At 38.8% G+C, this 62137-nt stretch overlaps 1 pseudogene; it reads left to right on the forward strand.

The window, feature by feature from the left end:
- Nucleotides 1-2372: 2372 nt before the first annotated feature.
- LOC111536192 lies at nucleotides 2373-59611 on the forward strand (annotated as a pseudogene).
- Nucleotides 59612-62137: the final 2526 nt, after the last annotated feature.

The raw sequence follows: 62137 nt of genomic DNA on the forward strand, positions 1-62137 counted from the left end.
AGAAAAACATCTGTCTCCTGCCCATCCCTGGGAAAATGGAACATCTCTGTGTATCTGTATGTCTTACTGCTGATTTACTCCCTTATCCTTTTGGCAATAAATACTGAGGGAACTCAGAGACTGGTGCCAGTGTGGGTCCTCTGTAAGCACAGCACTGGTCCCTTGGGCCCTGCTTTTCTTTCTCTATACTTTGTCTCTGTGTCTTTATTTCTTTTCTCAAGTCTCTCATTCCACCTAGCGAGAAGCACCCACAGGTGTGGAGGGGCAGGCCACCCCTTCAAAAATTAGGATAGCAATCTGTCCCTCCTCCTTTTGTCTGTTTGCTTGGTAGAATTTTCTCCATCCTTTTACCTTGAGTCAATGGGTATCATTACTTCTGAAATGGGTTTTAGGAAGACAGCATACAGTTGGGTCTTTTTTATCCAACTTGCCTCTATCATTTATTAGGACAGTAGCCTATTTAATTTCAAGCTTAACACTGATATGTGGATATTTGATTCTGTATTACTATTAGTTGGTTGCTGGTTATTCTGCAGAGTTAATTGTGCATTTGCTTTATAGTGTCAGTGGTCTGTGTACTTAAATGTGCTTTTTTGGTAGCCAATAATGGTCATTCCTTTCCATATTGAGAACTCAGTTAAGGACCTCTGGTAAGGCAGGTCTGGTGGCAATGAAATGCCTTGGCACTTCCTTGCCTGTAAAGGATCTTATTTCTCCTTCTTCTATAAAGCTTAATTTGGCTGAATATTAAATTATTGGTTGGAATTACTTCATATTAAAAACGCTGAATATAGGCCAGGCACGGTGGCTCAAGCCTGTAATCCCAGGATTTTGGAAGGCCGAAACAGGTGGATCATGAGGTCAGGAGATCAAGACCATCCTGGCCTACACGGTGAAACCCTGTCTCTACTAAAAAATACAAAAAACTAGCCGGGCGAGATGGCGGGCCCCTGTAGTCCCGCCATCTGCGGGCCCTCAGCTACTCAGGAGGCTGAGGCAGGAGAATGGCGTAAACCTGGGAGGCAGAGCTTGCAGTGAGCCGAGATCGCGCCACTGCACTCCAGCCTGGGCGACAGAGCGAGACTCCGTCTCAACCAAAGATAAAAAAAAAAAAAAAAAACACGCTGAATATAGATATCCATATCTTCTGGCTTGTAGGGATTCTGCTGAAAGGTATGCTGTTAGCCTGATGGGCTTCTATTTGTAGTTTACCCGGGCTTTGTCTATAGTTGTTTTGGACATTTTCTTTCATTTCAATCTGATAACTGTCTGGGGGATGGTATTTTGCAGTGTTCTCAGAATTTCTTGAATTAGAATTTTGGTCTCTCTAGAAAGGTTGTGGAAAAAATTCATGGACAATAAACTAGAAAGTTGCTTGCTTTCTCTGCCTCTTTCAGGAATGTCAGTGACTCATAGGTTTGAATGCCATATTTCATAAAGATTTTGTTCAGGTTTTAAATTCTTTTAAAAATATTTGTCTGACAGCTAATTCAACTAAAGAATCCTAGAGCTCTGAGATTCTCCTTAGCTTCATCTATTCTATTAATACTCCCAGTTACATTATGTAATTATGTAGTGTGCTTTTCAGCTCTACCAGATTTTCAGTTTTCAACATCTGTATTGTTTTATTGTGTTCCTTAAATTCCTTAGATTAGGTTTCAACTTTCTCCTGAATCTCAGTGATCTTCATTCATACCCATATTCTTTACCCTATGTCATTTAACCCATCTCAGCCTGGTTAAGAACCTCTCCCAGAGAGCTACTGTGGCCCTTTGGAAGTTAGAAGACATTATGGCTTTTCAAACTGCCAGAGTTCTTGCAGTACTTCTTTCTCATGTATGTGGACTAATATTCTTTCAATCTTTGAAGATGCTGTGCTTTGTATGACATTTTTCTTTTATCTTCTTCAATGCCCTTGGGGATTGATTGAGGTGTAAAGTGGGTTCAGTTGACTGGCTTCATTTCTGGAAGGTTTTAGGGGGCCAAGGCTCACCTCAGGGTTCCTGGGCTGCATGCTCCAACTCTAGGGAAACAGGGTCAAGAAAGGAGGCTGTGTTCTCTGGTCCCTCAAGGTTAGAAACAAGGTGAACTGGAGAGGCTGATGTGTTCCTGTTACACTGTCCACAGTATTCAAATAGGGCGTGGCATCCATAGTGTTTCATTGGGTTGGTAGCAGTGGGATCCAGGCTCACTTGTTCATGCCAACAGCCTCAACAGCATGGAAGTGTGTACATGTGTCAGACGGGGAGGCACACTGGAAGAGGAGGTTTTAACATCGTCCATACTAGAACTCATGCCACTGGCTGCAAGATATAAGGCCCCGGAAGAGGCTAGTTGTTGCCACCCATGTGCACATTTGCACTTGGGGCAGAATGGCAGGTGTGGAGTTGCTGGTGCCCATTCACACCAGTAACAATAAGGGGTGAGGTTACCGTTGTTCATGCAGACGATTGCACGGGTGATGGTAGAGCCGGAGCGGGATTACAAATACCTATAAATACATTTGTGCTGGCAGCACTCAACCTGTGGAGTCTGGTCTGTTGGAGCTCTCTGATAGGCCAAGTTTAGTTTCAATACATGCATTGGTGTGTATGTATATGTACGCAAGTCACATTCGGTTTTGGTTAGTGTTACATTGTCATATAATTTTAAGTCAGGTAATGTGATCACTCCAGCTTTCTTCTTTTGGCTCAGGATTACTGTCCATTCTTTGTCTTGTTCCTATTTCTGTGAAAAACTAACACTGGCATTTTGAAACTATAGATTGCTATATGTAGTATGGGTTTTTAACAATATAACTTCTCCCACTAAATGAACATGCAGTATCTTTTCATTTACTAGTGTCCTATTCAATTTCTATCAATGACTCATAGTTTTCACTGTAGATACATTTTACTTGATTGGTTAAGTTTCTTCCTATGTATTTTATTTGTATCTATTGGGATATTTATAATTCTCCCTTTCTAATATGAATGTCCTTATTTGTTTCTCTTTTACACTTGGTCTAACTAGAACTTCCAGTAATATGGTGAACTGAAGTGCTGAACATGGGCATTTTAAACTTCTTCCAAATCTAGCAGTATGCTTGTCAGTTTTTCTTGCTCAAAAGGACAGTGTAAGTTCTACTGCCAGTCTATTGAGATATCTTAACTCCATACCCAATTTTGTGATAATTTTTAATAAAATATTAAATTTCTAAAATACTTTTTGGACATCTATTACATTATAGTTGTTGACTTTCATTGTTATATGACATAAAACTAACTGATTTGCACAGCTTGAACAATCCATGCATTCCTAACATTAATCCACCTTGATAAGTATGAATTATATTTTTAGTGTGTTGAATACAGTTTACTAGCATCTTCTGGATTTTTCCATCTGTGTGAATCAGACATATTTGCCTTATGGGGTTTATAGTTGTTTGGGGGTTTTTGGACCTTTTCCTTTAGTTATCAGGGAAACATTGGACTTGTAGAATGAAACTCAAAGTATTTGCTCCTTTTCCATTCTTTGAAATTTTGATTAGTTGGTCCTCTCTTCTTCTTTCCTTCCTGTATTCCATTAAGTAATGTTTTTCTGATAGTATATTTTAATTCCTTTCTTTTATTTTCTGGGGTTTTTGCATGGTTGTTGTCATGAGGCTTGCAAAAAACATCATATAACCAATAATTTTAAATTAATGACAAGGTATCTGTAATCACAAGGAATGACAAAGAGAAAACCAAAGAACTCCACACTTTATCTCCACCCTACAAGCTATGATCTTATATTGTTGTTTATCTATCTCTAATATTTTCATAGTTATAATTTTAATAGAATTACCTTTTAGTCTTCCTACTAAAAATGAGTTTACATACCACAATCACAGTATTATTCTATATTTGTGTACCTCCTTTTTCTATGAGCTGTAAACAGTCAGATGTTTCCTTTTTGCTGATTAATGTCCTTATTCAGATTGAATTACTCTTTCTAGCATTTCATGTAAGACAGGCCTGATGTTGACAAATTCCTCAGCTGTTGTGTGTCTGGTTTATTTTTCAAGTTTGAAGAATATTTTGCTGGATTTCATATCCTGATTTGGCAGGTTATTTCCTTCAGCACTAAATATGTCATCATACTCCCTCCTAGCCTGTAAACTCTTCACTATCAGATGTATCAGAGCTCCTTTATACATTATTTGCTTCTGTTTTCTTGCAGCTTTTAGGACCATTTAAATTTTTCTCTACCTCTGAACATTTGATTGTTACATTCCTTCACATAGCCTTATTTTGGTTGAATCTGCTTTTGTTTTTTACTGTTTTCTACCTGGGTAATCACATCTAGATATACATAGCTCACTGCAACCTCTACCTCCCCGGTTCAAGAAATTCTCGTGTCTCAGCCTCCCAAGTAGCTGGGACTACAGGCGTGGGCCACCACACCCAGCTAACTTTTGTATTTTTAGTAGAGACGGGGTTTCACCATGTTGGGCAGGCTCGTCTCGAACTCCTGACCTCAGGTGATCCACCCACCTCAGCCTCCCAAAGTGCTGGGATTATAGGCGTGAGCCACCATGCCTGGCCTATTTCTCTAAACTTTCAAATCCAAACTCTCCCTCTTTAACAATGGTAACTCTGAGATTTGTGCTTTCAAGATTATTTTCTTCACCTTGTAGGCATGCTTCATACTTTTTTGTTCTTTTTGCTTCTTTCTGCACTCACTGTGCATTTTCAAATAGCCTGTCTTTAACAATACTGATTCTTGTTCTGCTGTATCAGTTTTGCTGTTGAGACCTTCTGATGCATTTGTCCAGTCAGTCATTATTTCTCAGTTCCAGTATTTCAGTTTGGTTACCTATTGTTTCAGTATTCGTTACATTTCTTTAATAAATTCCTGAATTGCTTTTCTGCATTATCATGGTGTTTGCTCTTTTCCCAAAACGTTTCTCCTGAATTCTTACCGACATCACACACATCACCATTTCATTAGGGACGGTCAGTGGCTACTTCCTTTGTATATGTGAGATCATAGTTCTTAGCTATTTTGAGTTTCCTGTATGAGACAACATAACTACATCACTCCAAAACTAGATCCCATAGTCCTTTTGGAGATGTCATGTCTCCTGGATGGTCTTATGCTTGTGGAATTTCTCCAGTGTCCAGGCATTTAAGAGTTAGGTATTTATTCCAATCTTTGCAGACTGCTACTTCGTAGCTGCCCTTCTTCACAGGGTGTCCCCAAAATTAAATGTGATTGTGGTGTTTTATCTAAGAATGTGGTCACTGCAATCATTTCATCACTAGAGGGCGCTCTAGGACCAGGAACACAGTCAGGCTTAAAGCCTCCCACATACAGAGCCTCCGTGGACCTGGGGAATACAAGGGTAGAACTGCCTGGGTTACTAGGCAAATTATCTCACTGTCTTCTATTTCGTTCCCCCAACAGGAATAAGCCTCTGTGTACTCAGTTGACAAGAGTTGAGGAAGGGTTACTAAAGTCCCCTACTATTACTGTATTGCAGTTTCTGTCACTTTAGGTCGCTTACACTTTGCTTTATATATTTTGGTGTTCTGCTGCTGGATGCATATTTACGATTTTTATACCCTCTTCCTGAATTGACCCTTCATAAGTATTTACTACATAATACTTTGTCTCTATTCACACCTTTTCACTTAATACATACTAACTGAAAATTTTCTGTTATCTGATACAAATACAGATGCTATTTATTGGTTTCCATTTGAAACCTTTTTGCATCCCTTCACTTTTAGTCAATATGTACATATAATTTTTTACATACAGCATATAATTGGGACTAATTATTATTATTATTATTTTGAGACAGAATTTCGCTCATTGCCCATGCTGAAGTGCAGTGGCGTGATCTCGGCTCACTGCAACCTCCACCTCCCAGGTTCAAGCGATTCTCCCGTCTCAATCTCCCAAGTAGCTGGGATTACATGCGCATGCCACCAAGTCCGACTAATTTTTTTTGTATTTTTATTAGAGACGCGGTTTCATCACATTGCTCAGGCTAGTCTCTAACTCCTGACCTCAGGTGATCCGCCTGCCTCGGCCTCCCAAAGTGCTGGGATTACAGGCTTAAGCCACTGCGCCCAGCCGATTTTTTAAATATCCACTGAGTCACTCTCTTTTCTTTTTTGGGGGATCCTAGAGCAATATTATTATTGATAGGTAAGAAATCACTATTGACATTTTGATTAGTACTTTTTTGTCGTTTTGCAAATTTTCTTCCTTCTCCCATTGTGGTTAAGTGACTTTATTTGGTAGTATCTCATAGATAAAAGTATTTTTAAACAGATAATAATTTTCATCATAAGGAATATAAACAGCCAATCAATTTTATACTTCAATTCCCCCACATTTTGACTTTCTCATGTCTATTTTTATGTTGGCTATATTTTATGATGCTGCTATACTTACTTTTCATAGACTTGCATCTTACTCCTTGTATGATGGATATGAAGCTTAAGTAAGAGAGTATTAATTTATTCTGAATTTGCCTATCCTTTTGCATTGGCCACTGAGGTCTGTAATGTCAAACTTTCTCTTTGGACATTAGCACATTTCTCTTCGGGATAAAGAAGTTAGAATTTTTTTTTTTTTTTTTTTTTTTTCGAAGGAGTCTGGCTCTGTCGCCGAGGCTGGAGTGCAGTGGCGGGATCTCGGCTTCCTGCAAGCGCCGCCTCCCGGGTTTAAGCCATTCTCCTGCCTCAGCCTCCCGAGTAGCTGGGACTACAGGTGCCCGCCACCTCGCCCGGCTAGTTTTTCGTATTTTTTAGTAGAGATGGGGTTTCACCGTGTTAGCCAGGATGGTCTCGATCTCCTGACCTCGTGATCCGCCCGTCTCAGCCTCCCAAAGCGCTGGGATCACAGGCTTGAGCCACCGCGCCCGGCCAGAACTTAGCATATCTTGAATGACAGTCTAGTGATGAATTCTCACCATGTTCTCTTTTCTTTCTGTAAACGATGTTATCTCTCAGTCTTTCAAGGAAATCTTCTGTGGTTATAGTATTGTTGGTTAACTTTTTTCCTTTAGCATTTTATGTCACTTCACTCCCTCCTGGTATGTACAATTTCTGTCAGAAGTCTGTTAACAAACAAATTGGAAGTATATAATGTTATTTGCTTTCCTCTTGCTGTTTTCAGTGTCCCTTCCCTTTGTAGTATGTTTTTGAGATTATATATATACCTTGGGGTATTCTTATTTAAAACTGAATCTATTTGGTCTTTAACACTGTTGTACCTGAATAGTAGTACTTTCCTCTACATTTGGAATGTATTCTGTTATTTCATTGAATAAGCTTTACTGCCCTGGAAATTCCAAAACTACCACTTGACCAACAATGATTATTTAATTTGCTGTTTGGACATTATTCTCTATAGCCTGTAGATATTCTCTAGACCTTTTCACTCTATTTTTTTAATCTCTACAGATTCTCCAATACCCTATCTTTAAGATCACTACTTTTTTATGCTTGATCCATTCTGCTATTGACATCCTCTAATAATTATTTCAGTTGAAACAATTATTTCTCACTTGCAATATTTGGTATACTTTATTATTTCACTCTCTTCATCAAGTTTCTAATAAATCCTTGGATTTCTTTTCTGCATTATCTTGGGTTTTGCTACATTTCCTTAAAATTGCATTTATGAATTCTCGATTCGAGAGTTCAAACATTACCATCTCATTAGGGTTGGCAACTGGCTCCATGCTTTCTCTGTTCAGGGTTGTCATGGTTATTGCCTTGCTGCTGTTTCTTGTAGACATATGCCTATAGTTTGACATTGAACAATTATATATTTATTGCAGTCTCAGCTCTCTAGCTTCTTTTGGTCTTCCTAGAGTATGTTTTCTTAGATATTACTTGTAGTTCCGTTCCCTGTCAAGACTACTTAATCTGTGAGTGCTGCCTGTTTTAGATTTGACTCAGTTCTCACAAACATTTGGAGCACTGCCCATCCCATATAGGGATCCCAAAGTCAATCCTCTGGCCGTGCAGGAAGGTTGCATAGGCATTTGTGCAAATAACTATGAACTCTGCCTAATACATTATAGTGCTGCTGAACAGCCACTCTGACTTGGCAACTACGTTGTTTGACGTAAAGATAATTATTTTTCAGGCTGGAGTTGTGAATCTCAACTGGCCCAATTGTCTTTCACTGCCATCATGGGATTTTCTTTCTACAGGCACACACAATACTTCCCATGTGTTAAGCTACAAATAGCTTTTCAACAAGAGAAACCAAGATGGTGAAGAAGCTGTCTGTGCCAAAATCTCACATTTATCCCATGTTGAATTGGTGAATGTCGATAACATTTTCCACACATTATGGCAGACACATAGGAGTCTCATAAATACAGAAGAAGCCTTTTATCATCTGCTCCAAGTTTTTCACTTCTCTGTAGTCTAAGGAAATGTCTCAGCCTCAGATTTCAGTTCTGGGATATAACTTGTGATACATTACAAGTGATATATTACTGAGGTTCTACAGGGGTGAGTAAAACCAGAGTGTTTTTACTCTGAGATTTTGGTGACCCATTATGTTCTTGATGTCACACCTTACATATATTTATATCACATACGGCTAAACGAATTGTTGTAATTATTAATAGTTTTGTAGATGGACATCATGGCAGGTGCCCATAATACCATCGAATCAGAAGGCTGAGGAGGGAAAACTGCTTGAGCCCAGAAGTTTCAGACCAGTCTGAGCAACACAGCAACAGCCATCTCATAAAAAAGTTTTGTGTATTAACGTTAACAATAAAGATACACGTTATTGTACACCACCATTACAGTGTATCAGTACTGTGAATTTGAGTTTTTACTTACCTTTTACCAGCGAGTTTTATACATTCATGTTTTTGTGTTATGCATGAGCTGCTTCTTTCAATTTGAAGAACTCCCTATAACATTTCACTCGTTTTAACGAATGAGAGAAAAAAGGTGAAGTCTTCAATATTTGTGGATTCGTTAATATTTTCAGTTTATTTTCCAGATATATTAAAATTCTGTATAGTTCCATCCAAATATTGGAATTTAGGAATCATCCCAGATAATTTTCCCTGTCCTTTATTTCTCTGTTCCACCCTTCCTTTGCTAAGTGTTCACATTATCATTTTTCTATCTCTTGCTTATAAGTTGTTACCCTCCTGTATTAAAACCATTTTTCTAGGTGCTTTACATATTTCCATATTATGTTAAAATAAAAATTCACAAAATGCTGCAAATACAGTACTGTTTACACATACCACTCACCCAATTTTCCCCAGTGGTGATATTTTCCATTAACATTGGTACAATATCACAACCAGCATACTGACACTGGTGAAATGTGCATGTTTACATTCACATGTATACATTGTTGTAACCACTGCATGAATCAGAATGCAGAATTAATCCATCATTAAAAATGTACCCCTTCCACTAGTCTTATAATCACATACGACCTTAACTTCCACCATCCCTAACAGATGACTATGAACAGTGTTCTCTAAACTATTTAATTTCATCACATTAAGATACATAAAAATAAGCATTATATTACAACATGAAATGGGTTTTTCCTTCAGAATTGAGAATCATCTAAGAATTATTTGTATAGTAATAGTTTATTCCTTTTGAGTTGTATTACACAATATGGAAGTAACAGACTTCTTTAACTGTTTACCTGGTGAATAACATGTGAGTTGTTTCCAGGTTCTGACTATTACAAATAAAAATTTCTGTGAACAGTCAAGTGCAGGTTTGGTCTACACATAAATTTTCAGTTCTATGAAACAGCCCATGACAGTAATTGCTACGCCTAACTGTATGTGTGTTTGGTTTTAAAAGAAATTGCCAAATTATTTTCCAATGTGGTATACAGTTTTATATTCCCTTCAGCAATAAAGATTCAATTTTTTCTGCATGCTTCTCAGCCTTTGGAATCATTGTTTTAACTATTTCAGCTACTGACATAAATCTGCTGTAGGCCAGGTGTGGTGGCTCACACCTGTAATTCCAGCACTTTGGGAGGCTGAGGAAGGTGGATCACCCGAGGTCAGGTGCTCAAGACCATCTTGGCCAACATGGAGAAACTCCTCTCTATAAAAATACAAAAAAAGAAAAAAAAAAAAAAAATTAGCTGGGCATGGTGGCGGGCGCCTGTAAGCCCAGCTACTTGGGAGGCTGAGGCAGGAGAATCACTGGAACCTGGGAGGTAGAGGTTGCAGTGAGCCGAGATTGCACCACTGCACTCCAGCCTGTGTGACAGAGGCAGACTGTGCCTCAAAAAAAAAAAAAAAAAAAAAATCTTCCGTAATGTCTCATCATAGTATTAATTTCTATCATGTCCTTATTGACATTTCCATATCTTCAGGATAAAGTTCTTTCATGACTTTTGCTCATTTTCTAATTTAAAGCTTTGGATTTTTAATACTGTCATTTGAGGATTATGTAAATATTCTAGCCATAAGTCCAATGTTGGATATGAGATTTGAAAACAAAGGGCCAGGCACAGTGGCTCACACTGCTTGAACCCGGGAGGCAGAGTTTGCGGTGAACCGAGATCGTGCCACTGCACTCCAGCCTGGGAAACAAGAGCGAAACTGTTTCAAAAAAAATAAAATAAAAATAAAACATCCTCCATGAATATAGTATTTTCATACTATTTATGGGTATTATGCAAAGTAAAAGCATTAAACTTTGATGTCCTTCCCTTTTTCAATTTATTTCCATTAATGAACTATCCTTCTGATGCTGAAATCTTTTCTTTTTTGAGGTGGAGCCTAGCTCTGTTGCCCAGGCTGGAGTGCAGTGGCGCAATCTTCGCTCACTGCAACCTCCGCCTCCCGGGTTCAAGCAATTCTCCTGCCTCAGCCTACAGGGATTGGGATTACAGGCATGTGCCACCACGTCCACCTAATTTTTTTGTATTTTTAGTAGAGACGGGGTTTCGCCATATTGGCCAGGCTGGTATTGAACTCCCGACCTTGTGTTCCGCCTGCCTCAGCCTCCCAAAGTGCTGGGATTACAGGCGTGAGCCACCGCACCTAGTGACGCTTAAGTCTTCTAATCCACAAATATGATACGTCTTTCCACATACTTAGATATCCCTCAATTCCTCTGACAGCTATTTTGTGGTATTCACAGTTCATGCTGAATTTCACTTTATCCCAGACTATTCTGCCTTAATAATATTGTAAATAAAAGTGTTTCAATGATTTCACTTTTGACTTCTTTAATAATATATAGAAATACAACTAGTTTTTGGATTGTAATCTTAAATCACAAAAACTTGCTGAGGTGATCATGTTATTGGAATTCAAATTTATTGGATCCACTAGGGTTGTGTATGTACTAAAATGTCATCTGCAAAAGGTTTTGCTGCTTCCTATTTAAAAATTTTTCCTTCTTTCCATATGCAATGCAATTAATGTCACAGAACCTCCAGTACACTGTTGAACAGAACTGGAAAGACTGTTTTATCCTGTCCTTGCTCCTCATCTTACAGAGAAAGCATTCTTAATATTAAGTGTAACATTGGTTTTGAGGATTTTTTTTTTTTTTCTTTTTAGAGACAAGGTCTCACTCTGTTGCTCAGTCAGGAGTAAAGTGGCATGATCATAGCTCATTGTAACCACCAACCTCAGCTTCCCAAGTAGCTAGGCCTACAGGCATGTGTCACCACATCTGGATTTTTTTACTTTTATTTTTTAAGATACAGAGTATCCTTATATTGCCTAGGCTGATCTCAGACTTCTGGCCTCAAGTAATCCTCCTGCTTTGGCTTCCCCAAGTGCTGGGATTAAAGCCATGGCACCAAGTTCTAGTTGTCAATTTTTAAAATATGCCCTCTACGAGGTTGTGGTTTACTTCTTAGTTTACCAAATACTTTTCCACAATCTATTTCTTTTTCTTATGCTTTTAAACATAGTCTTGCTGTGTCAGCCAGGCTGTAGTGCAGTGGCACAATCTCCGCTCACTGCAACCTCCACCTCCTGGGTTCAAGTGATTCTACTGCCTCAGCCTCCCGAGTAGCTGGAATTACAAGCGCCTGCCACCATGCCCACGTAATTTTTGTATTTTTAGTAGAGATGGGGTTTCACCATGTTGGTCAGGCTGGTCTCGAACTCCTGACCTCAACTGATCTGCCCACCTCAGCCTCCCAAAGCGCTAGGATTATAGGCGTGAGTCACTGTGCCCAGCCCATGGCTATTATTATAAAGTCAAAAACAAACAAACAAAAACAGATTCTGGTGAGGTTACAGAGAAAAAGGAACACTTATACACTGTTGGTGGGAGTGTTAGGATTACAGGCGTGAGCCTCCACTCCCAGCCATCCACAATCTATTGAGATGACCACGTTGTTTTCTTCCTTCAGTCTGTTGCACTATTCATTTCCAGCTGATGAAATAACGTTGCATTCCAGGGATACACTGTACTGGGTACTGGTGTACATTCCTATTTATATGTTACTGTATTTGGTTTGCCAAAATTTACTAGAAAATTTTGCAGATCCACTCATAAGCGATATTATCACAGTTTTCCCTGCATATGATATGTTTCACTTTGGTATCTAGATAACAATACCATCATAGAACCAGTAAAAAATATTACATGTTCTTCCAAGTTTTTAAAACGTTTTCATCGAATTGGTAATTTTCATGTGTTTGGTAAAATATACAAAAGAATTCATCTGAACTGGGGATTTACGTGCGTGTCGGGGCAGGGGTGAGAGCTTTTAAATTACCAATTTATTGTCTTCACTTTGTTCTTGAATGAGTTGTGGTAGTCAGTTGTCTTTCTAGGAATTTGTCTATTTCCACAAAGATACTTGTTAAAATATTAATCCCTTGTATGGAGTAAGGTCATTAGGAACATCACTTTTTACATTTCTCATTTTTGTAAGGCTTTATTTTATAAATAAGTCAACGCAATGTACTTTTCCTAATATTTTCACCTTCCCAAATAATCAAATGTTAGCTGTGTTTCTCAATTATTTTTAATTCTCTATTGACACACTAAACTTTATGTCCTTTCTGCTTTAATTTGCTCTTTTTTAACTCTATTTTCTAAAGTTGGAAAGTTAGGTTAGAATTTGAAGTACTTCTCATTACAATGTTCACAGCTATTAATTTCACTGTAAGCACTGCTTTACACATCTCACAGAATTTGATATGTTGTTTGTTTTCATTCACCTCAAGGTATTTTCTGATTTCCTTATAAATGCTCCTGTGACTTGCTGGTCATATCACTTTTTTTTTTTTGACAGAGTCTTCCTGTCGCCCAGGCTGGAGTGCAGTAGTGCGATCTCAGCTCACTGCCACTGGCCTTCTATGCTCAAGTGATTCTCGTGCCTCAGCCACTGGAGTAGCTGGGACTACATGCACACACCACCATGCCTTGCTAATTTTCTGTATTTTTAGTAGAGACAGGGTTTCACCATGTTGGCCAGGCTGGTCTTGAACTCTTAACTTCAAGTGATCCACCCTCCTTGGCCTCCCAAAGTGCTGGGATTACAGGTGTGAGCCACCACACTCAGCATAACACTTTTTAAATTTGCACAAGTATGTATAGTTCCTATCTCTGTGTTATTTCTAATTTCATTAAACTGTAGCCATTCTAAAAGGTGTAAGGTAATATCTTGCAGTTTTGATTTGCAACTCACTAATGATTAGAGATGTTGAGCATTTTTTTCACGTATCAATCGGCCACTCATGTCTTCCTCTGAAAAATGTAAGCTGAGGTCCTTTTCTAAAGATAGTTGGTTTCTTGCTATTGAGCTTGGGTTTCTTATATATATTGGATATTAGCCCCTTATCAGGCATATGATTTGAAAATGGTTTCTCAAAACCCGTGTCTTCACTCTGTTAACTGTACCCTTTGCGGTGCAGATGCTTTTTAGTTTGATGCAACTCAAATTGTCTGGCTGTTTTTGCTATCCATGCTTTTAAGGATGTATCCAAGAAACCATTGCCCAGAACAACATCACAGAGCTTTTCCCCTATATTTTCTACTAGTAGTTTTACAGTTTCAAAGGCAACATTTCAGGCTTTAATCCATTTTGAGTTGATTTTTCCATATGCTATGAGAAAAGGGTCCAATTTCAAACATACAGATATACAGATATCTCAAAACAATTATCTATCTATCTATCTATCTATCTATCTATCTATCTATCTATCTATCTATCCTCTCCCCATTCTTTGTGCCACTTTTGTCAAAAATCAGTGGTATGAAAATGCATGAGTTATGTCTGGGCTATCCTGTTCCACTAGTCAGTGAATCTGTTTTTATGCTGGTACCATAGTTTTTTGATAATGGATTACAAAATCAGGTAGAGTGATGCCTCCAGCTGTGTCCTTGTTGCTCAAAATTACTTTGATTATTTAATGTCTTTTGTAGTTCCATACAAGTTTTAGAATTTTTTAGTATTTCTGTAAAAAAATAAAAATAGACATTGAAATACTGATTACACAGAATCTGTATGTTTCTTTTGGCAGTATGAAAATTATAACAATATAAATTTCCCAATCCATGTACAAAGAAAAATTTCTATTTTTGTAATCTTCAGTTCGTTTCATCAATGTTTTCAGTATACAGATCTTTAACACACTTGGTTAAATTCATTCATAAGTTTGTTTACCTAGTAAATAGTGTAAATGTCATTAGCTTCTTGATTACTTTTTTGAAATAGCCTGTTGTTAGTGTAAAGAAATGCTACAGACTTAATTGTCGATTTTGTACATAGTACTTGATGGAATTCATTTTATTAGTTCTATAGTTTTGTTTTTTTTTGTTTTTTTTTTTTTTAACGGAGTCTTTAACATTTTCTAGCTGTAAGATAATCAGGAGAGACAAGTTTTTTTCTTCTTTTCCTACTTAGAGGTCTTTTATTTCTCTTGCCTAAATGCTCTTGCTATGACTTCCAGTACAACACTGAATAGAAGGAAAAAAACTGGCATCCATGTCTTTCTTGTTCCTGATCTTAGAGAAAAAGCCTTCAACTCTTCAGTGTTAAGATGTCAGCTCTGGGCCTGTCATATTATGGCCTTTAATGTGTTGAGACATCTTCCTTTTATACCTAAATTGTTCAGGCTTTATCATGCAAAGATGTTAAGTATTGGGCCAGGCACAGTGGCTCACGCCTGTAATCCCAGCACTTTGGGAGGTCGAGGAGGGCGAATCACCTGAGGTTAGGGGTTCAAGATCAGCCTAGCCAACATGGGGAAACCCTGTCTCAACTAAAAATACAAAAGTTAGCTGGGCATGGTGGCAGGTGCCTGTAATCCCAGCTGCTGGGGAGGCTGAGGCAGAACCTGGGAGGCAGAGGTTGCGGTGAGCCAAGATAGCGCCACTGCACTCCAGCATGGGTGACAGAGCAAGACTCTGTCTCCAAAAAAAAATTTTTTTAAAGTTGTTAAATATTGTCAATTCTTTTTCTGGAAGTATTGAGACATGTAGTTTCTGATGTTCATTGTAATGTGATATATCGAATTTATTGATTTATGTATGTTTAACCATCCTTAAATGCAAAAGGTTATCTCTCCCCACATGATCATGGGAAAATGATACTTTAAATTTGTTGCTGAATTCAGTTTGCTGGTATTTTGTTGGGGGTTTCTGCATCTATGTTCATCAGGGATATTGGCCTGTAATTTGTATTCTTTAAGTATCTTCATCTGACTTTCGTTGGTATCAGGTTAACACTGGCCTCATAAAGTGTGACTGGAACTTATTCCCCCCTCTTCAACTTTTAAGAGTATGAAAAGGATTTGTATTAGCTTTCCTTTAACTCTTTTCCCATTTAGGAAAAAAAAAAAAAAAGAGCGATCGCTGCCAGTGCTTACTTAATTTTACATAAACATGCTCTTTGAGGCTGAGGCAAATCTGACTGATTTTCAATGTGAAAATAAAATGCAAAAACTGTTCTTGGAGTTATTTCTAAACAACTAACAGAATCATCTGAATTGTCTATTTCTGAAGAAAATCAATGCATCTTTGGACAACAACTGTTGAAGAATTATGTTAACATCATACACAGGAATACTATGTTTTCTAGAATTTGACAATTTCAGTGATTGAGAATTACTATACTTTGTAAATGGAAACACCACTACTAAAGACAGAATGCTATAAATAGAAAGATGTGTTTTGCTTCCAAAGTCAATATACTAGAGCAATACGAAAATAATGAAAGCAAGATATTTCATAGCAAAGTTATCTCAGGGTAAATGCTGCAGCCACAAGGGCCGCCAGCGAGTTTGCGGCAAACAGGAAAAGGGTTAAATGTCTGGTAGAATTCAGAAGGGAATCTGTAAGTTTCTGGTTTTCTTTTATGAGAAACTTTTAATTATTGATTCAGCCTTCTTACTATTGGACAGTCTTTTTATTTTTTTACTTTATTGTTTATTGCTTATTTTTTAGTTTATCAAAATATTCCCTCAGTTTTGTTGGTATTTTCTATTATTTTTCTAGTCTCACTTATTTATACTATAATATTTGTTATGTTCTTCTTTTAGTTCTCTTAGGTATACTATTAAATTGTTTGAACTATTTCTTCTTTGTACTTGTAGACATTTATTGCAAAAAATTCCCTCTTAGAATTGTTTTTCTTGCATATGATAATTTTTGGTATTTTGTGTTTCCATTTTTGTTTTTCTGAAAATAACTTTTAATTTCTTCCTTGAACCACTGATTGATCATATGTTATTAAATTTCCATGTGCTTGTGAATATTCTAAAATTCCTCCTATAATTGATTTCTAGCTTCATACCATTATGTTCAGAAAAGATATTCAATATGACTTCAATCTTTTAAAATTTCTTAAGACTTGTTTTGTGACCTAACATGTGATTTACTCTGGAGAATATTCTGTGTGCGCTTTTGAAAAATGTGTATTCCATTGCTGTTGAACGGAAGACTGCATAAAAGTCTTTTAGGTCCATGTGGACAACTTTGGTTTTCAATTGTGGCTTAAGTCTGATGTCTCCTTATTGATGTTCTGTCTGAATGATCTCACCATTGCTTAAAGAGGTGTGCTGAAGTCCCCTCAATTATTGTATTACATTTTATATTTTCCTTCAAAGCTTTTAATATTGGCTTTATGTATTTAGGTACTGTAATGTTGAGTGCATATACATTTATGACTTTTATATCCCATGAACAGACTACTTTATCATTATATAATGACCCTGTCTCTGCTTAAAATTTTTTACCTTAATTCATTTCATCTGATGTAAATATTAAGATATCTGCCTCTGCTCTCTGTTGGTTTCCATTTACATGGCATATCTTTGTCCATCCTTTCACTTTCAATTTATATGTGTCCTGAAAAATGAACTGTCTTGTAGGCAACATATAGATGGGACTTTTCAAAATCCATTCATCCACTTTATTTACTTTGATTCGATAATTTAATCTATTTACATTCAAAGCACTTATTGACAGGTAAAGAATTTCTGCTATCATTTTGCAATTTGTTTTCTGGTTGATTACTAATTCTTTGCTTTTCTCTTCCTCTCTTGCTGTTTTTTTACGTGATTCAATGTTTTTCTGAAGTGGTATGCTTTCAACCCTTTCTTTTTGTATTTTGCATATCTACTAAGGGTTTTTGCAAACGTTGTGGTTACCATGAACCTTACACAAAGTCTCTTACACTTATGAGACTATTTTAAATTAATAAAACTAAAATTAGATCAATTACTCAAATGCTATGCTTTTACTTCCAGCCCCACATTGTGTTCCGGATGACACAACTTATATCATTTTATAATTTGTATAATTTAATAAATTATTGTTGCTACAAGTTTTGTCTTTTAACTTTTATGATAAATACATAATTTGTTTTCACAACACCATTACAGTATTAGCATATTCTCAGTTTGACTGTGTACTTTTTTTGTTTTGTTTTGAGACGGAGTCTCACTCTGTCAGCCAGGCTGGAGTGCAGTGGTACCATCTCGGCTCACTGCAACCTCCGCCTCCCAAGTTCAAGTGATTCTCCTGCCTTGGCCTCCAGAGTAGCTGGGATTACAGGCGCATACCACCACGCCTGACTAATTTTTGTATTTTTAGTAAAGACGATGTTATGCCATGTTGGCCAGGCTGGTCTCGAACTCCTGACCTCAGGTGATGTGCCTGCCTCGGCCTTCCAAACTGCTAGGATTACAGGCGTGAGCCACCACACCCAGCCAACTATGTACTTATTTTTATCGGTGAGTTTTATACTCACATGTTTTCATGTTTCTAATTAGCACTCTTACTACAGCTTGAAGGACTCCCTTTAGCGATTCTTCCCATACAGGTCTAGTGGTGGTAAATTCCTGTATCTTTTGTTTGAGAACTTTATATTTTTCCTTAATTTTTGAAACACAGGATAGCTGGAAAGAGTATTCCTGGATGGCAGTGTTTTGCTTTCAGCTTTTTCTATATATCATGACTGCCTTCTGGCGTGAAAGTTTTCTAGTGAAGTCTGCTGATAGTCTTCTGTGGATCATTTTGTACGTAAGAAGAGACTATTCCCTTGCTGCTTTGAAGATTCTTTGTCTTTTACCTTTGATTATTTAATTACAATATGTTTTGGTGTGAGTCTCCTTGGATTCATCCTACCTGATGTTTGGAATTCCTGGATCTAAATTTCTATTTCCTTCCCCAGAATTATGAGGTTTTCTGACATTATTTCTTCAAATATGTTCTCTGTCCTTTTCCCTCTATCTTCTCCATCTGGTAATGTATAAATTATTCCCCTTTGAGGATGTCTCAAAAGTCTCTTAAACTATCTTCAATCTTTTTTCTTTTTTCTCCTCAGATTACATGATTTCCAAAGGCCTATCTACAAGCTTGATAGTGCTTTCTTCTGCTTCATCTATTCTGCTGTTGGACACATCTGTTAAATTTTTAAGTCCAGTTATTGTGTTCTTCAACTTTACACTTTTTGGTATCTTTTATTTCTTTATGAAAATTCTCAGTTTGTTCATGCACTGCTCCCATGACCTAAGTGAGCCTCTTCATGATTGCTCTTTTTAATTTCCTGTCAGGTTAATCACATATCTTCATTTCATTAGGGTTGGTTTCTGAAGACTTATCTTCTTTTATTTAGAATCTGTTTCCCTGTTTCATTTTTCTTGACTCAATGTGTTGATTTCTGTGACTTAGATAAGATAACCTCCTCTACCAGTCTTGTTAAACTGGCCTTGGGTAGGAGATATTTCTCCCCAAACAACCCAGTGAAAGATCTAGTACTAGTCTCCAGAGGTGAGGATGAACTAAGTCATAATTTTGCCTTGAGACAGGTACTGGTCCCTCAGAATGCAGCTGGAAGGGTTAGTGTTATATGCGTGTTCCAGTTCCTTCTTTCCTTTGAAGAAACTGAGAGACAAAGTTTACGTCATACTGATTTTGCACCACACCAAGTAGAGAATTTGTGGTAGACGCCTGTAATCTCTTTGAGACTACTCAATGTGAAACTGAGGAGACAACTTCTGAATGTTTCCAAGTTTGAAAATGACCTATTCTCACCGGGCACGGTGGCTCATGCCTGTAATCTCAGCACTTTGGGAGGCTGGGGCGGGCGGATCACCTGAGGTCGGGAGTTCGATACCAGCCTGACCAACATGGAGAAACCCTGTCTCTAGTAAAAATACAAAATGGTGGTGCATGCCTGTAATCCCAGCTATTCAGGAGGCTGAGGCAGGAGAATCGCTTGAATCCAGGAGGCAGAGGTTGCAGTGAGCCGAGACTGCGGTGAAACTCTGTCAAAAAGAAAAGGAAAAGGAAAAAGGAAAGGAAGAGGGGAGGGGAGGGGAGGGGAGGAGAGGGGAGGGGAGAGGAGAGGGGAGGAGAGGAGAGGAGAGGAGAGGAGAGGAGAGGAGAGAAGAGAGAAGAGGACTACCTATTCTCAGTGGTACAGGAGATTCAGGAATGAAGAGCTCTTTCAACTCCCAGAGCTGGGTGATATAGGAGCCAGTACCTTGAATGAAAGATGTAAAATATGGCACAGTCAGTTGTGTGTACAAATTACTCCCAGGGAAAATCTGCAGAAACGAATTTATCACCAGAGTAAGCCAGGTAGGGAAGCATGGGAAGTACCCAACCTCACAATCAGGCACAGTGAAGTCACACAACCTCCCGCCAGTAAGGATTTGGAAGCCTGGACTTATTGCTGGAGAAATCTGAAGAATAAATTGCAAAGAACATTCGTCTCCCTTTAAGGCTTCTTGAAACTACAGACCAGGATTAATCACTAGAGCAATCCAGGGAAGATGTAGGGAGTGCCATCCCTCCCATTAACGCTTGAGGAGGTTTATTCTTCATTTCCTACACAGGCTCCTAGGTGCAGGCATGATAGAAGACACAAAAACAAGCTGCTGCTAGAAATATGCAGCCAGACTGTTTCCAGTGAGAAGCTAGAGGGTATGCTGATCCCAGGAGATACAGCTGTTGGCAGTGCTCCTGCAGTTCAACCCCCAACCCATTCTATTGTTCTTCAAGGAAATACTCTAGTGCCAAGTCCTTGTGCTCCTCATGTAACGTGATTTAAGGGCCAAGCCCTCTGGTAGAGAATATAAGAACTGGGACACTGTATGTGTGCTATCAACCCATCACCCCTCAGGAAGAGGGTGGGAGTTAAGGATTCTTTCCAAATTGTACAGCCTGTGCTCAAGGTGAGGTTTAACCATGAGTATACCTCAGTTTATCCTTCACATTTTGTTGTAGATATTTTCTCAATCATCCAGTGTGTGAGCATCTTTCAACTACATTTTGGCTTTCTCTTGGATAGAACTGATCCACATGTATGTACTTACTTGGTGTATCCATGAAAGGAGGGACAAAACAGGCACCTCCAATTCTATCATGTCGCTGACATCTCTCTAGGACTTTTCTTACACATCCTAAAGGACTGTACTTCATATTTATACTAACATAAATATAATATAGAAATACTACATCTATATGGGCTGGGCACGGTGGCTCACGCCTGTAATCCCAGCACTTTGGGAGGCTGAGGCGGGTGGATCACTTGAGGTCAGGAGTTCGAGACCAGCCTGGCCAAAAGGGTGAAACCCTGTTTCTGTTAAAAATACAAAAATTAGCTGGGCCTGGTGGCGCATGCCTGTAATTTCAGCTACTCAGGAGGCTGAGACAGGAGACTCGCTTGAACCCGGGAGGTGGAGATTGCAGTGAGCTGAGATCACGCCACTGCACCCCAGCCTGGAAAACAGAGCAAGACTCCGTCTCAAAAAAAAAAAAAAGAAGTATTACCTCTATATATCTCTATAACTTCTCCTCCCTTTTGAATCATTATCATAATACAATAAAATCCTCAAAATTATATACTCAGTTATATAATTTTATATAATCAGGTCAGAGGAGAATCGTAATAAATTTTTTTTTTTTTTTTTGGCATTTTATTATCCTTCTTATTATTTCTGGTTCTTTTATATTAACCCTGTGGATCTGAGTTACCATCAAGAATTATTTCCTGGCCAGGTGCGGTGGCTCACGCCTGTAATCCCAGCACTTTGGGAGGCCCAGGTGGGCAGATTACCTGAGGTCGGGAGTTCGAGACCAGCCTGACCAACATGAAGAAACCCCGTCTCTACTAAAAAGACAACAAATTAGCCGGGCATGGTGGCTCACGCCTGTAATCCCAGCTACTCAGGAGGCTGAGGCAGGAGAATCGCTTGAACCTGAGAGGTGGAGGTTGCAGTGAGCCGAGATCGTGCCATTGCATTCCAGCCCGGGCAATAAGAGCGAAACTCTGTCTCAAAAAAAAAAAAAAAAGAATCATTTCCTTATGACAACAGTTTTGTTCTCAACCACATCCTTTGTGATATTATTAAAAAGATCTCATTTCTCTATGTTGTAAGCTCACAAACACAAATATTGAAATACTGCACAGAATACACATATGTAAGTATATGGTGTATAGGCATATATGCCAGCTAATACATAAAAAATATGCATTTATACTAGCTTCTATAATTATTACGTAATTATGACTGGCACTCTGATTTTTCATAGGAATTTCAATTACAGTTTGGGGTCAGTATTCTTCATTCTCAAAAATTAGCTTTTCTTACAAGGTGGGTTTGCTAAGAACACATTCCCAGTTTTTGTTTATCTAGCAATATCTTTACCTTGATTTAAGAATGTCAGTCGTGCTTCAGGTAAAATTTTTAATTTACTTCTTCTACACTATTAATATGTCATATACCTCCACTGTGGCCTTGATTTTTACTGTATTATTAGAGTTTCCTTGTACATCAGCCATTATTCTCTTCATGCTTCCAAGATTTTTTTTTACTTTCATAATTTTACTGTGATGTGTCTAAGGGGAAATAAATTTGCAATTATTATACTTGGAATTCTTTACACTTCTTGGATGTTTAATTTTTTTCATAATATAGAAAAATTTCAGGTATTACTTCTTTAAATACTTTTTCTCTCAGCTTGTTATCCTCATGTTCTGGCACTACCACTGCACATATGTTGGTATTCTCAATGGCTTCTGGCATTTCTCTGAAACTGCATTTTACTTACTTCTTTATTCTGTATTTTTTAAACTGGATGATTTCTATCAATCTATCTTCAAATTCAATGATCATTCATTCTACCAGTTAAAATCTAGTGTTAAGCCTCTCTAATGAATTGTAATTTTTGTTATTATACTTTACAACTCCAGATTTCTGTATGGTTCTTTTCTATAATTCTTACCTATTTATTTATATTTTCTAGACGCAAAATTCTTGTAATTATATCATTGCCTCCTGAGGTATGGTGTCCTCTAGTTCTTTTAAGATATTTATAATGGCCAATTTGAAATATCTGTCTGCTTAGTAACACATCTTAGGCCTTCAAAGGTGAGAATGTTTTGCCAGTCTTCTTCCCCATAAGGTCATGTTTTCTTACTTCTCTTTATGTCTCAATTATTTTTGTTGTTGAAAATTAAACATTGTCAGTAATATATGGTAGCAATACTGGCTACCATCACTCCAGGACAAGGTGTTAACTATTTACTGTCTTATTTTTACTAATTGGCTGTAGTATTTTAGTGAAGTCTATTTCTCCTACAAGACCAGCCTGACCAACATGGAGAAACCCCGTCTCTACTAAAAGTACAAAATTAGCCAGGCGTGGTGGTGCATGTCTATAATCCCAGCTACTCGGGAGGCTGAGGCAGGAAAATCACTTGAACCAGGGAGGCTGAGGTTGCAGTGACCCAAGATCATGCCATTTCATTCCAGTCTGGGAAACGAGCGAACTCCATCTCAAAAAAAAAAAAAAAAAGGGGGTAAGAATATGAGTCCCGGCCGGGCGCGGTGGCTCAAGCCTGTAATCCCAGCACTTTGGGAGGCCGAGACGGGCGGATCACGAGGTCAGGAGATCGAGACCATCCTGGCTAACACGGTGAAACCCCGTCTCTACTAAAAATACAAAAACTAGCCGGGCGAGGTGGCGGGCGCCTGTAGTCCCAGCTACTCGGGAGGCTGAGGCAGGAGAATGGCGTAAACCTGGGAGGCGGAGCTTGCAGTGAGCCGAGATCCCGCCACTGCACTCCAGCCTGGGCCACAGAGCGAGACTCCGTCTCAAAAAAAAAAAAAAAGAATATGAGTCCCTCATGGTAATAAACAAATAAGGGAGAAGGGAGGTCTTGTGCTTACAGTATTTTGCTAAGGCCTGACTAGTAAATCTAGCAGGGGTACTAGAGTTGCAAAGTAACCATGGTAAAGAATGAGCAAGGAAAATGGTAATCAATGAATGCCAAATCCAGGGGGAATATATCTTAAAATGTTTCAATACCTTATCATGAAACCATTCTGTATCTAGACTGTAACAGTGTGAATAGTCTGGTTGGGATAGTGTACTACAGTTTTACAAGGCTGTGGAAACACTACAGATGACAGAAGGCTAAAAACACATGACAACCAAATTTAATACCTGCTTCTAGACTGGATCCAGTATTAAAGAGGTTAAAAATGCTATTAAGAAAACATTTTTATAAAACATGGAAGGTAGTTTAGACAAAAGTATTATATCAGTGTAAATTTATGAGGTTGACAAATGTCCTGTGGTTATAAGGTTATAAGTAAGGGTGCTTAGGAAGCACCCACAGAAAGTATATTTCAGAACAGCTAATAAGATGTGGAATGTTACCAATACAAAGAAATGATAAATGTTTGAGGTAACGGAATACCAATTACGCATTGTATGTATGTATCAAAATATCACATGTGCCCCATAAATGTGGGTAAATATTATGTATCAATTTTAAAACTGTCTCTAGACATCTTGCCAAATGCCCTCTAGGGGGCCAAAACCACTCCTGGTTGAGGACAACTGGACTAAATGCATCAGACATTCGATCCTACCTGAGCTCTGTGAGGTTAAAGAAAAGGGATGAGATGAAGGATAATTTACCTTGAATTTTGCTGAATTTGCTAGAAAACAAATAAAAGCATCTGAATGATTGAAAAAGGAAGAAAACACGAATCTCATAAAATCACTATACCCTTCTACCTATTCCCTAGAGATGAAAGGAAGAATACTGACAAGACAATCTGTTTCTTACAATATAAAAAACTAGTATATAATAGATCTGGAGTTAAGAGGCATGAGTTCTCACTAAATAGCTTCATTTCATTGGGCTTCAGCTTAATGATCTGTAAAATGGAGGTGTCATGGGAAGGCAGTAGAGAGGGCTGTAAATAGATTTCTGAATTTTTTTAATTCAATAAATGTCAATGACTTACATTATAGGTACAATAGTCAGAGCTAGTATATAAATGATGAAAAGACAGATCTCCTCCTGCAAGGAGATTACAGTCTATTAGAATGACAGACAAAATCAAAAAACAACTACAATAATATATATAAGCATTATAATAGAAGCACGTACAAAGAGCAGCGGAACCCCAGAAACATAACCCAAATCTGCTTAAGGAAATCAGGAAAACCTTTACAAGGAAGTGGCATTTGAGCTAGAACTTGAAAGATGAATGAGAATTTTGTGAGAACACAAGAAGGGGGAAGATATTCCAGTTAGAAAGGCAACTGCACAGAGATTTGATGCTTTTTCAAAAAGAATAGCATATCTAAGGAACTACAAGCACTTCAGTGGTGCTAGAAGATAAATGGAAAAGAGGTGAAAAGAGATCAAGCTGGACATCTAGACTAAATTATGAAGCTTATATGCCATTAAAACTGTTTTACTACTGTAGATGACAATTCAAAATTTATGTGGTAGACAGATCATCCTTGTAGTAGTGTAGAAAATAAGACTGGAGGGGAACAAGCCAAGAGACCAATCAAGTGATTACTGCAATAGTTCACATTAAGGTAGTGAAAGCCTACAAAAGGACAATGGTATATGGACAAGAATGAAGAATACTGAGGAAAGAGAATGGGCAGAACTTAAGTCTGAATGTTGGAGGGATTATAACCAATGTTTACTGAGAATTTTGCTAAGTACCTTTTTTTTTTTTTTGTAACACTTCATTTAAGCCTTATAATACTTCTAATAGGGATGGAAAGCAGTCCAACGTGCTAGAAGCTAAATTGCCAAATAATCAGTTTGCCATATTTACCAAATATTTGTTTTAGGGAATATTTATCCTGGATATATTTAATAAATGTATCCTTGGTTAACTTAAAAAAGAACGAAGAAAGGACACTGGCTGTAAATAACTACTGTGGTTACACCAGTCCAAAATTCTGGAATATCCCATAAGTCAAAAATAATATGTGAGAAAAACAAGTTGCAGAATAAGTAAAATATAGATAAGTATAAATAAGTAAAATAAATAAAATATAGATAGCACTTTTTTTAAACTTTAAACTTTTTAAACTTTAATAACATGGAGAATGCCACCTTGTTATTTATTTGTATACAGCTATACAGTAAAAGTATTTTTAAAATGCATGGATATATGACTTCAGAATAGGACTTCATGGTGGTATGAGATGAAAAAGTACAAAGAGAGCTTCGACTGTATCTATGATGTATTAATTTCTTAAAATCTGAAACAAATATAGTAAAGTATAAGATTTGTTAAAGCAGGGTAATGGTAATAAGTGTTCGGTATGTCATTCTATGTATTTTCTGTTTGAAATATTTCATTTAAAAAACTCCTTTAAAAACTTTAGATGCTAAGCTTGCTATTTAATACAGAATAAAGTCCAAGTTACCAAGGAAGGTACTCTCGGTTCTGTACACTCTAGACTCAAACTGCTTTTCCTATTGCATCACCTACTGCTCTCCACCTAACATAACCCATATGTCACAGACAAAGTCAATATACCATTCTAGGCCGGGTGCTGTGGCTCGCGCCAGTAATCTTAGCACTTTGGGGGGCCAAGGCGTGTGGATCGCTTGAGACTTGGAGTTCGAGACCAGCCTGGCCAAAATGAAGAAACCCATCTCTACTAAAAATCAAAAAATTAGCTGGGGCTGGTGGTGGCACATGCCTGTAATCCCAGCTACTCAGGAGGCTCAGGCACCAGAACTGCTTGAACCGGTAGGTAGAGGTTACATCAAGCCGAGATTGCACCAATGCACTCCAGCGAGACTCTCTCTCAAAAAAAATAAAAATACCATTGTAAATATGCCATAAGCCTGAAAAAAAAATTATTTTGCTCTTATTTTTTCTCAGAATATCCTTTTTATCAATCTATATCGGGAAAAATTTACACTAATTCTTGAAAGTCAAACACAAATTTGACCACCTCTCTGAAACCATCTTTGAAAACCAAATTCAGAATTAGCCTTTCTCTGTGTTCCACACCATGTAGTTTATTCCTTTACTATTACAACATGTTGCACTGTCAATTTCTTGTTCACTGAAGATAAGGGTTTATTACTGTTGTTGATCTTATGAAAGAACCAGATTTTGGCTTTTTAAAGTTTCTCTATTATCTGTTTGTTTGCCACATCATTGATTCCTACTCTGTTGTTTCCTTACTTGTATTTACTCTAGGTTTACTTTGCTGCTCTTTTTCTAGCTTCCTAAGGTGGAAACTCTGGTTACTGACATTTAGACTTTTCTTCCTTTATAATAAAAGCATTTAAACTATAATTTGCCCTCCAAGCACTGCTTTAGCTACATTCCATGAATTTTGACATGTCATATTGTCATTACCATTTGGTTAAAAATATCTTCTAATTGTGATTTCCCTTTGACTCATGATCATTTAAAATTGTGTTGTCTAATTTCCAAATATTTGGAACATTCCTAGATATTTTAATAATTTCTCTTTTAATTTTAGTTCCATTGTGGTGACAGAACATATATAAATTTCAATCATTTTAAATTTATCAGCTGGGCACAGTGGCTTACGTCTGTAATCTCAGCACTTTGGGAGGCTGAAGTGGGAGGATCACCTGAGGTCAGGAGTTTGAGACCAGCCTGGCCAACATGGTGAAACCCTGTCTCTACTAAAAATACAAAAATTAGCCAGGCGTGGTGGCATGCACCTATAATTCAGCTACTCGGGACGCTGAGGCACGGAGAACAGCTTGAACCCAGGAGGCAGAGGTTCCAGTAAGCCAAGATCACGCCATTGCACTCCAACCTGGGTGACAGAGCGAGCGAGACTCTGTCTCAAGAAATAAATAAATTTATGAAGACACACAAAATTTATCAAGGCATATTTCATGGTTCATGCTGAATATATGATGTACACTTGATAAGAATATCTACTTCACAAATTGGGGAAGTAGTGTTCAATACGTATCAATTATATTGAGGTGGTTTGTAGTATTCCTTAGATCATCTATGTCTTTACTAATTTTGTTTTTTTGCTAGAAATTCTATCAATTGCTCAGTGTAGGGTGGTAAAAATCTTCAGCACTAATTGTAAAAGTATCTTTTACCTCTTAATTTTGTCAATTTTTGCTATATATATATATATATATACACACATATATATATATACACACACACATATATATATACACACACACATATATATATATATATATGCACACACATATATATATATATATATATTTTTTTTTTTGAGATGGAGTTTCACCATTTCACCCAGGCTGAAGTGAAGTGGGGCGATCTCAGCTCACTGCAACCTCCGTCTCCCAGGTTCAGGCGATTCTCCTACCTTGGCCTCCAAAGTAGGTAGGATTATAGGCACCTGCCACCCTGCCCAGCTAGCTTTTGTATTTTTAGTAGAGACCAGGTTTCACCATGTTGGCCAGGCTGGTCTCCAACTCCTGACCTCAGGTGATGCGCCCACCTCAGCCTCCCAAAGTGCTGGGATTTCAGGCAGGAGACATCGCGCCCAGCTGCTTTATATATTTTTAACCACTGGTCATATACATTTATGATTGCTACAGTTTTCTGATGAATTGATACTTTTAACATTATGAAAAAATCCCTCTTTATTTCTGATAATACTCTGTCTTATGGTCTAATTTGTATGTATTAATAGCACCACCCCACCCCTAGCTTATCTGTACCTTCGAGGGTTTTTTTTTTCTTCCTTTTTTTTAAGATAGAGTTTCACTGTTTCACCAAGGCTGGAGTAAAGTGGCACAATCTTGGCTCACTGCAGCCTCCGCCCCTCGGGTTCAAGCAGTTTTCCTGCTTCAGCCTCCCGAGTAGCTAGTATTACAGGCACCCACCACCATGCCTGGTGATTTTTTGTATTTTTAGTAGAGATGGGGTTTTGCCATATTGACCAGGCTGGTCTTGAACTCCTGACCTCAGGTGATTCACCCACCTCAGCCTTCCAAAGTGCTACGATTACAGGCATGAGCCACCGTGCCCAGCCTGTACCTTTACATTTTAAGTAAATTTCATGTTGACAGCGTATAAACGGGTCTTGCTTTTTAATCCATTCTGATAATCTCTGACTTTTAATTGAAGTGTTTAGCCCATTAACAGTATAGTTGCTTAAGACTCCCATTTACTTATTTTCTATTTGCTTTCTCTGTTTTTTGAACCTCTGTTCCCCCCCCCCCCTTTTTTTTTTTGAGGCAGAGTCTCGCTCTGTCGCCCGGACTGGAGTGCAGTGGCCGGATCTCAGCTCACTGCAAGCTCCGCCTCCTGGGTTCCTGCCATTCTCCTGCCTCAGCCTCCGGAGTAGCTGGGACTACAGGCGCCCGCCACCTCGCCCGGCTAGTTTTTGTATTTTTAGTAGAGACGGGGTTTCACCGTGTTAGCCAGGATGGTCTCGATCTCCTGACCTCGTGATCCGCCCGTCTCGGCCTCCCAAAGTGCTGGGATTACAGGCTTGAGCCACCGCGCCCGGCTGTTCCCCTTCTTTATATCGCAATGCAAACAGGGATTCAAGTAACAATTTCAGTGCCTACCCACATTAGGGTTTTTACTGAGACTACACTCAGTAAAAATGTAGAATAAATTAATTAGTAAAACCAGATAAACATAAGATGTAAATGAAAACGTAAGGGGCAATTTCATTCAACATATACTGACAACACTATATATTAACTTGAAAAATAGAATAATTTATATTCAGCTCTGGAATACACTTAAATGTTATGATTGGTGGTGCCAGAAATTTACAGTATTTCATATGTAATAACAAACAGAAAGGTACCAACTCCATATAACTACAAAGCTCTTCTCTTATTTTTTTCAATTTTCCTTACTCTATTTCAGGGACTGGTATCATCATCTCTCAAAATTATGACAAGCACCAATGTAAGAAACACTTCACACCCTTTTTCTCTTTGAACCTGCTCTTTTCTGGTACATACCTTTCCTAGGATGGAAGACAGTTTTGCTTTGAAGCATTTGCCTTTTTAAAAAATATTATTTTCTTATTTAATTAATAATTAGGTTTTGATTTTTTTAACCTAAGACTTACTACCAAAAATAAAAAATCAAATAATACAGAAAAGGCCAGGCATGATTACTCACACCTGTAATCCCAGCACTTTGGCAGGCTAACGCTGGCAGATTGCTTGAGCCCAGGAGTCCTAGAGACCAGCCTGGGAAACATGGCAAAACCTTTCTCTACAAAAAAACACAAAATAGCCAGATGTGATAGCAAGTGCCTGTAGTCTCAGCTACTTGGGAGGCTGAGGTGGTAAGATTTATTGAGCCTGGGAGGCTGGGAGGTCGAGGCTGCAGTGAGCTGTGATTATGCCACTGCACTCCAACCTACATACAGGACAGAGCAAGACCTTGTCTCAAAAAAAACAAAAAACAAACAAAAAAAAACACACACATAAACACACAACACAGAAAAGCATAAATAAGAAAGTAATGAATTACCCAAACTGCCATCATCCTAAAACATTGAACATTTATCGGACATTTTTTGGTATATAATTTAGCAAGAAAAATGTAAATATATTAAAAACATAGTTAGAAATAATTTCATTAACCTGGAAACCTGGGATTATACCACAAAGTGGCTACTGGGAAGAGGGGAACTGACTGGAAAGGAGCACAAGGAAACTTTCAGGAGTACAGAAAATGTGATCTATTTTGTCAAACGGAACACCTACGATGCATTTTAATGTATGTAAATTATGCCTCAATATTTTAAAATGGGGCTATTTTAATGCCATTTATTATATACTTTATTTCAAATTACTCCATTTTATTTTACTTCCTATAAAGACAGGAAAATGAGAGCAAAATGACAGTGAAGGAGTTACTCATGTTCAGATAAATGTTATTTCACAAGACATATAACTACCTAAAAGAGGATCATTGAAAAAACTTTTTAATAAAAAATAGGGTAAAACATTTTGTATTTATTTACGTATATATATTTACATATAAAATAAAATTAATAAAATAAAATAATTGAATAAAATATATTTATATACATAAATTATATATATTATACATATTTAATATATATATAAAATGTTTTACCACATAGTAACTTTAGAGTAAGTACTGGCACCATATAATGAAGAATAAGATTAGCACTCAATAATTATTCCTACACCTTTCAGAAAAACATTTTATTGTGCAATCTTAACTCCCTCAGTTGCTCTTCTAGTTCAATACTTACATGGATTCAATGATTAGCACCAGCCCACTGTCACAGTTCTTCTATTCCAGTGTTATTTTCATTTACTTCTTGGTTAACTATAATTGACTGTTAAATACCTTGATCAAGAAGGGCTTATAGATGCTAATTCCAATAGTTATTTTATATTTGATAACATCTGCTAGTCTCCCTAATATTTGCAAGACAATTTGTCTGGTCATAAAAAAAAAATTGTGATGTGCTCCAGTCTTTATGGTGAACTTAAGTGCAACAGAAAACCTCACCCAAAGCAACAGAAAGTAGAAATGCTGAATAAAACATAACAAAACAATAAAAATACAAAAGAAATACCAAAAGGATGAGAGGAAGTTCCTCAGGTACCAGAAACAGGGCAGAACTCAGAGACACTGTCGTAAAGTCTGAGTAACAAATGTGGCCCCAAAGCATGAAGAGGTGCTTAAAGCAGGAGCTCCCTGAATGAGACCAAAGCACTAACTACCCAAAAAAGGAAGTGACAATTCACAGTTCCACAAGCAACATATAAAAGTAACCTTTCCCCATCACCGCCAACAGTAGTTGTGTCCAGTTAATTTTATCCCAATAGAGAAAGGATATTGTACTAATACCACAAATTTGCACTTCCTTCAGTATCATTATGTCTTTTGTTGATTGGATAGGCACTGCCATTGAATTAATTATTCATATCTTTTACCCATTAATCTACGATTTTTCTTACTAATTCCTTGAAATGGCATAAATAGCAAGCCTTTACCTTTTTTTGGAGCAGAGTTTTACTCTGTCTCCCAGGTTGGAAATGGCACGATCTCAACTCACAGCAATCTCCACCTCCTGGGCTCAAGGGATCCTCCTGCCTCAGTCTCCTGAGTAACTGGGACTACAGACACACGCTACCACACCCAGCTAATTTTTGTATTTTTGGTCGAGATGGGGTTTCACCATGTTACCCAGGCTAGTCTCAAACTCCTGAGCTCAAGTGATTGTCTCAGCCTCCTGTGAGCCACCATGCCCAGCCAAGCCTACCTTTTATACACAAAGCAAGTCTGTTTCTGGCATATTTTATCATAAAACGTTTTATCTTTAAACTTTATATATTTAAGTCTAATTTTATTTTTAAAAATTCAGTTCTTCATTTGGAAGCTGCAATTTTCAAAACTGAAAAAAGTTAATTTTCAGAAATATTAAAATGTTCTAAGTCTTCACAGTTTTAGCACTCTCCTACATCATCTATTACTAAAAATTTGATGCAATGGCCGGGCACAGTGGCTCCCACCTGTAATCCCAGCACTTTGAGAGGCCCAGGCAGGTGGATCACATGAGGTTGGAAGTGTGAGACCAGCCTGACCAACATGGAGAAACCCCGTCTCTACTAAAAATACAAAATTAGCCGGGCGTGGTGGCACATGTCTGTAATCCCAGACACTCAGGAGGCTGAGGCAGAAGAATCACTTGAGCCCGGGAGGCGGAGGTTGCGGTGAGTTGAGATTGCGCCATTGCACTCCAGCCTGGGCAATAAGAGTGAAATTCTGTCTCAAAAAAAAAAAAAAGATACAAGTCTTAACACTGCCTGAACAAATTTAAACAATCACCTGGAATCAATTGTTTAAAAATGATTTATGTTTAAAAAACAATCATTTCAAATTATTTTTCCAAGTTTTCTTTCCTTCATGGGTTAATTTCATACAGACCAAAGACCCCTTGGGCAGACAAAGCAGATTTCTGACCAAAGAATACTACCATGGATGAAGACCATTTCATAATGACAAAGAAGTTAAGAAAGACTTAACAGTATTAAAAGTCTATGCAGAGCTTCAAAATAAATTAAGCAAGAATTAATAGAATTTCAAGGAAAAACAGACTAATTCACAATTAGATTGAAAGACTTCAATATATCTTTCTCCATAAATGATAGAAGTGGATAGAAAAATCACTAAGGATATAGAAGACTTGAAAACTCAAATGACTTACTTGACCTAGCTGATATTTTATAACTCTTCAGCCAGCAATGGCAGAACACACATTTTTTAAAGAACACATTGAACATTTACCAAGGCATACCATATTCTGGGCCATAAAACAATCTTGAACCAATTTTTAAAAAATGCAATTCATACAAAGTATATTCTTTGATCATATGAGAATTAAAATAGGTAACAATCACAGAAAGATCTCTGGAATATCTCTAAATATATGTAAACTAAATAGCACATTCCAGGACCAAGAAGAAATCAGGAGGGAAATCAGAAAGTATTTTCAACAGAATCAAAATGAAAACGTCAAAATTTGTGGGATGACACCAAAAAATGTATGTAGAAAAAAAACGCACAAAATGCCAATTTGAAAAAGAAAAATCTCAATTCAGTGACTTGGAGTTAAGAAACTAGAAAAAGAAGAACAAATTAAACAAAAAGCAAGCAGAAAAAAGAAAATAATAAACACCAAACCAAAAATCGATGAAACAACTTCCTTAATATATTTTCTTATCTTCCTTTTATCTTTTAATTCCTTAAAAGACACAAACTACCAAAGAATATAGAGGCCAGGTGCGGTGGCTCACACTTGTAATTCCAGCACTTTGGGAGGCCGAGGCGGGTGGATCATTTGAGGTCAGAAGTTCAAGACCCAGCCTGGTCAACATAGTGAACAACCCTGTCTCTACTAAAAATACAAAAATTAGCTGGGTGGTAGTGGCGTGCACCCATAATCCCAGGTACTCCGGAGGCTGAAGCAGGAGAATCGCTTGAGCCTGGGAGGTGGAGGGTGCCGGTGAGCCAAGATTCCGCCACTGTACTCCAGTCTGAGCAACAGAGTGAGTCCCTGTCTCAAAAAAAAAAAAAAAAAAGATACTACCAAAGCTCGTTCAAAAAATATGTAAGCTGGCCGGGCGCAGTGGCTCAGGCCTGTAATCCCAGCACTTTGGGAAGCTGAGGTGGGTTGATCACCTGAAGTCAGGAGTTTGAGACCAGCCTGGCCAACGTGGTGAAACCCTGTGGCTACTAAAAATACAAAAATTAGCCTGGCGTGGTGGTGTGCGCCTATAGTCCCAGGTACTTGGGAGGCTGAGACTCAAGAATCGCTTGGGAGGCTGAGACTCAAGAATCACTTGAACTCCAGAGGCGGAGGTTGCACTGAGCCGCAATCACACCATTGCACAGTGCACTCCAGCCCGGGCAACACAGACTGTCTCAGAAAAAAAAAAAAAAAAAAAAAACCCACACAGACAGAAAGAAATCAGCGGGACATGGCGGCAGGCACCTGTAATCCCAGCTACTCGGGAGGCTGAGGCAGGAGAATCCCTTGAACGGGAAGGCAGAGATTGCAGTGAGCCAAGATGGCACCATTGCACTCCAACCTGGGGGGCAAGAATGAGACTTTGTCTCAAAAAACAAAACAAAACAAAAACAACAAATACACACACACACACACACACACATACACACACACATATACAACCTGAATATTCATATATCCATTAATGACATACAATTAGTAATTTTAAAACTTCCATAAGGAAAACAACAGACCAAGTAGTTCCACTGATAAATTCACAAGTGAATTCTACCAAAACATTTAAGGATTAAAAAATATGGATTCTAGGCCGGGCGCAGTGGCTCATGCCTGTAATCCCAGCACTTTGGGAGGTCGAGGCAGGCAGATGACTTGAGGTCAGGAGTTCAAGACCAGCCTGGCCAACATGGCGAAACCTCATTTCTACTAAAAATACAAAAAAAAAATTAGCCAGATGTGGTGGCGCGCACCGGCAATCCCAGCTACTTGGGAGACTGAGGCAGGGAGAATCACTTGAATACAGGAGGCAGAGGTTGCAGTGAGCCGAGATCACACCACTGCACTCCAGCTTGGGCAACAAAGCAAGACTCCATCTCAAAAAAAAATAAAATAAAATAAGGCCAGGTGCGGTGGCTCACGCCTGTAATCTCAGCACTTTGGGAGGCCGAGGCAAGCGGATCACGAGGTCAGGAGATCGAAACCATCCTGGCTAACACGGTGAAACCCCGTCTCTACTAAAAATACAAAAAATTAGCTGGGCCTGGTGGCGGGCGCCTGTAGTCCCAGCTACTTGGGAGTCTGAGGCAGGAGAATGGCGTGAACCTGGGAGGCGGAGCTTGCAGTGAGCTGAGATCGTGCCACTGCACTCCAGCCTGGGCGACACAGCAAGACTCTGTCTCAAAAAATAATAATAATAAAATAAAAAATAAAATATGGATTCTAAAAAACTTACAGAAAACTTACTGTCCTACTCATTTTAATGTGGCCACAAACACCCTGATACTAAAACCTCACAAAGACATTATAAGAAAAGGAAATTACATTCCATTCCTCCTCATGAAGATAAATGCAACAATTCATGTTTCTTTTTTTCAACTTTTATTTTGGTTTCAAGGTATACATGTACAGTTTTGTTACATGGGTAAATTCTGTGTCACTGGGGTTTGGTGCACAAATTATTTCATCACCCAGGTAGTGAGCATAGCACCCAATAGGTAGTTTTTTGACCCTCACCCTCCTTCTACCATCCTCTCTCCAGTAGGCCCTGGTATCTATTGTTCACACTTTTGTGTCCATGTGTACTCATGTTTAGTTCTCACGAATAAGGGAGAACATGGGGTATTTGCTTTTCTGTTCCTGCATTAATATGCTTAGGATGAAGGTCTCCAGCTATATCCATGTTGCTACAAAGGACATGGTTTCATTTTTTATGGCTGTATAGTATTCCATGATGTAAATATACCACATTTTCTTTATCTAGTCGACCATTTGGGTACCTATCTAAGTTGATTCAAATGCAACAATTCTTAACAAAATACTGGGAAATCTAATCCAACAATATGCAAATTGTGTAAATTATATCATGAGAAAGTAGGGTTTATCATAAAACGTAGGCCTGTTTCATAACTCAAAATTCAATCAATGCAGTTCAATATATTACATTTTAAAAATATATATTATCACCTCAATGGACATAAAAACAGCATTTGACTAAACTGAAAACCCATTCAAGGCTTTAAAACTCTTCCAAAAGTGGCCGGGCGCGGTGGCTCACACCTGTAATCCCAGCACTTTGGGAGGCCAAGGCGGGCGGATCACGAGGTCAGGAGATGGAGACCATCCTGGCTAACACAGTGAAACCCTGGCTCTACTAAAAGAGACAAAAAAATTAGCTGGGCATGGTGGTGGGCACCTGTAGTCCCAGCTACTCGGGAGGCTGAGGCAGGAGAATGGCGTGAACCCAGGAGGCAGAGCTTGCAGTGAGCCAAGATCGCGCCACTGCACTCCAGCCTGGGCAACAGAGACACCCCCTCAAAAAAAAAAAAAAAAAAAAAAAAACTCTCCCAAAAGTAAGAATGAAAAAGAACTTACTTAATCTAACAAAAGAAACCTATAAGACAACAATAACAAAAACCTATAATTAAGGTCATACTTAATGGAGAAAGACTTAATGCTTTACTTTCTCCAGAAGATGGGAATAAGACATAGATTCCCATTCTCACTACTTTTTTTTTTTTTTTGTGGGGGTTTTGTTTGTTTTTCTTTGAGATGGGGTCTCTGTTGCCCCGGCTGGAGTAAAGGGGCACAATCATGGCTCACTGCAGCCTTGACTTCCCAGGCTCAAGTAATCCTCGCACCTCAGCCTCCCTGGCAGCTGGGACTACAGGCGCATGCCACCATGCCTGGCTACTATATTTTTCTTTTGTAGAGACAGTGTTTCATCATGTTGCCCAGGGTAGTCTTGAACTCCTGGGCTCAAGCGATCCACCCGCCCTGGCCTCCCAAAGCGCTGGGATTACATGCATGAGCCACTGTGCCAGCTTTCTCACCACTTCTAGTCAACATTGTACTAGGAGTTCTAGGCAGTCAATAAGGGAAAAAAATTAAAGACAATGAGACTGGAGAAGAAATAAAATTGTCCTTATTTGCATATGAAATGATCCTATTTGTAGTTCTATTATGGAATCCTTATTCTTCACCTAAGAATTCCACAGTAAAACTACTATAACAAAGTTTAAGGAAGTAATTGGATATAAGATTAAAATCAATTATATATCTATATACTAGCAATAAATTGAAATTAAGAGAACTCTATTCTGAGTAGCATCAAAAAGAGTAAAATACTTAAGAATAAATTTAACAAAAGAAGAAAAAGATTTATACACTAAAAACTGCAAAATATTGCATGGAGAAATTGAAGTAGATATATAAATGGATGAAAACATATGAAAATCCTTGTTCATGGATTTGACAATGCAATATATAATTATGAAGGCAAGTCTCATCATATTGATCTGTAAATTCAATGCAATCCCTATCAAAATCCCAGAAGGCTTTTTTTTGTAGCAAATTGCAAGATCATTTTAAATGCAAAGAATGCAGATCACCTGAAATAATTTTGAAAAACAACAAAGTAGGAGATCTTTCACTACCCAACTTTAAAACTTACTTTAAAACTAAAGTAATCAACAGACTATAAAACTTATGAAAGATGAGACACAGAAAATAACTGATGTAATGGACTTCATGAAAATTAAAAATTTTAGCACTTCAAATGACACCATTAAGAAAATAAGACAAGCTACAGACTGAGAAAAAATGTGTAAATCATATTTCTGATAAAAGACTTAAGTACAAAATATATATAACAAACTCTTACAATGCAATAAGAAAATAACTATAAATGGAGAAAAGATTTAAATAGATATTTCATCAAAGACATACAAATGACCAATACGCAAATGAAAAGATGCTCAATCTCATTACAGTTTAAGAAAATGCAAAACAAAATCACAATGAGATACTACACACCAATTAGAATAGCTATAATCAGGTAATAACAAGTGATGATGTGGAGAAATGTTAACTCATACATTGCTGGTGAAAATGTAAAATAGTATACCCACATTGGAAATCAGTTGGTCGTTTCTTTAAAAGCTGAATAAATACTTGCTGTACAACCCAGCTATTCTATTCCAAAGAAGCTACAGAATAGAAATGAAAATATACTAGGACATTTACATTAATGTTCACAGCAATGTTTATTCATCATAATAGCCACCACCACCACCCCCCCAAAAAAAAGGAAACATCCAACTTTCAGTCAAGTGCTGCATGGAGAAACAAAATGTGACATATTAGTAAAAGTGAACAACATTCAACTCTAAAAAGGAATGAAATACTTATTAACGCTACCACATGAATAAATCTCAGAAACATTTTAATAAATGAAGGAGGTCAGACTCAACAGAATAAATATTGTACGATTTCATTTACATGAAATGTCTAGAAAGGGTAAGCTTACAGACAGAGGATATCACAGTAGCCTGGGATGGGAGCAGAAGTGACTTGAGGAAACTTTTGGAAATAATGAAATGTTCTAAAACTGGATTATGATGACAGCTTCAAGCTTTAAGTTTACTAAAACTAAGTGAACTGTACACTTACAACAGATAATTTTATGGTATGATATTAGACCTTAATAACAATTAAAGGAAGAACCAAATTGAGATTTTTTTAATGAAAACATACAACATTCACAATAAAAAATATCCACTGGAGATCTCAATAACAGAATGCAGACAGGAACATGAAACAGAATTTGAAGAGAGAGCAACAGAAATTACCCAATCTGAAAAATAGAATTAAAAAAGATTGAAACAGAACAAAGAGCACCTCAGGAACTATGGAGCAATATCACAATGTCTAATATACATGTTATCATAGTCTCAGAATGAGAAAAAAAATCATGCAGAAAAAAAGTTTGTAGAAATAACAGCCAAAAACTTCCCAATCTGATAAAAGACAAATCTACATATTTAACAACTTCAGCAAAGCCAAACAATATAAACTGAAAAGACACACCCAGAAATACTATAAACTGTTGAAAACCAAAGATAAAGGAAAAAATTTGAAAGCAGCTATTTAAAAAACAGCACATTACATATGAGGAAGCAATGATTCAAACAACAGCAAATTTTTTTATCAGAAACCATGGACAGTAGTAGAAAAATAACTTCAAAGAGCAACAAGAAAAAAATCCCATCAATTAACAATTCTCTATCCAGTGAGTGAAAATGTCTTTCAGGAATGAAGGTGAAATGAACATATTCCTAGATGAAGGGAAATTAAGACAATTCACCTCAAGCAGAGTGGTGATTAAATGATAAAGGGAGTTCTTTAGTCTGAAGGGAAATGATACCCAGGGAAAGCTTAGATCTTTAAAAATGAGAGAAGAACAAAAGAACTGCTTTAAAAAAAAAAAGAAAAAAAGAAAGAAAAGTGATAAATTACTGAGTAAATATAAAAGACTATTTTTCTCCTCTTAAGTTCTTTAAAATATGTATGACTCCTGAAAGCAGGAACACAATGCAAATGTAAAAAACATGGCAACTATTTAAAAAATCAGTGAGGGAGTATAAAGAGATTTACATGGATGTAAGGCTTCTATGTTTTACCTGACATGGTAAAACACTGAATCTACATAAACTGTTAGATGATTGTTCGGTATGTATTTATGAGACAACTCGAATGTATAAAAGATAATTAACGCCGGTGGCTCATGCCTATAATCCCAGCACTTTGGGAGGCTAAGGCAGGCAGATCACCTGAGGTCAGGAGTTGAGACTAGCCTGGCCAACATAACAAAACCCTGCCTCTACTGAAAATACAAAAATTAGCTGGGCGTGGTGGCGCGCGCCTGTAGTTAGTCTCAGTTGTGAGCCTGAGGCAGGAGAACTGCTTGAACCCAGGAGGCGGGGGTTGCAGTGAGCTGAGATCGCGCCATTGCACTCCAGCCTGAGCGACAGAGCGAGACTCTATCACAAAAATAAATAAATAAATAAATAAAGATAATTAAAATGTAATACTAAAGACTGGGCGCGGTGGCTCACGCCTGTAATCCCAGCACTTTGGGAAGCCAAGGCGGGTGGATCACCTGAGGTCAGGAGTTCGAGACAAGACTGGGTGAAACCCCGTCTCTACTAAAAATAAAAATAATTAGCCGGGCTTAGTGGCGGGCACGTGTAATCCCAGCTACTCGGGAGTCTGAGGCAGGAGAATCGCTTGAACCCGGGAGGCGGAGGTTGCAGTGTGCTGAGATGGCGCCACTGCATTCCAGCCTGGGCAACAAGAGCGAAACTCCATCTCAAAAAATAATAATAATAATAATAAAAATACTAAAAAATGTTCAAATGATACAGAAGAAAAAAATAAGAAACACAAATAAAAATAACAAAGACAACAAATCTCAAATATATAGGGCACAAGAAACAACATCACTACCTCACTTAGAAAAGGCTTGATAAAAGCAAAGTTACTATATTCTTTTTTTTTTTTTTTTTTTTTGAGATGGAGTCTCGCTCTGTCTCCCGGGCTGGAGTGCAGTGGCCGGATCTCAGCTCACTGCAAGCTCCGCCTCCCGGGTTTACGCCATTCTCCTGCCTCAGCCTCCGGAGTAGCTGGGACTACAGGCGCCCGCCACCTCGCCCGGCTAGTTTTTTGTATTTTTTAGTAGAGACGGGGTTTCATATATTCTTGACCCTATCAGAGAACTGAAGTTACAGGGGAAAAAAAAATTGCAGAAATCTAAAAAAACGGTAGGTACCTGCAGGGAAAAACAGAATCTGAGCATTTGATTACTGGGACAAATGCCATGAACATCAATATAAAAGCAAGTAGAAAGATTTAACTATAAATTACAATAAATTGCTAAAGGCCAAGTGTGGGCTAGCCTGAGAATAGGAATCCCCTCAGGTTTCAAATATGGGGGTGGGGTTGCAGCCACCTGCAGCTGTTATCAACAGGTAGCCACAGGAAAGATCAGAGATCACAGAGAAAGACCCCTTTGGTACTATCTGGGGGAAAGGAGTAGCAGCTATGGCTGAAAATCTGCCCAGATCTACCTTTCTTTAAAAAAAAAAAAAAAAAGTTTCACTCTTGTTGCCCGGGCTGGAGTGCAATGGCGCGATCTCGGCTCACCGCAACCTCCGCCTCCTGGGTTCAAGTGATTCTCCTGCCTCAGCCTCCCTAGTAGCTAGGATTACAGACATGCGCCACCACACCCAGCTAATTTTGTATTTTAAGTAGAGACGGGGTTTCTCCATGTTGGTCAGGCTGGTCTCCTCCCGACCTCAGGTGATCCGCCAGCCTGGGCCTCCCAAAGTGTTGGGATTACAGGCATGAGCCACCGCGCCCCACCAAAAAAAGTTCTTCATTTACAGAAAAGATCATGAAGCACTGGGTAAGGGAATATAAGGCAGAGCAAAATTCCCCAGAGGCCCGTCTCCTATCTCGCCTAAGAAGCAAAAACCTTAGAGCAATTTGCAGGGACACCCTGGAGTGGAAGCCAACAGGGGCTGGGTAAGGAAGTAAGGAACACATAAAGCTTTAGCCATAGGGGAGGAATGGGAATAAATACTGGGTATTGACTCTGGAAAAGGAAGACTTATGACAGCCACATCCACAAGACCCAAATTCACAGTGCCTACTTAAGACTGAGTTTAAATCAGAACATTAGAGAACATGCCTCTTTTTCACCCCAACCACAGGCTAATATACATCAAGTAAAATTAGAGTAATGCACAGGGGAGAGCTGAAAAACACAGGCTTTCTCTAGAGAAGAGTGAAAAGGTGAAAACCCAAAGCCAAACAAGGACACAAAAACAAGGTATCATTATAGGGTTTGAAGTTTCCGATGCACAGAAAGTAACCATGGTAACAACAAACTTCAATCCCAGACCAACTCCTGACTAAACCTCCACGCTAATAGCCTAGATGAAGGAAAGGTGTGCTTATCTCAAAAGAAAAATATATATATATATACCTCAGTATCTACTACTTTAAATAATGTCTGACTCTCAACAATAAACAAAGAAAAAAATACCATCCGGAAAGAATGCAATCTTGAAAACCAGACTCAAATATGAGATGCCAAAACTAACAGAAAATGAAAAGTAACTGTAATACCTTGTGTCCTTCTTACTCCCATTTATTAGTTCTAGGTTTCTGGAGATGCTCTAAAAACATCTATGTAGACAATCTTATAATCTACAAATAAAGATTTATTTTTTCCCTTCCAGTCTATATTTCTTTTTCTTGTATGAGTGGTGAGAGAGGACATCTTTGCATTGTTCCTGATCTGAGCAGTAATGTCCAGTCTCTCACCATTAATAAGTGGAGTCTGTAAGACTAAATGCAAAAGAAGCTATACATAAGCATTATATTCCAGTTGATAGAGTTGTTTCCAGTGAGGGTAAAAAAATCAACAATTTTGAAACAGCTATACCTGTATAATGGGATAGTACAATTATGTAAATGAATGGTAAATGTTAGGAGCCAGGCTCGTTCCTATTGGAGTGAGAGAGCAAGGATAGAGACCAAGAAGGAGATATGACTAGAATTAACCATGTGGTAATGGATTAGTTAGAAATACCAGTATGAACTCACGTTTAACTTAAAAAAAAAACGATAGTTACATATAAAAATATGTATAAATATGTAGCTATACATGGGTTAGTATACATATCTATCTATACTTGCTTTGAGAAGAGTTGGCTGTAGAATACAAACCTATAGGCCGGGCGCAGTGGCTCGCACCTGTAATCCCAGCACTTTGGGAGGCCAAGGCGGGTGGATCACCTGTGGTCAGGAGTTCAAGACCAGCCTGGCCAACATGATGAAACCCCATCTCTACTAAAAATACAAAAAACTTAGCCAGGCGTGGTGGTGGGCGCCTATAATCCTAGCTACTCAGAAGGCTGAGGCAGGAGAATTGCTTGAACCCAGAAGCCAGAGATTGCAGTGAGCCGAGATCCACCACTGCACTCCAGCCTGGGCAACAAGAGCAAAAACTCATTAAAAAAAAAAAAAAAAAAACCCTATATAAAGTAATAAATTGTTCTGTTTTCCTACATATTAGCAATGAACGATCCAAAAATGAAATTAAGAAATCAATTCCATACAAAATAGCACCAAAAAGACTAAATCTTTAGGAATAATTCAACAAAATAACCGCAAGATTTGTATAAAGAAAGCTACACAATGTTGTTGAAGAAAATTTTAAAAGGCCAAAATAAATGGAGAGATATTTCATGTTTAAGATGCGTTACTGGTCGGGCACGGTGGCTCATGCCTGTAATCCCAGCACTTTGGGAGGCCGAGGCGGGCGGATCATGAGGTCAGTAGTTCAAGACCAGCCTGGCCAACATGGTAAAACCCTGTCTCCACTAAAAATACAAAAAAATGAGCTGGGCGCAGTGATGGGCGCCTGTAATCCCAGCTACTCGGGAGGCTGAAGAGGAGAATTGCTTGAACCCAGGAGGTGGGGTTTACAGTGAGCCGAGATTGTGCCGCTGTACTCCAGCCTGGGTTGGTAACAGACCAAGAATCCATCTCAGAAGAAAAAAAAAAAAAAAAAAAAAAGATGCGTTATTAAAGCTAAGATGGTAATTCTCCCAAAACTAATCTATATAGATTCATCTATCAACAGCAGGCTTTTTTCAGAAATGAACAAGTTTATCCTAAAATTCACATAAAAATGCAAAAGACAAAAGTACAAATTTGGACAACTTCTATTGCCATATTTAAAAATTAGGCAAAAGGTTTAAATACATACTTCACCAAAGAAGAATGGCTAATAAGAACATGAAATATTTCCTACTCCATTAGTCATTAAGAAAATGCAATAAAATCACAATAAGATAATTTTACTTTCACAAAAATGGTTTTAATAAAAGAAAGACAGTAATAAATGTAGACAAATATGTAGAAAACGACGAACCCTCATATATTGCTGATAGCAATGTACTGTAGTACAGTCACTTTGGGAAAGAGTTTGCAAGTTTCTTAAAAAGACAAATTACCATATTATCCAAAAAATCCTACACAAAAGAAATGAAAGCATGTCTGCTTAAAGATTTCCACATGAATGTCAATAGAAGCACATTCATAATTGCCAAAACACAGAAACAACTTAAATTCCCATCAAGTGTTTAATGGAGAAAGAAAATGTGACATATTGATACAATTGAATATTATTTACAAATAAACTAAATGAAAGGCTGATACATATAATAATATAGACAAACCTCAAAATAACCCATATAAAAGAACTGAGACATAAAATACTGTATGTTATATGATTCTAATTGTATGGAAGGTCCAGAAAGGGCAAATCAACACAGACGAAAGTAGATTAGTGTTTGCCTGGGGGTGAGGATGGAAACAAAGGTTAACTGTAAAGTGGTATGAAAAATGTTACTGGGGTGGTAAAAACATTACAAAACTGGAATAATGGTGTTAGTTGCAGAACTCACTAAATTTACTAAAAATAATTTAATTGTACCCTTAAAATGAGTAAATTATATAAGTTTTGCCCGAATAAAGTTTTTTTTTCAACTTTAATGGTCTAAACACCACCAGTAAAAGGATGAACACTGTCATATGGAATAAAACACAAGCCAACCCACCTATTTATTTAGCCTACTTACCTACCTAAAAACCCAACCACCCACCTACTTACTGTGAAACACACACATACATACATACACAAACTATAAAGGCATACAATGATTAAAAGTACAAGGGTGGAGAAAGATGTAGCATAAAACACTAACCAAAGAAATAGGTTGAAAATATTTATTAATATGAAACAAAACAGACATCAGAACAGGAAAGATTATCAAAGGATAAAGAGAAACCTCATGAAAAGACAGTTATTTCCCCAAGAACACATAATAATAATCTTATAGGTATATGCACGTAATCAAAGGTTTTCAAAATGAATAAGACAATAAATGAGACATGAAAAAACAAGTAGGCATATCCAAAATTAGTTTGAGATTTCAACACTGCTCTCTAAGAAATTAACAAGTAAAAAGCCAGAAATGGTATGGAAGGCCTGAACATTACTATCAAACAACTTGATATAATGATAGAACACTTTAAGCAACAACAGAATACATATTCTTCTCAATTATATGTAGCATTCACAAAGACAGATCATGTTTTGGCCTATTAAATAAACCTCAATTAATTATTTAAAAATAGAAAAAAAAAACAAGGTGCATCCTGAGAACATACAAATTAGAAATGAAAAACAAAACAAAACAAAATCTGGAAAATTCCCTCAAACAACTGGATATGAAACAAGAAACTTTCAAATAACACATAGGTAACAAAGTCTCTGAGAAATTAAAACATGGATTGAACTAAAGAACAATATAAATACAATATATCAAAACGTATAGGATGCAGACAAAGCAGTGTTAACAGGGAAATTTATAGCATTTAATATATACATTAAAAAATAATATCTAAAATCAGTAACCAAATTTTGTGTCAAAGGAACCAGAGAAAGAAGAGCAAAGTAAATATAAAGCAAGATGAAGAAAGGGAATAATAAACATTGAGAGCAGGCATCCAAAACAAAAAACGAAAAAACAGAAACATATAAAAAATGAAATCAATAAAACTAAAAGCTAAGGCCAGGCACGATGACTCACGCCTGTAATCCCAGCACTTTGGAAGGCCAAAGCGGGAGGATCACCTGAAGTCAGGAGTTTGAGACCAGCCTGGCCAACATGGTGAAACCCCATCTCTACTAAAAACATGAAAAATAGCCGGGCGTGGTGGCGGGTGCCTGTAATCCCAGCTACTCCGGAGGCTGAGGCAGGAGAATCGCTTGAACCCAGGAGGCGGAGGTTGCAGTGAGCCGAGATCGTGCCATTGTACTCCAGCCTGGGTGACAAGAGCAAGATTCCGTCTCAAAAAAAAAAAAAAAAGCTCATTATTTGAAAACACTGACAAAACTGAACAACCTCTAGCCAGGCTCAAAGAAATAGCGAAGATATAAATCATTAGTACCATAAAATGATACCAAAGACATTAAGAGGATAATGAAGGAATACTATAAACAATTCTATGCCTATGAATCTGCTAAGTTACATGAAATGGAATGATTATGTGAAAGACACAGACTACCAAAATTTGCCAAAAAAACCTGAATAGCTCTATTTCTAGTAAATAAGTTGAATTGAAAGTTACAAACCTCCTAAAGATGAAAACTGTAGGCCTACATAGTTTCAATGGTGGATTCTACCAAACAATCAAGGAATAAATAATATCAATTCTACACAATTAGTTCATTAAATAGAAGAGGAGAGAACATATTCCAATTACCAGGCTAGCATTACCCTGATCACAAAAGCAGAGAAAAACATTACAACAAATGAGAATTACAAATAAACCCAGACATTTACATTAAATTGGTTTTTGACAAAGGTACCAAGAACATACAATGGAGAAAGGACAGCCTCTTCAGTAAATGGTGTTGGGAAAGTTGTGTATCAACATATAGAAGAATCAAATCAGACCTTTGTCTCATACCATATACAGAAAAGAACTCAAAATGAATAAAGACATCAGACCAGAAACTGTAAAACTACTAGAATAAAACATAGGGAAATGCTCTACAACATTGGTCTGTGCAAAGATTTCATAAATATGACCTTCAAAAGCACAGACAACTAAAGCAAAAATTTTAATTTAAAATGGTATTGCATCAAACTAAAAGGTTAACTACACAGCAAAGGAAATGACTGAGTAAAGCAACAACCCACAAACTGGGATAAAATATTTGCAAATCACATACGAAATAATGAGCTAATATTCAAAATATATGGAACTCCAACAATCCCATAGCAAGAAAACCAAGAATCCAATTTAAAAATGAGCAAGGGACCTAAACAAACATTTCTCAAAAGGAAATATACAAATGGCCAATGGACATGAAAAACTGTTCACCTGCAAATTAAAACCACAATGAAGTATCACCTCATACCTGCTAGCATGGCTTATTACCAAAAAGACAAAAGATGTTAAGTATTGGTGAGAGTGTGTACAAAAGGGAATCCTTGTGCAGTTGGTGAAGAATGTCAATTAATATAGCCATTATGGAAAATAGTACAGCTTCCTCAAAAAACTAAAAATAAATTTACATATAATCCAGCAATCTCCCTTTTGGGTACATATCCAAAGGAATTGAAATCAGTATGTCAAAGAGATATCTGCACTCTTGCGTTCATTACATCGTTATTTACAATAGCTAAGATACAGAAGCAACCTACATGTCCATCATCAGATAAATGAATAAAGAAAACATGATATACGTACATAACAGAATACTATTCAGCCTTAAAAAAGAAGGAATCCTGTTATTTGTGACAACATGGATAAACCTGGAGGACATCATGTGAGTGAAAAAAAGCCAGGCACCAAAAGACAAATACCACAAGATCTCACTTATATGTAGAATCTAAAAAAGTCAAAATCATAGACATAGAGTAGAAGAGTGGTTACCAGTGACTGGAAACGTGAGGCGCATGGGGAAAGGGGAGATGTTGATCAAAAGGTAAAAAAATCTCAGACATGAAGAATAAGTTTTAGTGATCTATTGCACACAATGGTGAGTATAATAAATAATGTACTGCATTTTTCATAATTGCTAAGAGATTAGATTTTAATTGTTTTCACCATTAAAAAACTGGTAAGTATGTGAGGTAACGGATTTAATTAGGCTGATTCAATCATTCCACAATATAAACATATATCAAAATATCACACTGTGCCCCAAATATATAATATACACACTGTTTTAAAAATTTTTAAATAGGAAACTACAAGTCAATCTAATGGGCATAAATAAAAACTTGTCAACAAAATATTTACGAATCAAATCCAGCAATATAAAAAAATGATAATACATCACAATCAGCTGGGTTTCATACAAGGAGTGCAAAGTAGGTTCAACATTTTTAAAAAAATCAGTAAATAAGGCTGGGCGCGGTGGCTCAAGCCTGTAATCCCAGCACTTTGGGAGGCCGAGACGGGTGCACCGATCACGAGGTCAGGAGATCGAGACCATCCTGGCTAACACGGTGAAACCCCGTCTCTACTAAAAAATACAAAAAACTTGCTGGGCGAGGTGGCGGGCCCCTGTAGTCCCAGCTACTCGGGAGGCTGAGGCAGGAGAATGGCGTAAACCCGGGAGGCGGAGCTTGCAGCGAGCTGAGATCCGGCCACTGCACTCCAGCCCAGGCTACAGAGGGAGACTCTGTCTCAAAAAAAAAAAATCAGTAAATAAAATTCAGTATCAGTAATTTAACGAAGACCACACAATCATGTCAATAATACAGGAAAATGCATTTGGCAAATTCAACATATTTTTACAATAAAAACTCTCAGAAAACTAAAAATAGAATGGAGGTGCTTAACCTAATAAAAGGCCTCTGTGAAAGACCTACAGGTAACATGCAGAGTGGAAAACTACTAGTAAACTATGCCCTCCCACTCTGCCCTATTCAATACTGTATTAGAAGGCCTATAAAGCCAGAAAAGCAATCATAGGGCACATACATTGCAAAGGAAGAAATAAAGACTCTCATTTGCAGAAAACAATTGTGTGTCTGGAAAATATCAAATAATCTGTATCTATAAAAACCTTTTAGGCCAGGCACGGTGGTTCACGCATGTAATCCAGCACTTTGGGAGGCTGAGGGGGGGCAGATCACAAGGTCAGGAGTTCAAGACCAGCCTGGCCAACATAGTGAAACCCCATCTCTACTAAAAATACAAAAAAACTAGCTGGGAGTGGTGGCGGGTGCCTGTAATCCCAGCTACTCGAGAGGCTGAAGCAGGAGAATTGCTTGAAATCGGGAGGCTGAGGTTGCAGTGAGTGGAGATCGTGCCACTGCATTCCAGCCTGGGCAACAGGGAGAGACTCCATCTCAAAAAAACAAAACAAAACAAAACAAAAAAACCCCAAAAAACCTTTTAGAACAAAAAAGGTGAGTTGAGCAAGATTGCAGAACACAAGGTCAATAAACAAAAATCAATCATGTTCACATACAGCAGCTATAAATAACTGGAATTTGAAATGAAAATATACAAACAATACAATTTTAATCACAGCACCTCCAAAATGAAGTTCTTACATCATTTTTTAAATCTAACAAAATATGTGCAGGCCTTATATGCTGAAAACTACAAAACATTGATGAAATAAATGAAAAAAGATCTGGATAAATAGGAAATACTAGGTTCATGAATCAGAAGACTCAGTGAGGTACAAATGCTCTCCAACTTCATCTAATAGATTCAATAACATCCCAACCAAAATTTCAGCAACGTCTCCTTGTAGCTATTGCCAAATTTATTCAAAAATTTAAATTAAAAAGCAAAGAAATTAGAATAGTGAAAACAATCTTGAAAAATAAAAAAGGTTGAAAGCTCATACTACCTCATTTATAGACTTAAATATTTAGTAATACCGTGTGGTATTGGAGAAACAATACAAATATCAATGGAAAAGAATAAGCAGTCCAGAAAAATACCATGCAAACCTTGTTATTTTCAACACAAATGCAAAAACCATACCATATAGAAAGGACACTCTCTTTTTCAGACGAAGTCTCGCTGTCGCCCAGGCTGGAGTGCAGTGGCACCATCTCGACTCACTTCAACCTCCACCTCCCAGGTTCAAGCGATTCTCCTGCCTCAGACCCCCAAGTAGTTGGGACTACAGGCGCCTGCCACCACACCCAGCTAATTTTTTGTATTTTTAATAGAGGCGGGGTTTCACCATATTGGCCAAGCTGGTCTCGAACTCCTGACCTTGTGATCCACCCGCCTCGGCCTCCCAAAGTGCTGGGATTGCAGGTGTGAGCCACTGCGCACGGCCTGCGCTCTCTTTAACAAAACGTGCTGAAACAACTAGAGGACCACATACCAAAAAAAGTGACAACATATTACCTCACTCATTTTTCAAATATTAATTAAAATGGATCATGGACCTAAAGGTAAAAAGATAAACTATATGACATCTACAAGGAATAATGTAAGAAAACATTTGAGCATTTTTAGAAACTGTAATAAAGGTACAATATTAATGCTAGTTGATAAATTTTGTACAGGAACTTAGGCAGTTATAAAACCACTTTACATGTATAGTAAAGTAGAACAAACAAGTAAATATAGATAACAGGACTCAGTTTTCTTATATTAGAGAAAGAAGTTTTTGGTTTTTTTGTTTTGTTTTGCTTTTTTGAGACCAAGTCTTGCTCTGTCGCCCAGGCTGGAGGGCAATGGTATGATCTCTGCTCACTGCAACCTCCGCCTCCTGGGTACAAGTGATTCTCCTGCCTCAGCCTCTCAAGTAGCTGGGATTACAGGCTTGCACCACCATGCCTGGCTAATTTTTTGTATTTTTAGTAGAGACGAGGTTTCACCATGTTGGCCAGGCTGGTCAGGATCTCCTGACCTCGTGATCTGCCTGCCTCGGCCTCCCAAAGTGCTGGGATTACAGGCATGAGCCACAGCACCCAGCCTGTTTTGTTTTGGAGACAGAGTCTTGCTCAGTCGCCCAGGCTGTAGTGCAGTGGTGCAATCTTGGCTCACTGCAACTTCTTCTTCTTCTTTTTTTTTTTTTTTTAGACGGGGTCTCGCCCTGTCGCCCAGGCTGGAGTGCAGTGGCCGGATCTCAGCTCACTGCAAGCTCCGCCTCCCGGGTTCACGCCATTCTCCTGCCTCAGCCTCCCGAGTAGCTGGGACCACAGACGCCCGCCACCTCGCCCAGATAATTTTTTGTATTTTTTAGTAGAGACGGGGTTTCACCGTGTTAGCCAGGATGGTCTCGATCTCCTGACCTCGTGATCCACCCGTCTCGGCCTCCCAAAGTGCTGGGATTACAGGCTTGAGCCACCGCGCCCAGCCGACTCACTGCAACTTCTACCTCCTGGGTTCAAGTGATTCTCTTGCGTCGTGGTACACGCTTGTAATCCCAGCTATTCAGGACACTGAAGCAGGAGAATCGCTTGAACCCAGGAGGAGGCGGTTGCAGTGAACCGAGATTGCGCCACTGCACTCCAGCCTGGCCCAGAGAGCAAGATTCTGTCTCAAAAAAAAAAAAAAAAAAATTAGCTGGATGTGGTGGTGGGTACCTGTAATCCCAGCTACTGGGGAGGCTGAGGCAGAAGAATCACTTGAACCTGGGAGGCGGAGGTTGCAATGAGCCGAGATCGTACCATTGCACTCCAGCCTGGGCAACAGAGCAAGACTCGGTCTCAAAAAATAAATATATAAATAAAATAAGCAAGTATGAGAGCTAATCTCAGATGAGAGTCAGATATCACTGTACAATCATGTTTACTTTAATGGACACACAGATAGCTACATACATGTGTATGTAAAAATAATTAGATACAAGCATTACTATGTATACATACATTTTCTAGCTTTCTGTTTAGGAGGTACAGAAGCAGTGCTACCTCAGTAACTGAAAGGGCACTCAATGCTCAGACCATGGTTTCTAAACGTATTTTTCAATAAAAAGTACCTGGGCTCCTTATTAAAATGGCTAAAAGTAAGGCTGTTACAGGGAGAATACAAGATAAGCCTATACTATCTTATACCAGAAAGTAAGCAATAGCTCCAAAAAAGATGTGGGATTATGTATAATTAACAATAATTATTCACAAATCTAGAGTGATAGAAACAAATCATCAAATAAATAAGGGAGAGAAAAAAAATCTTCCTTAGAGAAAATTTCCCAAAAATACAAACATACATACAGGTAGATACCGCTCCAAATACAGAGGTTAATTCTGCTTCCCTTAAATATGGACTAAATTTAGTAACTCACTTTCAAAGCACAGAGAATGGAAACAGAAAAACAGTAAGTTTACAGTGGAGAAACCTGGCAACCTGAACTAAGTGATTAAGAGTAACATCCTCAGTAATAAGTAATGCTAAAATCATATATATACACACACACCTATATATATGTATATATACACATATATACATATTTATACATATATATGCACATAATATATACAAATATACACACATATATACACATATATATACATCTATACACACACATATATATACATATATATATATATCCTGATATGAAGCTATGAGAAGGGTACATCTGTGTGGTATTCTTCCCCAAAATCCATAATATCAGTTTAATCATGAGACTATATCAGACAAATCCAAATTGAGAAATATTCTACCAAATACCTAACCAGTACACTTTTTAAATCTGTCAAGGTCATGAGAAACAGGGAAAGACTAAGAAACCATGGGGACTATGATACTTTGGATTGCATTATGAAAAAACCATTCCAAACCAAATCACTTTTTAAAAATTAGAGATATAAATCCAACGATATGACAAAAATCACAGTAAATATAACAGGGCTTCACACTAAGTGAAATACAGTGCCAGACTAGACTTAAAAACATCATCTGGTTCTGGTAGGTAGAGAGCAAGAAAGAGCATCACTTTCACCCTTACAAATAAAGAGGGTAGGAGGATAGGAAAGAAGTTCACAACTTTCCTTGAATCCCCCAGAGACAGGAGTCTTACTGGGGCCAACCACCCAAAATCTAAGTTGAGGTGCCCCAAAGGAATGATGAGACACACGCCCTGGCTTACCTGTGAAAGTAGATGCAACTAGACATCAGTAAGAGATCATCTAAAATGGTTGGTCAATTGGCGAAGGGAAAGTGTTAACTGGCAAGTGAGTGTGAAGCCCAGGGCGGGGCAGCACAAAATTGAGAGGTCTGCAGACTATTCAGATATTTTCTCCACTAACCCATTCAAGAGATCACATGAAAGACTGATGACAATCTTGAGAAATTACCCTCAAGGTACACACCTGGGGAGGGGAACAAAATCTGTTTTGGGAGAGTCAAAGAAATCTATTCAGATCCTACTCCATCTACAAAACAAAATCCTTACTCAGTGGGAGGAAGGGCAACAAACACTGGCCAATAGGACAGTTGTAAAAACTCTGACCCTGGGAGAATCAAACCGGGGAAAAAATTAGCTATGAAGAAAGAGCAGAAATACACAACGGGTCCAAAATTACAGGAGGAGGAGGCAGGAGTACTGAGTATAACACAACCACGAGACCCAAGGACACTGGTGCCTAAAACGGCTAAGCCTTAATTAATAAAACAACAGGGCACATTCCTGCCAACCAGTGACCAGGATAAAAATGTCATATAGCAACACCAAGAGGACCACTACTGAGAAAGAAACAATAATGTGGAAACAGACATTCTCTGAGACATAGCACAAAGGGAAGACTTAACCTTAGGGTGACATTTAGGAAAACCAGAGGCCATCTTCCCTTGCTTGTATCACAGGGAAAACTGAGACAGTTTCCTTGCCCTCAGCTCCAGAGCAGCAATGCCGAGGTTTTGCCCAAGGGGAAAGGCAGGCTATAATAACAGAGTTCTGAAGGTAACCCCAAAATAAATGACTTAATTTGGAACACAATGGGGAGAAAAAAAAAAGCCTAAGGATGTTCCCAATAACAATAGAGATTTGGGTGGTAAGCTATTAAGAGAAGATTAGTTACTACTTGAGAGCAACAAGCTAAAGAAACACCAGCTAGGAGACAGCCAGAGAAAACCAGACAAAAAGACAAATAAGAGCCTACCTGGGATCTGAGCCAATCTCAAAGGTTGGGCTCAAATACTATCTCTACAAAAGGGCCCAAATTTGGATCACATAGGTAGGCAATTTATGCCCCGGGACATGGTCAAAACCCATAATCAGTCTGAAATTAGTGCAAACTAATGATTAGGTGAGATAACAGAGGCTGACAGTTTAACGGAGAAATTAGAAAAAGACACTGGGAAAGACAGCCCTGCTAAAACCAGTCATTCCAGCTTACGCCCAAAGCTGTCCCACTAAAGAGGGACACCAAAGGATGCACACTGTAGGTTAAAAACACGTCACAGCCAGGCGCAGTGGCTCACGCATGTAATCCTAGCACTTTGGGAGACTGAGGCTGGTGGATCACCTGAGGTCAAGAGTTCGAGACCAGCCTGGCCAACATGGTGAAACCTCATCTCTACTAAAAATACAAAACTTAGCCAGGCGTGGTGGTGGGCACCTGTAATCCCAGCTACGCGGGAGGCTGAGGCAGAGAATCGCTTGAACCCAGGAGGCAGAGGTTGCAGTGAGCTGAGATCATGCCATTGCACTCCAGCCTGGGCAACAGGGCAAAAACTCCATCTCAAAAAAAAACAAAAAAACAAACAAACAAAAAACCCCCACTGTAAGTTCTGGCAAATAACAAAGAAGTAAACAATACCAACGAGCCCCACAGTAGAGGAGGGGGTAGAAGTATCCAGAATCATTGCAATATATTATCTAAAATTTGTAGGTTTCAGCAAAAAGTATGAGTTATTAAGAAAAAAAAAAAAAAGTGAGATTCATATAAGAAACCAAAAAGCAAGTAACAGAAAAATGGCTTGAGAAGGCTGTGTAGAGTTTACATTTGAGGCCTAGACTTAAAAAGGCCTGCCTTCAAGGATGGCCCTTGGCTGACATCTGAAAACCTGGATTTCAAGACAGTTGCCACTATTTCCTGGTAAGAATGGCTCACTGTGGCTAAACTGTATAAACAATGGGGTTTGTGCTGAACACCTGCTTTCCTTCTGCAGGTCTGGAATTTTGCTATGTGCTAGGCAAAGGGTGCCTGCATGACCAGCCCCCAATAAAAGCTATGGTCACTGAGCCTCTAATGAGCTCCCCTAGTAGACAACACTTCATATGTGTTCTCAGAATGCATTCCTGGAGAAATGAGGTATGTCCTGTGTGACCACACTTGGAAGAGAACACTTGGAGGCTTGCACCTGGCTCTAACGAACTTTAGCCCCAGGCATCTTTGCTAATTTTACTTTGTATCCTTTCACAGGAATAACTCATATCCATAAGTACAATTACATGCCAGTCCTGCGGGTCCTCCTTGCAAATCACTGAAACTACCCTTGTGTTGGGGCTTGCCAACGCAAAAGCACAGATCTCAAACACAGCAAAGACATCAAGGAAGCTAATACAACATGTTCAAAGAACTAAAGAAAACCACACTTAAAGAAGTAATGTGTCAGGCGCAATGACTCACGCCTGTAATCCCAGCACTTTGGGAGGCCAAGGCGGGTGGAACATCTGAGGTCAGGAGTTCAAGACCAGCCTGGCCAACATGGTGAAACCCTGACTCTACTAAAAATACAAAAAAAAAAAAAAAAAAAATTAGCCAGGCCTAGTGGCAAGTGCCTGTAATTCCAGCTACTCAAGAGGGTGAGGCAGGAGAATCGCTTGAACCCGGAAGGTAGAGGTTGTGGTGAGATCGCACCACTGCACTCCAGCCTGGATGACAGAGCAAGGCTCCATCTCAAACAAGCAAGCAAACAAACAAACAAACAACAACAACAAAAAAAACAAACCCCAAGACCCCAGCAGGCAGAGACACAAGCAGCTGGATGTTAAAAGGAACACATCAGCAGAAGGAGACACAAGAGGCTGGACATCAAGAGGATGTCGAGGGGAGGATGTCAGTGGAAAAGCACCCCAACAGACGCTGGCAGGCCATCGACTGACCGGATGAATGACGTGGAGTTTGGCCTGGACAGTCGGAGGAGAGCCTGGGCAACCAAGCAGCCTGACGCCAGGGGAAAACCATCTCTTCTGGCATCCCCATCTGCTGAGAGCTACTTCCACTCAATAAAACTTTGCATTCAAGCCCACGTGTGATCCGATTCTTCTGGTATACCAAGGCAAGAAACCCAGGATACAGAAAGTTCTCTCTGTCCTTGCCATAAGGCAGGGGGTTTAATTGAGCTGACTAACATAAGCCACCTACGGAAGGCTAAACTAAAAGAACACTCTGTAACACATGCCCCCTGGGGCTTCAGCTGTAAACATTCACTCCTAGAGGGCTGGTGCAGTGGCTCATGCCTGTAATCCCAGTACTTCGGGAGTCCGGGGCAGGCGGATCACGAGGTCAGGAGTTCAAGGCCAGCCTGACCAACATGGTGAAATCCTGTCTCTACTAAAAATACAAATATTAGCCAGGCATGGTGGTATGTGCCTGTAATCCCAGCTACTCAGGAGGATGAGGCAAGAGAATCACCTGAACCCAGGAGACAGGGGTTGCAATGAGCCAAGATCACACCACTACACTCCAGCCTGGGCAACAGAGTGAGACTCCATCTCAAAAAACAAAAAACAGGCTGGGCGCAGTGGCTCAAGCCTGTAATCCCAGCACTTTGGGAGGCCGAGGTGGGCGGATCACAAGGTCAGGAGATCGAGACCATCCTGGCTAACAGGGTGAAACCCCGTCTCTACTAAAAAATACAAAAAACTAGCCGGGCGAGGTGGCAGGCGCCTGTAGTCCCAGCTACTCCGGAGGCTGAGGCAGGAGAATGGCGTAAACCCGGGAGGCTGAGCTTGCAGTGAGCTGAGATCTGGCCACTGCACTCCAGCTTGGGCGACAGAGTGAGACTCCGTCTCAAAAAAACAAAAACAAAAAAAAACCCAAGCAAACAAACAAAAAAATTCAATCCTAGACACTGCCGTGGGGTTAGAGCCCTGCAGCCTGCCCGGCTGCATGCTCCACCTAGAGGTTTGAGCCAGTGGGCACTGAAGAAGCAATCCACACCCCCATCGCGTGCCCTCCAAGGGGAACAAGGGAACTTTTCCTGTCTCACTTCCAGCAGGGGAAGAACATACAACCATTTTGAAATACACATAAAGTAACAAGTTTGAAATACACAACAGCATTCTGTTCATATCAAAGCCTCCACTCAAGATAAACTACTTAATTAGAGCCTAACTGACCTGGAGAAAGGGAAATACCCATTACCGGCCCCTCTAGCCTTTCTCTTGGGGTAAAGGAACTACCCAACTCAGCCCCCTCTAGCCATCATATCCCATGTAAGTGGGGAATAGAGGAGACTGAGAAGCAGTTGCAAAGTTCGCAGCCCAGGAGCATAGGCTCACTAAAAGACTAAGTATTAATCATAGGTATACAGAACATTTCCACTTAACACACATCTTACCACCACATCACTAAAGGCCAAAGTTCCTTTTACTCAATACATCATGTCTGGCTTTCAAAAAAAAAATTTTACAAGGCATTTTAAAAAGTAAAAAACATTGCTTGAAGAGAAATAGCAAGCATCAGTACCAGACAGATATGTCATGGGTGCTGAAATTATCACACTGGGAATTTAAAATAACTCCAATTTGATTAAGATACTAAGGGCTCTAAGGAAAAAAGTAGACAACATGCAAAAATACATGTGTAATGTAAGCAGAGATGCAGAAAGAATCAAAAACAAATGCTAAAGATCTAAAACACTACAACAGAAATGAAGAATGACTTTGATAGACTCTGTACACTGGACACGGCTGAGGAAAAGAATCTCTGAACTTGAGGATATGTCAATAAAAACTTTCAAAACTAAAAATCAAAGAGAAATAAGACTAAAAAGAAGAAGAACAACAACAACCACCACCACCAGCCCGGCGCGGTGGCTCAAGCCTGTAATCCCACCACTTTGGGAGGTCGTGGCAGGTGGATCACAAGGTCAGGAGTTCAAGATCAGCCTGACCAAGATGGTGAAACCCTGCCTCTACTAAAAATACAAAAATTAACCGGGTATGGTGGCAGGAGCCTGTAATCCCAGCTACTCGGGAGGCTGAGGCAGAGAATTGCTTGAACCTGGGAGGCAGAGGTTGCAGTAAGCCGAGATCGCACCACTGTACTCCAGCCTGGGCGACAGACTGAGACCCTGTCTCAAAAAAACAAAAACAAAAACAAAAACAAAAGAACGGAACATTGAAGAACCGTGCAACAACCATAAAAGGTGTAACATGCATGTAACTGGAATAACAGAAAGAGGAGAAAAAATGGAAAAGAAGTAGTATTTGAAGCAATAATGATGGATAATTTTCTCCCAAATTAATGTCAGATACCAAACCACAAATTCAGGAAGCTGAGAGAACACCAAACGAAATAAATGCCAAAACAAACAAACGAAACTACACCTAGGCATATCCTACTCAGCCTGCAGAAAATCAAAGATACAGAAAAAAAATCTTCAAAGAAATCACCCAGTGGAGGAAAAAAAGATTACATCTGACTTCTCAGAAAACATGCAAGCAAGAAGACTGAAATACTTAAGAGTTTTGAGAGAGAGAGAAAAAAAAACCTAGAATTCTGTACCTGCAAAATCATCCTTCAAAACTAAAGGAGAAACACTCCTTCTCAGACAAACAAAAACTGAAGGAATTTGTTGTCAGTAGATCTAGCTTGTCAGAAACGTTTTTTTAAAAAAGTTCTTAAGGGAAAAGGAAAACTATATAGCTCAGAAACTCAGGTCTACATAAAGGAAGAAGAATTTCTTCTTGATCAGAAAAAGAATAAGTGAAGATAAAGTAAAAACTTTTATTATTTTATTTTATTTTATTTATTTATTTTTTTTGAGACAGAGTCTCGCTCTGTCGCCCGGGCTGGAGTGCAGTGGCCGGATCTCAGCTCACTGCAAGCTCCGTTTCCCGGGTTTACGCCATTCTCCTGCCTCAGCCTCCCGAGTAGCTGGGACTACAGGCACCCGCCACCTCGCCCGGCTAGTTTTTTGTATTTTTTAGTAGAGATGGGGTTTCACCCTGTTAGCCAGGATGGTCTCGATCTCCTGACCTCGTGATCCGCCCATCTCGGCCTCCCAAAGTGCTGGGATTACAGGCTTGAGCCACCGCGCCCGGCTATTATTTTACTCTTAATGAATCAGTTAAGTTTGTTCAAAATAAGAATACTAATAATACATTCAATGATTATACTTATGTATATATGAAATGAATGACAGCAAACACTCAAAGGAGAAAAAAGAAGAATTAGAACTATTTTGTTATTAAAAAGTACTTGCACTATCAATGAAGTAATACAGCGTTACTTCAAAGTGGACTTGTAAATGTATGTTGCAAGCTCTAGGGCAACCACAAAAAAAGGTAAAATAGACCAAATAGACCAATACCTTGAAAGAAACAGGTGCCAAAACTCACAGAGAAGGAGAAAATAATATACACTATGAACAAGTGGGGTTTATATCAGGTATACAAGATTGGTTCAACATTTGAAAATCTACTAATGTAATCCATAATATCAACAGGCTAAAGAAGAAAAATCACATGATCGTTTAAACGGATGGAGAAAAAGCATTCATAAAACCCAACTCCCATTCACAGTAAAAATAACTCAGCAAACCTGGAATAGAGGGGAACTTGCTCAACTTTATAAAGAACTTAACAACTGCTTTTCTTCCCTGGCTGTGTGAAGACAGACCACCTTCACGAACGACACCGTAACTATCCGCACTAGAAAGTTCATGACCAACCGACTACTTCAGAGGAAACAAATGGTCATTGATGTCCTTCACCCTGGAAAGGCAACAGTGACTAAGACAGAAATTCGGGAAAAACTAGCCAAAATGTACAAGACCACACTGGATGTCATCTTTGTATCCGGATTCAGAACTCATTTTGGTGGTGGCAAGACAACTGGCTTTGGCATGATTTATGATTACCTGGACTATGCAAAGAAAAATGAACCCAAACATAGACTTGCAAGACATGGCCTGTTATGAGAAGAAAGCAACGAAAGGAACACAAGAACAGAATGAAGAAAGTCAGGGGGACCACAAAGGCCAATGTTGGTGCTGGCAAAAAGCCGAAGGAGTAAAGGTGCTGCAATGATGTTATCTGTGGCCACTGGGGATTTTTCACGAGAAGATTATTAATAAACTAAAAACTTAAAAAAAAAAAAAAAACTTAACAACTAACACCATACTTAAAGGTAAGAAACTGGCTGGGTGTGGTGGCTCACGCCTGTAATCCCAGCACTTTGGGAGGCAGAGGTGAGCGGATCACCTGAGGTCAGGAGTTTGAGACAAGCCTGGCCAACAGAGTGAAACCCTGTCTCCACTAAAAATTTAAAAATTGGCCGGGCGCGGTGGCTCAAGCCTGTAATCCCAGCACTTTGGGAGGCCGAGACAAGGTGGATCACAAGGTCAGGAGATCGAGATCATCCTGGCTAACCCGGTGAAACCCCGTCTCTACTAAAAAATACAAAAAACTAGCCGGGCGAGGTGGCGGGCGCCTGTAGTCCCAGCTACTCAGGAGGCTGAGGCAGGAGAATGGCATAAACCCGGAAGGCGGAGCTTGCAGTGAGCTGAGATCCGGCCACTGCACTCCAGCCTGGGCGACAGAGCGAGACTCTGTCTCAAAAAAAAAAAAAAAAATTAAAAAATTAGCTGGGTGTGGTGGCAGGCACCTGTAATCCCAGCTACTAGGGAGGCTGAGGCAAGAGAATCGCTTGAACCCGGGAGGCGGAGGTTGCAGTGAGCCAAGATCACGTAATTGCACTCCAGCCTGGATGACAAGAGTGAGACTCTATCTCAAAAAAAAAAAAATAAGAAACTGAACACTTTTCCATTAAGATCAAGAACAAGGCAAGCATGTCTCCTCTCACCACTCCTTTCCAACACTGTACTGGAAGTCCTAACTAATGAAATAGGACAAAAAAAAAAAAAAAAAAAAGGAAATAAAAGGTACACACACTGGGAGGGAAGAATTCACACTGTCTTTGTTCACAGATAACATGATCATCTATGTAGACATTCCAAAACAAACAAACAAACAAAAAAAACCCCAAGGTTAATATACAGTAGTGAATTGCTTCCCAATATACCAGCAATGAACAGGCGGAATTTGGAATTAAAAACAAAATAACATATACACTAGCAGCCCCAATAATGAAATATTTAGGTATAAATCTACCAAAATACATACAAGATCTATAAGAAAAAAAATTACAAAAGTCTAATGAAAGAAAAAAAAGAATTACGCAAAGGGAGAGATATTCTATGTTTGTGGATACAAAGACAATATTGTCAAGATGTTACTTCTTCCCAATTTCATCTACAGATTTCATGCAATTCCAAACTCCTAGCATATTTGTGGATATCAGCAAACTGATTGTGAATTTTATATGGAGAGCCAAAAGACTCAAAATACCCATCACAATATTGAAGGGGAAATAATAAAGTCACTGTGCCAGGCACAGTAGTTCACGCCTGTAATCCCAGCACTTTGGGAGCCCAAAACGGGCAGATCACTTGAGGTCAGGAGTTCCAGGCCAGCCTGGTCAACATGGAAAAAGCCCGTCTCTACCAAAAATACAAAAATTAGCTGGGTGTGGTGGTGTATGCCTGTAATCCCAGCTACTTGGGAGGCTGAGGCAGGAGAATCGCCTGAACCCGGAAGGCAGAAGTTGAGGTGAGCCAGGATCATGCCACTGCACTACAGCCTCCGCAACAGAGCAAGACTCAAGTCTCAAAAAAAAAAAAAAAAGGCTGGGCGCGGTGGCTCAAGCCTGTAATCCCAGCTCTACTAAAAACTAGCCGGGCAAGGTGGCGGGCACCGGTAGTCCCAGCTACTCGGGAGGCTAAGGCAGGAGAATGGCAGAGCGAGACTCCACCTCAAAAAAAAAAAAAGTCACTGCTTGACTTCAAGACTTAATAAAAAGCTATGGTAATCCAGACAGTGTGAAACTGGTGAAGGAACGGATACATGGATCATGGAACAGAATAAAGACCCCAGACAGAAACATAAATATAGTCAACTAATCTTTGAGAAAGAAGCAAAGGCAATACAATGGAGCAACAAATAGTGTTGGAATAGCTGAATATGCAAATGCAAAAACATGAACCTAACATAAACTTTATACTCTTCACAAATATTAATTCAAAATAGATGCCAGACTTAAATGTAAAACGCAAAACTGTAAATAGAACTCCAATATTTGAGAAAATCTAGACATCACTGGGTATGGCAATTACTTTCTAGATACAATACCAGAAGCATAATCCATAAAAGAAATCATTGACAAGCTAAATGTTATTAAAATAAAAAAAAAAAATTACTCCACAAAAGACACCATTAAAGTATGAAACGAGCCGGGCGCAGTGGCTCACGCCTGTAATCCCAGCACTTTGGGAGGCCGAGGTGGGCGGATCACCAGGTCAGGAGATCGAGACCACGGTAAAACTCCGTCTCTACTAAAAATACAAAAAATTAGCCCGGCACGGTGGTGGGCGCCTGTAGTCCCAGTGACCTGGGAGGCTGAAGTAGGAGAATGGCCTGAACCCGGAAGGCGGAGATTGCAGTGAGCTGAGATCGCACCACTGCACTCCAGCCTGGATGACTG

Source organism: Piliocolobus tephrosceles, chromosome 12, assembly GCF_002776525.5.
Source record: "Piliocolobus tephrosceles isolate RC106 chromosome 12, ASM277652v3, whole genome shotgun sequence".
NCBI lineage: Eukaryota > Metazoa > Chordata > Mammalia > Primates > Cercopithecidae > Piliocolobus > Piliocolobus tephrosceles.